Here is a 72,089-nt window from a genome sequence, read left to right as displayed (position 1 = left end):
AAATTCCGAGTGAGAACTTTCCGGGAAGAGTCTAGCAACATATCACTTCCTCCTAAATAGGTTTCGCAAAATGACCACAATGAGGAAATCAGAGAAATCTGAGCTTAGACGTTCTTCCCATTCGCCATTCAGGAATATTACCGGTAAGGGGGGGGGGGGGGGGCAAGGTAGTAATAGCTGAAGTACCCTCCGTCACACACCGTAGGGGGAGAGGCTTGCTGAGTTTTGATGTAGACGGTATTGTCTTTTCATAAGGTTAAAGGGCAATCTATTTCGTCTGCATTTGGTTTTCTCACCCTTGTGCTGCTGAGACAGTGGATGACTACAGAACTCCGCAGTTTAAAGCACATCGCTTACACGGAGTGGCTGGTCCATCAGAATACAGTGCTCTATGTAATCTGTCAAAAGACACTTAGATGTGTTGCCAGAGACGTAATACAAACACGAGAGAACACTTGAACCCTATTAGTATTTCTGTTCAGACTCAGTCAGAATATCACAATTCCAGTAAGAGCCAATAGTAATCACTTCTTATTTTACAGTAACCCCTCCTGACGCAGGAATGACAAAACTAGCCACTAAAACTCGTCCTACTTGCGAAAACTTAGATGGTGATCCTTATGTCGAGTGCAAAATGTGGCCAACTAACCAGTGCCTTTCTCTTCCGGAATGAGCGACATTTTTTGTACATATGAATATCTAGTCCAGACAGATGATTTACGTTGTTGTTATAGCTTCAGTTCGAGGACTGGTTTGATGCAGTTCTCCGCGGTGTTCATCTCTGTAAAACAACTGGAACCGACATGCATCTGAATCTGCTTAGTGTGTTCAATCCTTCAGCTCCTATAATACCCCCCCCCCCCCCCCCCCCGCTTCCATGTATCACCAGATTCTTTATATCTCGGGATGAATACTAATCAAACTATCCCTTCTTTTAATCACATTGTGGCGTAAAGCACTTTTTCCCTGATTCGGTGTAGTGCCTCTTAGTTACACTCCTGGAAATGGAAAAAAGAACACATTGACACCGGTGTGTCAGACCCACCATACTTGCTCCGGACACTGCGAGAGGGCTGTACAAGCAATGATCACACGCACGGCACAGCGGACACACCAGGAACCGCGGTGTTGGCCGTCGAATGGCGCTAGCTGCGCAGCATTTGTGCACCGCCGCCGTCAGTGTCAGCCAGTTTGCCGTGGCATACGGAGCTCCATCGCAGTCTTTAACACTGGTAGCATGCCGCGACAGCGTGGACGTGAACCGTATGTGCAGTTGACGGACTTTGAGCGAGGGCGTATAGTGGGCATGCGGGAGGCCGGGTGGACGTACCGCCGAATTGCTCAACACGTGGGGCGTGAGGTCTCCACAGTACATCGATGTTGTCGCCAGTGGTCGGCGGAAGGTGCACGTGCCCGTCGACCTGGGACCGGACCGCAGCGACGCACGGATGCACGCCAAGACCGTAGGATCCTACGCAGTGCCGTAGGGGACCGCACCGCCACTTCCTAGCAAATTAGGGACACTGTTGCTCCTGGGGTATCGGCGAGGACCATTCGCAACCGTCTCCATGAAGCTGGGCTACGGTCCCGCACACCGTTAGGCCGTCTTCCGCTCACGCCCCAACATTGTGCAGCCCGCCTCCAGTGGTGTCGCGACAGGCGTGAATGGAGGGACGAATGGAGACGTGTCGTCTTCAGCGATGAGAGTCGCTTCTGCCTTGGTGCCAATGATGGTCGTATGCGTGTTTGGCGCCGTGCAGGTGAGCGCCACAATCAGGACTGCATACGACCGAGGCACACAGGGCCAACACCCGGCATCATGGTGTGGGGAGCGATCTCCTACACTGGCCGTACACCACTGGTGATCGTCGAGGGGACACTGAATAGTGCACGGTACATCCAAACCGTCATCGAACCCATCGTTCTACCATTCCTAGACCGGCAAGGGAACTTGCTGTTCCAACAGGACAATGCACGTTCGCATGTATCCCGTGCCACCCAACGTGCTCTAGAAGGTGTAAGTCAACTACCCTGGCCAGCAAGATCTCCGGATCTGTCCCCCATTGAGCATGTTTGAAGCGTCGTCTCACGCGGTCTGCACGTCCAGCACGAACGCTGGTCCAACTGAGGCGCCAGGTGGAAATGGCATGGCAAGCCGTTCCACAGGACTACATCCAGCATCTCTACGATCGTCTCCATGGGAGAATAGCAGCCTGCATTGCTGCGAAAGGTGGATATACACTGTACTAGTGCCGACATTGTGCATGCTCTGTTGCCTGTGTCTATGTGCCTGTGGTTCTGTCAGTGTGATCATGTGATGTATCTGACCCCAGGAATGTGTCAATAAAGTTTCCCCTTCCTGGGACAATGAATTCACGGTGTTCTTATTTCAATTTCCAGGAGTGTATTTCGAAAAATGGTTCGTTGCTGTTCCGTAATGTCCTCTTTTCGCCCACACTAAAAAGATGCACCTACCTGCGAAGCCAGTTCCTCTCCGCAGGCATTTCGGCCTTGTCCTAGTTCTTCTCAGGGTGGAATGCTGCAAGTAAATGGAATCATACGTATCACAACTTCAACAGCGACACAAGATAGTAAGCCCAAAGAAGTGTCTTACGACCACCAATATTCATGTTTAGCACTAGTGGAAGATGGAAAATGAACTCCTGTAAAGACGCAGTACAGAAACTGACTAAAGTGAAGAACAATTCTGTCGGTGCTCCTGGTGCTGCCTACTTGCTGAAAGATCTTAAAACTTCCAGGTAGATCAAAACTGGGTGCAAGACCACGAATCAGACTCAGTAACTTTGCCTTTAGCGGGCAAGTGCTCTGATAACTGAGTTACGTCCTCAGAGCTGTCCTTCTGCCAGTACATCTCCTACTCCTACTTCCGCAAGTTTCATATCAGCGGACACTCCACTACAGAGTGAAAAAATTCATTGTGGGACCTTCTCGATTTGAGCATCGTGCTAGGCAAACATTGCACCACACCAGTACAGCACAGTTGAGCAAAATTCTTGGTCCCAGCTGAACTATGAGGTGCCACTTCAACTATTGTAGTCCTGTCGTCCTCATTGCTTATAATATTACGGCATGTCGATAATTTTTACTCTTGGACCGTCTAATTGGGACAGAAAGAAACACAATTTTCGTGCCAAAGGCGTTTCGCTTTTATTTTTTGCAAGGCGTCTTCTGTGGTCTGCAATAATGTACATATTTTTACTATTTAGTTTACATTTTGGGACAATGTGTGTGTAGGTTATAAACAGTTCTGGTGGTTGGCTTTTCTATAGTTTAGTAATGTATTTAATTCTACTTCCAAATTCCGTGGATGATGTTCTACATGTTGTGTTTTTGTTCCATTTTTGGCGCTGTTTTTCTTCCTGTAATTGCCATCTGAAGTTTTGTTTTCCAGACTTTACAGCACTACGAGCTGAATACTTATTTTGCTGCTGTGTTTTGGCTTGAGTTGTCGATTGTCGAATGCTATTGACGAAGATCGAATGTTATTGCCAACTTCTGAGTGTAATTTTATATGTATATATATATATATATATATATATATATATATATATATATATATGTCTGCTTGTGTCTGTATGTGTGGATGGATATGTGCGTGTGTGCGAGTGTATACCTGTCCTTTTTTCCCCCTAAGGTAAGTCATTCCGCTCCCGGGATTGGAATGACTCCTTACCCTCTCCCTTAAAACCCACTTCCTTTCGTCTTCCCCTCTCCTTCCCTCTCTCCTGATGAGGCAACAGTTTGTTGCGAAAGCTTGAATTTTATGTGTATGTTTGTGTTTGTTTGTGTGTCTATCGACCTGCCAGCGCTTTCGTTCGGTAAGTCACCTCATCTTTGTTTATATATATAATTTTTCCCGCGTGGAATGTTTCCTTCTATTTTATATATATATATATATATATATATATATATATATATATATATATATATATATATGTGTGTGTGTGTGTGTGTGTGTGTGTGTGTGTGCGCGTGAAAGAGAGGGAGAGAGATAGAGAGAGAGAAGATAAGTATTTGCTTATTTGCTTTAATGTGGCTGCACGTGCAGGTGTGATAATTTTCATCTTATCATTTCTTTTGTTAAGTGTAGTAGGGAGTCTGTATTGATGTGTGTTTGCGCATTTACAGGAGTTTGTTTTCAGCAATGGCTTTCTGGATGTGGAAGTTTAGTTGCATCTGTATAATGTATTTGTCATGGTTGTTTATTCTGATTATTTTCTTACCTTCTTCCATGTTTATAGCACTGTGGGTATGGTGTTTTAAGTGCTCTGCAAAGGTGAAATGGTTTTTTTCTTACTTCCAACACCTGCTGTGTTCTTTGTACCGCGTTTTGCTTGCCATGCCTATGTATATTGTATCACATCTTTGACATTCAAGTTTGTATGTTCCTGATCTCTGGAATTTATCCCTCTTGGTTGTTGGCTGGCTTAAGTTTGAGTGGAGAGTCTGGACAGTTTTATAGGGCCTTTGGAAGCCATGTTTCCTTAGTATGTTTGACACTCCGTGAGTTAATTTATGTGTGTAAGTCACAGTGTACCACCTGCTTCTTTTCTGTGCGATGTTGTCATTGTGTATGTGTGTTGAATGTGTCTGTGAGTTTGCAGCTTGTGAGTTATCTTGTGTTTTGGATAGGTTGTGTTTGTTTTGTATTTGTGTTTTTATTTCTTGATTGAGTCAGTGTACTACATGTGTGTCACACCCATTGTTCCTAGCTATTTGTATCATTGCACTCATTACATTTCCATAGTTTATCTTGTTGAGTGGGATCCTGTTTAATCTATATAACATACGTCTTGGTGCTAAAAGCTTCTGGGTTCGTTAGCCCTTGACAACTGGCTGTTGCTTCTGATGCAAAGCTCAACTTGCCCTTCATAAGGTGTCAGCTGTGCATCAGCTACATGACAGTGCTCCAGAGGATGTGCACATACCTCCCACACGGATATTTCGGAGCCTGAAGGTCTATTAAGTCCTAAATACACTGAAGCGCCAAAGAAACTGGTATAGGCACGCCTATTCAAAGACAGAAGTGCTTAACAGGCAGAATACGGCGCTGCGGTCGGACAGGACAAGTGCCTGCCGCAGTTGAAAGATCGGTTACTGCTGCTACAATGGCAGGTTGTCAAGATTTAGGTGAGTTTGAACGTGGTGTTATAGTCGGCGCGAGAGGGATGGGACACAGCATCTCCGAGGCAGCTATGAAGTGGGGCATGTTGAGCTATGCTTCAGAAGAAACAGTCAGTTGTCAAGTGCTAACAAACCCAGAAGCTTGTAGTACTAAGACATATGTTGTATAGATTAAACAGGATCCCACTCAACAAGATAAACTATGGAAAAGAAATGAGTACAGTCATACAAATCGCTAGGAACAATGGGTATGAAACATACCCGTACAACTATTTTCGAGTCTACCGTGAATGTCAGGAATCTGGTAAACATCAAATCTTCAACATCACTGGGACTGGGAAAAAATCCTACAAGAACAGGACCAACGACGACTGAAGATAATCGTCCAGAGTGACAGAAGTGCAGCGCTTCCGCAAGTTGCTGCAGATTTCAGTCCTGGGCCATCAATAAGTGCGTCGTGCGAACCATTCAACGAGACATCATCGATATGGGCTTCTGGAGCCGAAGGCCCACTCGTGTACCCTTGATGACTCTACGTCATAAAGCTAAGGCGTAACCTCGTCTGGTTCGAATCCTGCCTCGGGCATGGATGTGTGTGATGTCCTTAGGTTAGTTAGGTTTAAGTAGTTCTAAGTTCTAGGGGACTGATGACCTCAGGAGTCCCATAGCGCTCAGAGCCATTAGAAACATTTTTTTAACCTCGTCTGGGCCCGTCAACACCGCCGTTGGACTGTTGATGACTGGAAACATGTTGCATGGTAGGATGAATCTCGTTTCAAATTGTATCGAGCGGATGTACTGGTATGGAGACAACCTCATGAATCCATGGACCCTGCTTGTCAGCAGAGGACTGTTCAAGCTGGAGGAGGCTCTGTAATGATGTGGGGCGTGTGCAGATGGAGTGGTATTGGACCCCCTGATACGTCTAGATAAGCGTCTGACAGGTGACACGTACGTAAACATCCTGCCTGATCACCTGCATCCTTTCATGTCCATTGTGCATTCCTAAGGACTTGGGCGAGTCCAGCAGGGCAATGCGATACCTCACACCTCAAGAACTGCTACAGATTTGCTCGAGGAACATCTTCTGAGTTTAAACACTTCCGACATGAACATTATTGAGCATCCTTGGGATGCCTTGCAAAATGCTGTTCAGAAGGGATCCCCACCCACTCGCGCCTTACGGATTCATGGTGTCAATTCCCTCCAGCAGTACTTCAAACATTAGTGGAGCCCATACGACGTCGTGTTGCAGCACTTCTGCGTGCTCGCGGAGGCCCTACACGATCTCAGGCAGGTGTACCAGTTTCTTTGGCTCTTCATTGTGAATGCTGACTACTGATTGTGGTGTCACCGCCAGACACCACACTTGCTAGGTGGTAGCTTTAAATCGGCCGCGGTCCATTAGTACATGTCGGACCCTCGTGTCGCCACTTTCAGTGATAGCAGACCGAGCGCCACCACACGGCAGGTCTAGAGAGACGTACTAGCACTCGCCCCAGTTGTAAGGACGACGTAGCTAGCGATGCACACTGACGAAGGCTCGCTCATTTGCAGAGCAGATAGAATAGCCTTCAGCTAAGTCAATGGCTACGACCTAGCAAGGCGCCATTAGCCTTACATAGCTTGTATCTAAAGAGTCTCACTTGTCTCGTCAAGAGCAGATGTACCACAAGGATGGATTAAAGTTAAGTATTCCAGCAGCTACGTATCCTGTTTCAGACCTCACGCCATCCTGATTTAGCTTAGCGCGTGCCTTTTGGCTTCCTCTCATTGTGTCTAGGCTGTCTTGTCTAGACACAACACTGATCCTATAGAAGTTACGAGGTGCATTCAAGTTCTAAGGCCTCCGATTTTTTTTTCTCTGGACTGGAAAGAGATAGAAACATGCGCATTGTTTTAAAATGAGGCCGCATTCATCGTCAATACGCCCCAGAGTTGGCAGCACCGTACGGCAGATGGAATTTTACCGCCAGCGGCGAGAATGAGAACTGTTTTAAATACTTAAAATGGCGACGTTTTCCTTACTTGAACAGCGTGCAATCATTCGTTTTCTGAATTTGCGTGGTGTGAAACCAACTGAAATTCATCGACAGTTGAAGGAGACATGTGGTGATGGAGTTATGGATGTGTCGAAAGTGTGTTTGTGGGTGCGACAGTTTAATGAAGGCAGAACATCGTGTGACAATAAACCGAAACAACCTCGGGCTCGCACAAGCCGGTCTGACGACACGATCGAGAAAGTGGAGAGAATTGTTTTGGGGGATCGCCGAATGACTGTTGAACAGATCGCCTCCAGAGTTGGCATTTCTGTGGGTTCTGTGCACACAATCCTGCATGACGACCTGAAAATGCGAAAAGTGTCATCCAGGTGGGTGCTGACGGACGACCACATGGCTGCCCGTGTGGCATGTTGCCAAGCAATGTTGACATGCAACGACAGCATGAATGGGACTTTCTTTTCGTCGGTTGTGACAATGGATGAGACGTGGATGCCATTTTTCAATCCAGAAACAAAGCGCCAGTCAGCTCAATGGAAGCACACAGATTCACCGCCACCAAAAAAATTTCGGGTAACCGCCAGTGCTGAAAAAATGGTGGTGTCCATGATCTGGCACAGCGAGGGAGTAATCCTTACCCATTGCGTTTCAAAGGGCACTACGGTAACAGGTGCATCCTACGAAAATGTTTTGAAGAACAAATTCCTTCCTGCACTGCAACAAAAACGTCCGGGAAGGGCTGCGCGTGTGCTGTTTCACCAAGACAACGCACCCGCACATCGAGCCAACGTTACGCAACAGTTTCTTCGTGATAACAACTTTGAAGTGATTCCTCATGCTCCCTACTCACCTGACCTGGCTCCTAGTGACTTTTGGCGTTTTACAACAATTAAAACCACTCTCCGTGGCCGCACATTCACCAGCCGTGCTGCTATTGCCTCAGCGATTTTCCAGTGGTCAAAACAAAGAAGCCTTCGCCGCTGCCATGGAATCATGGCGTCAGCGTTGTGAAAAATGTGTACGTCTGCAGGGCGATTACGTCGAGAAGTAACGCCAGGTTCATAGATTTCAGGTGAGTAGTTAATTAGAAAAAAAATCGGAGGCCTTAGAACTTGAATGCACCTCGTAGAATACAGGGACTGTTCGTACAGAAGGATCTTGATTGTTTTTACCACTGGTAACATTTATTGACAGTCCAGCAGATGATGTAATAACATTAATTAACCAGGAAAGTACGAGAAGTTTTGTGACTGTAAATAGTGACCGCCTCAGATCCAGAGCTAATAGCAGACCGTGGCTTGCCCGTTCACAGGCTCCGACAGTAGTATTGCGAGTCCGTGAGAACTTCCCCGTGGAGGGCGTGCCCTCGCGTGTACTGAGGCAGCTAGCTGCCACACGCCACTGGGACACGCAAATGTAACGAGATCTGTAGTGGCACTGACAGTGGGGGTAGAGGGGCGCGGGAGTAGTGGAACAGCAACGGCTAACGCAGGCGCGTAACAGCACTTCCTTGCTGTCCGAGAACAGAAAATAATGATCTCTTCTTTTGAAAAGCCGCCAAGGAACAATATATACGAATAACTCAACAGCTTGTAGTTTTTATATTTAGATCTTTAACATCGAACCACCTCTTACAAGTTCTGAAAAAAGCAGAGTAAAAATAATAAGACCACTAACTTTACAAGGTGCGGCAACGTGACGTGATGGCATTTAAATTAAAGAAAGTAAAACAAAACAGCAACTGAAGTGGAATACGAGGGTTAGTCACAAAGTTTTAATTACTACCTCAAAAAATTAACTTACGTAATTAATTATTTTTCAAGAAGAATATAATAATTCCAATCCCAAAGAAAGCAGGTGTTGACAGATGTGAAAACTACCGAACTATCAGTTTAATAAGCCACGGCTGCAAAATACTAACACGAATTCCTTACACACGAATGGAAAAACTGGTAGAAACCGACCTCGGGGAAGATCAGTTTGGATTCCGTAGAAACACTGGAACACGTGAGGCAATACTGTCCCTACGACTTATCTTAGAAAATAGATTAAGGGAAGGCAAACCGACGTTTCTAGCATTTGTAGACTTAGAGAAAGCTTTTGACAATGTTGACTGGAATACTCTCGTTCAAATTCTGAAGGTGGCAGGGGTAAAATACAGGGAGCGAAAGGCTATTTACAATTTATACAGAAACCAGATGGAAGTTATAAGAGTCGAGGGGCATGAACAGGAAGCAGTGATTGGGAGGGGAGTGAGACACGGTTGTAGCCTATCGCCGATGTTATTCAATCTGTATATTGAGCAAGCAGTAAAGGAAAAAAAGAAAAATTCGGAGGAGGAATTACAATCTATGGAGAAGAAATAAAAACTTTGAGGTTCGCCGATGACATTGTAATTCTGTCAGACATCAAAGGACCTGGAAGAGCAGCTGAACGGAATAGACAGTGTCTTGAAAGGAGGATATAAGATGAACATCAACAAAAGCAAAACAAGGATAATGGAATGTAGTCTAATTAAGTCGGGTGATGCTGAGGGAATTAGATTAGGAAATGAGATACTTAAAGTAGTAAAGGAGTTTTGCTATTTGGGGAGCAAAATAACTGATGATGGTCGAAGTAGAGAGGTTATAAAATGTAGACTGGCAATAGCAAGGAAAGCGTTTCTGAAGAAGAGAAATTTGTTAACATCGAGTATAGATTTAAGTGTCAGGAAGTCATTTCTGAAAGTATTTGTGTGGAGTGTAGCCACGTATGGAAGTGAAACGTGGACGATAAATAGTTTAGACAAAAAGAGAATAGAAGTATAGGAAATGTGGTGCTACAGAAGAATGCTGACGATTAGATGGGTAGATCACACAACTAATGAGGAGGTAGTGAATAGAATTGGAGAGAAGAGAAATTTGTGGCACAGCTTGACAAGAAGAAGGGATCGGCTGGTAGGACATATTCTGAGGCATCAAGTGATCACCAATTTAGTATTGGAGAGCAGCGAGGAGGGTAAAAATTGTAGAGGGAGACCAAGAGATGAATACACTAAACTGGTTCTGAAGGATGTAGATTGCAGTAGGTACTGGGAGATGAAGAAGCTTACACAGGATAGAGTAGCATGGAGAGCTGCACAAACCAGTCTCTGGACTGAGGACCACAACAACAATTAATTATTTGTTTAACAAGTTTCTTGTGCTGACCATTTTCGCAGCAACTGTATCTAAATTACCGTAATTCAAAAGAAAAACGCCTTTTGCATGTTGCACGTTGAGTTTTTCTTTATTTATCTTGTGCACACAGACACGTTTCGCCTTAGTTAAAAAGGTATCTTCAGTGAGTGTCCTGAAATATTACACGGTTTTTTTTCGCTTGCACTTATAGGTGATCGTTTGCGCACGTAAGTTAGAGGTTTAAAACAGCTCGTTGAGGTTTTTGTAATAAAATGGAAAAGTACTTACAGATCAGCGTCTAATTCTCTCTCATTTGGCAAACTGGTTAAAAGTTTGCAGCTTTCCTTTTGGTCACTTTCAGTTGTTTTTTTGTTATTTCATGTGTGCTGACGTATGTTCCGTATGTAAGTGTGTGTGCGTGTGTGTGTGTGTGTGTGCGTGTGTGTGTGTAGTATGTTTGCGTAGGAGCGTACTTGGGAGAGCAATACGATTTGTGATCATCTATTATGATTACTGTCTATTATATGACCAATAAGTGTGAAAAGTGAGTACTTAGCCATATCTACTTGGTCATTTAGTAGTATCATAATTTCAACCTTTGTTTTGTATATGTGGTAATTTTCTTGTAAGGTTAGGAGGTGTCTTTCATTACTTATCCTAACTAGTTTCATGTCTTTCTCCCTTGTACTAGATTTGTTATTATTTTTTCTAAAATGCCACTCGCATTTGTGGCAAAACAATAAAAAATCTGTTACAGGAGAGAAAGACATAAAAACGGAATGATATGGAAAGACAACTTCTAACCTTACAAGAAAACTATTAAATATACAAAACAAAGGCTGAAAGGAAGGTGCAGTTAAACGACCAAGTGAATGAGACTATCTACTAACTCTTTAAACTGACTGATCATATAATATACAATAATCCCAATAGATGATCACAAATCCCATTTCTCTCCCAAGTACATAAATGTACGTAAAAATAAAAAAGTACACACACACAAATACACACACACACACACAGAACTTACATCAACACACATATTATCACAGAAAAAAAACAATTGAAAGCAAAACATGAGTAAGTAGGAAACACTTACGAATGACACTCTAGACACAGAAAGTGGCACTTAATGTGCAATATTCAAAAACAGTGACCAAAAAGAAAACAGCAAACTTTCAACCAATTTTCTACAGAAGAGAAAGCTGTTCGGCTTGCAAATAACGAATCAGACGCTGTTTCAGTTCGATACTCTTCGAGTATATGTGCTAACGATAAGCTACATGTCAAGCGAAAAAATCGTGTAGTATTTCAGGACACCCGTTGAAGACGCCTTTTTAACTAAGGCGTAACGCGTCTGGGTGCACAAGATAAATAAAAAAACTTAATGTTAGCGTGCAAAAGGCATTTTTCTTCAGAACTACGGCAATTTAATTTTTTATCTGCATGGAGGTACATGTCCGTAGTACCGCAGCACGCCACTCAACCCAAAATGGCACTGTTATCTCCTTTTTATCAGTGAGCTGCACGATTTTGTTTCGGCATATGTAGCACCTTGCTGTGGTGCTATAGCGTGCGGATCCATTGTGTACGAGGATTGCAGACATATATCTCAAAGCAAACATAAAATTAATTGCGTAACTTAATTGATTCGTTAATTTATTTTCAAGGTGATAGCTAAAACTTTATGGTTAATCCTCGTACAAGGGCTGCTCTGAGAATAGCGGACACTCACGGGCTTTAATTTCGACGTGGTGCTGGCGTCAGCCTAGGGTAAAATGTTGTTTTAACAATAACGGTATGGTAGTTCTAACCATTTCCGTCCTTCCCATTGATTTTTAGGGACAGTCATCTTGTACGACGGACAGGGAGAATGGACCACTGCAATGGTCACAGTTATTATCTACGACAACGCTGTATACAAATTATTCAGTTGTTTTGCTGTGGTCTTCAGTCCTGAGACTGGTTTGATGCAGCTCTCCATGCTACTCTATCCTGTGCAAGCTTTTTCATCTCCCAGTACCTACTGCAACCTACATCCTTCTTCATCTGCTTAGTGTATTCATCTCTTGGTCTCCCTCTACGATTTTTACCCACCACGCTGCCCTCCAATACTAAATTGGTGATCCCTTGATGCCTCAGAACATGTCCTACCAACCGATCCCTTCTTCTGGTCAAGTTGTGCCACAAACTTCTCTTCTCCCCAATCCTATTCAATACTTCCTCATTAGTTATGTGATCTACCCATCTAATCTTCAGCATTCTTCTGTAACACCACATTTCGAAAGCTTCTATTCTCTTCTTGTCCAAACTATTTATCGTCCATGTTTCACTTCCATAGATGGCTACACTCCATACAAATACTTTCAGAAATGACTTCCTGATACTTAAATCTATACTCGATGTTAACAAAATTCTCTTCTTCAGAAACGCTTTCCTTCCACTTGCCAGTCTACATTTTATATCCTCTCTACTTCGACCATCATCAGTTATTTTGCTCCCCAAATAGCAAAACTCCTTTACTACTTTAAGTGTCTCATTTCCTAATCTAATTCCCTCAGCATCACCCGACTTAATTAGACTACATTCCATTATCCTTGTTTTGCTTTTGTTGATGTTCATCTTAAATTCTCCTTTCAAGACACTGTCCATTCCATTCAACTGCTCTTCCAAGTCCTTTGCTGTCTCTGACAGAATTACAATGTCATCGGCGAACCTCAAAGTTTTTATTTCTTCTCCATGAATTTTAATACCTACTCCGAATTTTTCTTTTGTTTCCTTTACTGCTTGCTCAATATACAGATTGAACAACATCGGGGAGAGGCTACAACCCTGTCTTACTCCCTTCCCAACCACTGCTTCCCTTTCATGCCCCTCGACTCTTATAACAGCCATCTGGTTTCTGTACAAATTGTAAATAGCCTTTCGCTCCCTGTATTTTACCCCTGCCACCTTTAGAATTTGAAAGAGAGTATTCCAGTCAACATTGTCAAAAGCTTTCTCTAAGTCTACAAATGCTAGAAACGTAGGTTTGCCTTTCCTTAATCTTTCTTCTAAGATAAGTCGTAAGGTCAGTATTGCCTCACGTGTTCCAGTGTTTCTACGGAATCCAAACTGATCTTCCCCGAGGTTGGCTTCTACTAGTTTTTCCATTCGTCTGTAATGAATTCGTGTTAGTATTTTGCAGCTGTGACTTATTAAACTGATAGTTCGGTAATTTTCACATCTGTCAACACCTGCTTTCTTTGGGATTGGAATTATTATATTCTTCTTGAAGTCTGAGGGTATTTCGACCGTTTCATACATCTTGCTCAACAGATGGTAGAGTTTTGTCAGGACTGGCTCTCCCAAGGCCGTCAGTAGTTCCAATGGAATTTTGTCTACTCCGGGGGCCTTGTTTCGACTCAGGTTCTTCAGTGCTCTGTCAAACTCTTCACGCAGTATCATATCTCCCATTTCATCTTCATCTACATCCTCTTCCATTTCCATAATATTGTCCTCAAGTACATCGCCCTTGTATAGACCCTCTATATACTCCTTCCACCTTTCTGCTTTCCCTTCTTTGCTTAGAACTGGGTTTCCATCTGAGCTCTTGATATTCATACAAGTTGCTCTTATCTCCAAAGGTCTCTTTAATTTTTCTGTAGGCTGTATCTATCTTACCGCTAGTGAGATAGGCCTCTACATCCTTACATTTGTCCTCTAGCCATCCCTGCTTAGCCATTTTGCACTTCCTGTCGATCTCATTTTTGAGACGTTTGTATTCCTTTTTGCCTGCTTCATTTACTGCATTTTTATATTTTCTCCGTTCATCAATTAAATTAATTATTCAGTTAACAAGTAAAATAAAGGAAATAAAATATTTGAAATAAGGTAATACGAAATTTATTCGTGATAAATAAGTTAGCCTTGTAAAATAGCGGTACAAAGCTGGTTATCTATGAGGTCCTATTGCGCGTGATAGTTAAGTCAACTTCTATGTTAAAATATTCCACAAGTAGTTCATTTTAGCGCAAAATCGGTATGCAGTATCAGAATCCGGTCAAAAAACTTTTGCCGCGAGCGTCGGCCGCACGGTCAAAGGCGCCTTGCCACGGTTCGCGAGGATCCCCCCGTCGGAGGTTCAAACCCTCCCTCGGGAATGAGTGTGTGTGTTGTCCTTAGCGTAAGTTAGTTTAAGTTAGATTCAGTAGTGTGTAAGCCTAGGGACCGATGGCCTCAGCAGTTTCATCCCATAGGAACTTACCACAAATTTCCAAATGAAAAAACCTTTCTAATGGTATCTCATTCATCCCTGTACGATTAGTATGTGTTGAGACAAAGGGATGTTGACTTGAGAAATAATATGTACGATTATCGATTTCCGAACACTGTCTTATGTTCCCGAAAACATAAGAAAAATTTCATACAGTATCACGTCAATCGAAAGTAAGACATGTCTGCCCCGGGAACTCGTCTAAACTCCGTCCGAACAGGCCCTGGAAAGTCCAACGGTACACCCACCGTTGTCTGACTGCATTGAACTGCAACCCCTCTCCATTACAGCACCAAAAGCGCTTCTCGTTACATTATTTTTATGGCAAATGTTCCTTGTTTTGCTCGTATAGTCCTATTTCCTTTTAACTGCAAGGGTACCAGCTTCGTGTGTTTTAAAAGTAATAGTTTTGCACTCACAAAATCTGTCAGTTATACCTCTAACTGTTTTGGCGTTTGCCTTCATCTATCTTCCCTCTCAGGCTTTAGTTTTGCATACAGACGTAGTAATGCTAGTCACACTACAAGCTATCAGATTTTGTTTTACTTTGGCTATTTTTCCCCACCTGTAATGCACTAGGTATCTGGAACTATTTGTTTTATATCTTTTCATAATATAAAGAGCGTTAAAAATGAAACGAGCCGGAGGCATAATTACAGAATTATTGACCCTGGCTGTTGAGACACTTGTCCCACTGTGACACAAGGCGGTGAATGGCTGTCTTATAAAATTCCCGGGGCTGCGAAGTTAACCAGTTCTGCACGTACAGCTGGACATCGTCGTCCAAGGTGAATCGTTTGCCCATCCGAGCCTTTTTAAGGGGACCATAAATGGATAATCACAGAGAGAGAGGTCCGGACTGTACGGAGGGTGGCCGAGAACCTCCCATTTGAATGTCTGCAGGAGTGCCGCGACTGTGTTGGTCGTATGGGGCTTTGCATTGTCATGGAGCAGAATGACCTCACGGGTGAGATTGCCTGGTCGTTTTGATTTGATCGCTTGGCGAAGGGTGGTCAAGGTTTGCGAGTAACGCTGGGCATTCACTGTTGTCCCGTGCTGCAGGAAGTGAATCAGGAGGGGGCCATCTTGGCCAAAGAAGAACGTCAGCATAGGGGCAAACGTTTCATATCGGACGACGACGTCCAGCTGTACGTGCCGAACTGGTTAACACCGCAGCCCCGGCAGTTTTATGAGACAGCCATTCACCGCCATGTGCCACAGAGGGGCAAGTGTCTCAACAGCCAGGGTCAATACTTCTAACATACAGGTACTGGTTTCTGTAATTATGCCTCTGGCTCGTTTCTTTTTGAACGCCCTTATAATAGGGAACAATAAGACTGGAAGACCAAGATCGAAGTGCTCGTATCAAAAAGGGGTAAATCAGGGATGCAGCCTTACCGCTCTATTGTTGAATCTATACATCGGAGACACAATGACGGAAATAATAAAAAGTCTAAAGAGCGGTATTAAAATTCAAGATGAAAGGATACCACTGATAAGATTCGCTGCTGATATTGACATCCTCAGCGAAACTGACGAAGAACTGTAGGATGGATTGATTGAAGTGAAGAGTCTAATCAGTACAAAATAACGGATTGAGAGTAACCAGACTAAAGACGGAAATAATGAGAGCAGCAGAAATAAGATAAGCAACAAGCTTAACATCAAAATGGGTGACCACGAAGTAGACGAAGTAAAGGAATTGTGCTACCTAGGAAGCCGAATACACATGATGGATGAAGCAAAGATGATTTAAAAATCGGACTAGCACAGGCGAAGAGGGCATTCCTGGCCACGTGAAGTATACCACCATCGAACATCGACTTTAATCTGAAGAAGAAATTTCTGAGAATGTATTTTTTTAGCACAGCATTGAACGGTAGCGAAACGTGGACCGTGGAATAACGGAAACAGAAGAGAATCGAAGCATTTGAAGTGTGGTGCTGTGGAAGGACATTAAAAATTACGATACGATATTGCATAACGTTTGTTATTCTGATTACGATGCAAAGTTCCTTTCGACATTCATGCATGCATGTCCAAAGGAACTTTTCATCGTAATCCGAATAACAGAGGCACTGCAATATCGTCTTTATCTGCCGACACCGGGCAAGTGACTTTCACCTACAACGTCTGACCTGTAGGGGAATATACATAATGGATGTACGAGAACAGGTCGTAGATGCATGGTTGATGACATATGGAAGTTTGGGTCTAGCCGTGAGTCGGGCACGGATAGCCAAATGGCACGGCGACCGCTCGCGATAAACGGGAAATAAAGGTTCGGAGTCCCGGTCCGGTACAAATTTTCACTGTCGTCATCCCATTTTACAGCTGATGGTAGTCCTTATTCGCAATTGCAGTTAACGTATTGAAAAATTAGGTGGAGTGATAAGATAAGGAATGAGGACTTCTCCGCAGAATCGGCAAAGAGAGGAACGTATGTAGATGTAGATATGGAAAACATTGGTAAGAATAAGGGATAGGAATATAGGACATGTATACGTCATGAGGAAATAATTTTCATCGTACTAGAGGAAGCTGTAGAGGATAAAAACTGTAGGGGAAAACAGATGTTGGAATACATCCAATAAATAATGGTTGATGGCATTGACAGCGGCCTTAGACTGTTTGCCGATGATGCTGTAATCTACAGGAAAGTAGTATCACACGAAAATTGTGAACAAATCAGTGAGGATTTGCAGAAAATAAATGCGTGGTGTAATGACTGCCAGTCATCTCTCAATATTAGTTAGTGTAACCTACTGCGTATAACAAGCCGAAAATCCCCATTAATGTACGAGTACAAAATAAATGCCCAGTCTTTGGAAGCGGTAACGTCCGTCAAGTATCTGGGTGTGACTACTCAAAATGATCTCAAATGGAATGATCAGATTATTGCGGTTTATTGGTAGAATCCTGAAACGATGCAGTCCTTCAACAAAGGAAATAGCTTACAATACATTAGTTCGTCCAGTCTTGGAGCATTGTTCGTCTGTATGACACCATTACCAGTTGGGTCTGATTCAAGAGATTGAGAAGGTCCAAAGAAGAGCGGCAAGATTCGTGACTGATACATTTAGCCATCGCGAGAGCGTTACAAATCTCATCGAAAGTTTGAAGTGGAACAGACTTGCAGACAGACGACGCACTAAACGGATGGGGCTGCTCACTAAATTCCGAAATCCGATCTTCACCGAGGATGTAAAGCATATATTATTACCACCAACTTTCAAATCGCGCAATGATCACCATTTAAAGATAAGGGAAATAATAGCTCGTACTGTGGCGTTCAGACTGTCGTTTTTCCCTCGCGCGAACCGCGAGTGGAACAGAAGGGGGGAAATATGACTTTTGCGCGAATTGTGCCCTCCGCCACACACCGCTTGGTGGCTAGCGGAGTATATATGTAGATGTAGAATAACATCCAACAAATAACTGAGGACGTATGGTATGCAAATGCAACTCTGAGACGAGGAGGTTAGCGCAGGAGAGTAAATTGTGTCGGGCCGCATCAAACCAGTCTGAAGACATAAAGGAAGGTCAAATGTAATACAAAAATTTAAGCAAAAGTAGCTCTGAAGTATCTATGGCGAATAAACTCAATCCAACTAATGCCGCTGTTAGAATCAAAAAATTTCTAACGGAACACTAATAAGTCAACTAATAAAGGTATTCAGCGATTGAATAACATCATATCGACTTTGATAAGAAAATAGCGCCCTTCTTTAACTCAAATGGCACCATCGAGAGTAAAAAGAATCCTATAAAAGTTTCTGGAGTCAGCCATGTCATACAGACATTTAGAATTAACAATGAGTTAATCAGTTAGTGGTACCAGAAGAACCCTCCGTCAGACACCTCAGGTGGCTTGCGAAGTACTGAGGAAGGTGAGTAGAAGTTATGAAACAGGAAGATCATATAGGCCCAGTTGCAGGTGAATCGAATAGCAGTCTGCTATTCATGGGAAGGATACCGAAAAACATTAGTTTGTCTAGAAAAAGCTGGCTACAAGACTCTTGCACAGCCCGTGCGCTAATACTACTCAAATACATGGGCCCTTATCGGGTCCAACAGGATGTTCTGAACATATACGAACAATAAGGTTGATGTGAATGGCCACAGGGTTGGCTGACTGGCGAGAGAATCAAACGGAAATGCTGAAAAATGTTCACTGGTAGACATTTGGAGGAAGTTACCCCACATCTCAAGGCGAAAGCGAAGGAACGTGCGACATCGAACGAGTATTCTCTCTGATGTAAGTGGTAGGCGTACGAAAGGAAACGGCATTCTGCTTGCACTCGCTTGTATTCGCTCGTGTTGCGATGGTTGGCGGTCTTAAAACGAATCACCAAAGGAATTTCGCGTCCTCTGTGCTTCGCCGTTAGCGGTACAGGAAGCTGTCGTCTGCTATCTAACCTACTTTTGCTGTTGGTCACTTGAGTTACGTGAACGATGGTCCGAAGAGAATATAATGTTGCTGATTAATATATATATATATATATATATATATATATATATATATATATATATGTGTGTGTGTGTGTGTGTGTGTGTGTGTGTGTCTCAGATCTAAGAGATCCAAAGCACAAATGACGAACGAAGAGAAATAAAGTGGTAGAAAACTGCCGAAGCGCTCAGAGATCCTACTGGGGATGTAAGAAAGTCGATACATTCATTGGAGGCTTGCATCAGGCGCGAACTGAGTGAATAAGGACAAGCTTTGTAAATCTTTTTCTTGAAAAGGAAAATCGCAGTAAAATTCTTTGGAATAAAAAAGTGCGAAAAGATATCTATCACGCTCATAAAATTAAAAATAAACGAAAGACCGGATCATTGTTGTTGGCAGCTGCAATTACGTGGATGATGTTAGAGACTTCTGATGATAAATAAAAACAATTTACTTGGGATCACGCTGTCCCACCGTACAGAGTTTGTCAAGTAGGTGTTCAGTCCAGAGACTGGTTTGATGCAGCTCTCCATGCTACTCTATCCTGTGCAAGCTTCTTCATCTCCCAGTACCTACAGCAACCCACATCCTCTGAACCTGTTTAGTGTATTCATCTCTTGGTCTCCCTCTACGATTTTTACCCTCCACGCTGCCCTCCAACACTAAATTGGTGATCACTTGATGCCTCATAATATGCCATACAAACCGATCCATTCTTCTCGTCAAGTTGTGCCACAAATTTCTCTTCTCTCCAGTTCTATTCAATACCTCCTCATTAGTTATGTGATCTACCCATCTAATCTTCAGCATTCTTCTGTAGCACCACATTTCGAAAGCTTCTATTCTCTTCTTGTCTAAACTATTTATCGTCCACGTTTCACTTCCATACATGGCTACACTCCATACAAATACTTTCAGAAACGACTTCCTAAGACTTAAATGTATACTCGATGTTAGCAAATTTCTCTTCTTCAGAAACGCTTTCCTTGCCACTGCCAGTCTACATTTTATATCCTCTCTACTTCGGCCATCATCACTTACACTCCTGGAAATTGAAATAAGAACATCGTGAATTCATTGTCCCAGGAAGGGGAAACTTTATTGACACATTCCTGGGGTCAGATACATCACATGATCACACTGACAGAACCACAGGCACATAGACACAGGCAACAGAGCATGCACAATGTCGGCACTAGTACAGTGTATATCCACCTTTCGCAGCAATGCAGGCTGCTATTCTCCCATGGAGACGATCGTAGAGATGCTGGATGTAGTCCTGTGGAACGGCTTGCCATGCCATTTCCACCTGGCGCCTCAGTTGGACCAGCGTTCGTGCTGGACGTGCAGACCGCGTGAGACGACGCTTCATCCAGTCCCAAACATGCTCAATGGGGGACAGATCCGGAGATCTTGCTGGCCAGGGTAGTTGACTTACACGTTCTAGAGCACGTTGGGTGGCACGGGATACATGCGAACGTGCATTGTCCTGTTGGAACAGCAAGTTCCCTTGCCGGTCTAGGAATGGTAGAACGATGGGTTCGATGACGGTTTGGATGTACCGTGCACTATTCAGTGTCCCCTCGACGATCACCAGTGGTGTACGGCAAGTGTAGGAGATCGCTCCCCACACCATGATGCCGGGTGTTGGCCCTGTGTGCCTCGGTCGTATGCAGTCCTGATTGTGGCGCTCACCTGCACGGCGCCAAACACGCATAGGACCTTCATTGGCACCAAGGCAGAAGCGACTCTCATCGCTGAAGACGACACGTCTCCATTCGTCCCTCCATTCACGCCTGTCGCGACACCACTGGAGGCGGGCTGCACGATGTTGGGGCGTGAGCGGAAGACGGCCTAACGGTGTGCGGGACCGTAGCCCAGCTTCATGGAGACGGTTGCGAATGGTCCTCGCCGATACCCCAGGAGCAACAGTGTCCCTAATTTGCTGGGAAGTGGCGGTGCGGTCCCCTACGGCACTGCGTAGGATCCTACGGTCTTGGCGTGCATCCGTGCGTCGCTGCGGTCCGGTCCCAGGTCGACGGGCACGTGCACCTTCCGCCGACCACTGGCGACAACATCGATGTACTGTGGAGACCTCACGCCCCACGTGTTGAGCAATTCGGCGGTACGTCCACCCGGCCTCCCGCATGCCCACTATACGCCCTCGCTCAAAGTCCGTCAACTGCACATACGGTTCACGTCCACGCTGTCGCGGCGAGCTACCAGTGTTAAAGACTGCGATGGAGCTCCGTATGCCACGGCAAACTGGCTGACACTGACGGCGGCGGTGCACAAATGCTGCGCAGCTAGCGCCATTCGACGGCCAACACCGCGGTTCCTGGTGTGTCCACTGTGCCGTGCGTGTGATCATTGCTTGTACAGCCCTCTCGCAGTGTCCGGAGCAAGTATGGTGGGTCTGACACACCGGTGTCAATGTGTTCTTTTTTCCATTTCCAGGAGTGTATTTTGCTCCCCAAATAGCAAAACTACTTTAAGCGTCTCATTTCCTAATCTAATTCCCGCAGCATCATCGGATTTAATTCGACTGCATTCCATTATCTCGTTTTGATTTTGCTGATGTTCATCTCATATCCTCCTTTCAAGACACTGTCCATTCCGTTCAGCTGCTCTTCCAGGTCCTTTGCTGTCTCTGACAGAATTACAATGTCATCGGCGAACCTCAAAGCTTTTATTTCTTCTCCATGGATTTTAATTCGTACTCCGAATTTTTCTTTTGTTTCCTTTACTGCTTGTTCAATATACAGATTGAATAGCATCGGGGAGAGGCTACAACCCTGTCTCACTCCCTTCCCAACCACTGCTTCCCTTTCATACCCCTCGAATCTTATAACTGCAATCTGGTTTCTGTACAAATTGTAAATAGCCTTTCGCTCCCTGTATTTTACCACTGCCGCCTTCAGAACTTGAAAGAGAGTATTCCAGTCAACATTGTCAAAAGCTTTCTCTAAGTCTACAAATGAGTACGTTAGCCTTTCCTTAATCTATTTTCTGAGATGAGTCGTAGGGTCAGTCAATATTGCCTCACGTGTTCCAACATTTCTACGGAATCCAAATTGATCTTCCCCGAGGTCGGCTTCTACCAGTTTTTCCATTCGTCTGTAAAGAATTCGTGTTACTATTTTGCAGCCGTGGCTTATTAAATTGATAGTTTGGCAATTTTCACGTCTGGCAACACCTGCTTTCTTTGGGATTGGAGTTGTTCTTGAAGTCTGATGGTATTTCGCCTGTCTCATACATTTGTCCTCTAGCCATCCCTGCTTAGCCATTTTACACTTCCTGTCGATCTCATTTTTGAGACGTTTGTATTCCTTTCTGCCTGCTTCATTTACTACATGTTTGTATTTTTTCCTTTCATCAATTAAATTCTGTATCTCTTCTGTTATCCAAGGATTTCTATTAGCCCTCGTCTCTTTACCTTCTTGATTCTCTGCTACCGTCACTATTTCGTCTGTCAAAGCTACCCATTCTTCTTCTACTGTATTTCCTTCCCCCATTCTTGGCAATCGTTCCCTGATGCTCTCCCTGAAACTCTCTACAACCTCTGGTTCTTTCAATTTATCCAGGTCCCATCTCCTTAAATTCCCACCTTTTTGCAGTTTCTTCAGTTTTAATCTACAGTTCATAGCCAATAGATTGTGGTCAGAGTCCACATCTGCCCCTGAAAATGTCTTACAATTTAAAACCTGGTTCCTGAATCTCTGTCTTACCAATATATAATCTATCTGAGACCTTCCAGTATCTCCAGGCTTCTTCCATGCATACAACCTTCTTTTATGATTCTTGAACCAAGTGTTAGCTATGATTAAGTTATGCTCTGTGCAAAATTCTACCAGGCGGCTTCCTCTTTCATTCCTTACCCCATTCCATATTCACCTACTACGTTTCCTTCTCTTACTTTTCCTATTATCAAATTCCAGTCACCCGTGACAATTAAATTTTCGTCTTCCTTCACTATCTGAATAATTTCTTTTATCTGATCATACATTTCATCAATCTATTCGTCATCTGCGGAGCTAGTTGGCAAATAAACTTGTACTACTGTGTTAGGCGTGGGCTTCGTATCTATCTTGGCCACAATAATGCGTTCACTATGCTGTTTGTTGTAGCTTACCAACATTCCTATTTTCCTATTCATTATTAAACCTACTCTTGCATTACCCCTATTTGGTTTTGTATTTATAAACCTGTATTCACCTGAACAGAACTGTTCCTCGTGCCACCGAACTTCATTAATTCCCACTATATCTAACTTTAACCTATCCATTTCCCTTTTTAAATTTTCTAACCTACCTGCCCGATTAAGGGTTCTGACATTCCACGCTCCGATCAGTAGAACGCCAGTTTTCTTTCTCCTGACAACAACGTCCTCCTGAGTAGTCCGCGCCCGGAGATCCGAAGGGGGGACTATTTACCTCCGAAATATTTTAACCAATAGGACGCCATCGTCATTTAACCATACAGTGAAGCTGCATGCCCTCGGGAATAATTACGGCTGTAGTTTCCCCTTGTTTTCAGCCGTTCGCAGTACCAGCACAACAAGGCCGTCTTGGTTACTGTTACAAGGGCAGATAAGTCAATCATCCAGACTGTTGCCCCTGCAACTACTCAAAAAGGCTGCTGGCCCTCTTCAGGAACCACATGTTTGCCTGGCCTCTCAACAGATACCCCTCTGTTGTGGTTGCACCTACGGTACGGCCATCTATATCGCTGAGGTGCGCAAGCCTCCCCACCAACGGCAAGGTCCATGGTTCATGGGGGGACCAATGAGATTATGAGTCGTAAAAGGCTCCTGTTCAGGAAGATAAATATTTTATAATATGTACTTTATATAATAAGCATGATTAGTCATTCTGTTAGTGCATTTACTTACATTTTTGTCAGTAATTTTATTGCACTATCGTTTGTTTACAGGAAGGCGAGGTGTCTTAGAAGCTAACTATTTTCTGTTGCTGAAACGGTAATATACAGTGAAGCTGAAACATCTGACTGGATTTGTGTCCCGACAAATATTAGGTGAGTAATTGGTAGACATTTTTTTGCAATGAAATCAGCATTCTACATTGGAGAACTTTTTAAAGAAATTGATATTATTACTTTCAGGTTTATCATTTAGAAACATGTTCCCCTATACTGTGACATGAATGAATGTTTCCAGTTTTTCTTATAAAACCATAAGGCGCTCCTTGTCTGTTTTATGAAACAAAAAAAATGGTTCAAATGGGTCTGAGCACTATGGGACTTAACATCTATGGTCATCAGTCCCCTAGAACTCAGAACTACTTAAACCTAACTAACCTATGGACGTCACACAATACCCAGTCATCACGAGGCAGGGAAAATCCCTGACCCCGCCGGGAATCGAATTTATGTAACACATGAAGACCATGCGTAATATGATGGAACGGGTGACATGTGTATTTTTATGAGGGGTGGCTGTTATCGATTTATTATAGTTGTTAGTGCTGTAGGCATTTATATGTTCGTTGTATCGTTTTTGGAAGTGTCGCCCGCTTTGGACTACGTAAAGGGCTTTGCAGGTACTACATACTATTTTATGAGTACCTGACTGTGTTTATCTGCATGTGTGCGTGTGCAGTTTGTTATGCATTGTGAAGGCAGCGTTAATATTGAGTGGTCTGGTCTGAACATGTTTGCTATTTCGTAGGAGAGTTTGCTTGTGAAAGGAATGCAAGCAGTGACATCTTTTTCATTTTCTGTGTGGAAGTTCGTTTAATATAGTCTTTCCTTTTCTTTTTTATGTGAAGCTGTCAAATAGTGTGTAATCGTAGTCATTTGCTGTAGCTATTTGTTTGTTGTACTGAGCTCATCAAGCTTTGCCTATTTATCCATTGATATACTGCTGGCTTTGTTAAAGAGTGCTCTGTATGCAGCTTGCTTGTGTGTCATGGAGTGGCAAGAAGAGCTGTGTATGATGGTACCTACTGCTGTTGTCTTCCTGTAAACTTGGAAGGTGTGTGAATTATTTTCTTCACTGATGTTAAGGTCTAGGAAATTGATGCTGCCATTGTTTTCATATTCCACCGCGAAATTTATATTTCTGCCGCCGAAACGTGTCGTGCTAGTAAAATATTAGTAAAAAGTGAGTGGTGCAATATATATTATTTCATAAAAACTATCAGATATATACCAGCGAGTGAAACACGAAACTGTCACTTGTCTCTGGTGCTAACAACGGTAGTGTAAATGCTCGCCTGCCTTTCGGCTGTGTTGGTCATCGGTAATTAGTTCTCTGCATTTAAATTTCCTCCCAATATGCGATGACAAGTTAATGAAAAGCGTCAACCGACATAAATGCAAACTCTGGACTAATGCTAAGGGGAGCAGAAGCTGCTATTGACTGTTAAATTTGCTACTTCCATGCATTTGCGTACAAAGTGAGACATAAATCCTTCTTGCTTACTTCGTCAAAAACAGTGCGCTCTCCATGGAAAATAATCCTCTCTTAATATGAAAGATTCCCGTCGTGGCTCTCAACTATAAGAATATACTGTTGTATGCCCGCCCGGCTAGCCGCACGGTCTAACCCGCTGCTTTACGAGCGGGAAGGCGTGCCGGTCCCCAACACGAATCCGACCGGCGGATTCGTGTCGACGTCCGGTGTTCCGGCCAGCCTGTGGATGGTTTTTAAAGCGGTTTTCCATCTGCCTCGGCGAATGCAGGCTGGTTCCCTTTATTCCGCCTCAGTTACACTATGTCGGCGATTGCTCCGCAAACACTGTCTCCACGTATGCGTACACCATAATTACTCTACCATGCAACATTTGGGGTTACACTCGTCTAGTATGAGACGTTCCCGGGGGAGGGGGAGGGGGAATGTCCACAGGGGGCCGAACCGCACAATAACCCTGTGTTCGGTGGGGGGCGGCGGTGGGGCGGATGGACTGCTTTGGTCTGCTGTGGGGTTGTGGACCACTGAGGGCTATGGCGGACGACGCCTTCCCTTCGTTTCTAGGTCCCCGGTTCAGTAAACAATACAATACTGTCGTATCCCATGTGGCGGTTATTAGGGCCAAAAAACAATAACGCAGCGTTCATAGGCTTTGTTCAATGCATAGTGGCCTCTTCAGTTCCGACTAATTTAAACGCCTATTGACAGACGCAAGCGAATTTTTGTGAACACTGGGGAATTGCCCGCGAATTCAGTGTGAGCAGCTTGAGTCGTCTGACTACCATCAGGTTCACGAAAGTATTCACTGAATCATGTTAGGCGAAATATAAAATTATTATTGTTGTCATTGTTATCATATTGTTTCCAGTTTTAACACGAATGAGTACACTACTTGTCACAGTTCTTTACAGACTGAAAATTTAATTTATGTTATGATATAATAACAGTAAATAATTCATGATCTAACCACCTGACGCTAACGATTTCATATTTCGCCTAGCATGGTGCTGCGAATACTTTCGCCAACTAGATTATGCTAAGATGACTGAATATAATTGTGTAAATAAAGTACTTTACTAGCAGCTCAAGGCGGTAATACGACAGTTTTCAACTACGAATATTCTTCAGCTGTGTATGTACACTACTGGCCATTAAAAGTGCTGCACCAAGAAGAAATGCAGATGATAAACGGGTATTCATTGGACAAATATATTATACTAGAGCTGACATGTGATTACATTTTCACGCAATTTGGGTGCACAGATCCTGAGAAATCAGTACCCAGAACAACCACCTCTGGCCGTAATAACGGCCTTCATACTCCTGGGCATTGAGTCAAACAGAGCTTGGATGGCGTGTGCAGGTACAGCTGCCCATGCAGCTTCAACACGATACAACAGTTCACCAACAGTAGTGACTGGTGAATTGTGACGAGCCAGTTGCTCGGCCACCATTGACCAATTGGTGAGAGATCCGGAGAATGTGCTGGCCAGGGCAGCAGTAGAACATTTTCTGTATCCAGAAAGGCCGGTACAGGACCTGCATCATGCGGTAGTGTATTATCCTGCTGAAATGTACGGTCCCGCAGGGATCGAATGAAGGGTAGAGCCACGGGTCGTAACACATCTGAAATGTAACGACCACTGTTCAAAGGGCCGTCAATGCGAACAAGAGGTGACCGACAAGTGTAACGAATGGCACCCCATAGCATCACACCGGGTGATACGCCAGTATGGCGGTGACGAATACAGGCTTCCAATGCGTGCTCACCGCGATGTCGCCAAACACTGATGCGACCATCATGATGCTGTAAACAGAACCTGGATTCATCCGAAAAAATGACGTTTTGCCATTTGTGCACCCAGGTTCGTCGTTGAGTACACCATCGCAGGCGCTCCTGTCTGTGATGCTGCGTCAGGGGTAACCGTATCCATGGTCTCTGAGCTGATAGTCCATGCTGCTGCAAACGTCGTGGAACTGTTCGTGCAGATGGTTGTCGTCTTGCAAACGTCCCCATCTGTTGACTCAGGGATCGAGACGTGTCTGCACGATCCGTTACAGCCATGCGGATAAGATGCCTGTCATCTCGACTGCTAGTGATACGAGGCCGTTGGGATCCAGCACGGCGTTCCGTATTACCCTCCTGAACCCACCGATTCCATATTCTGCTAACAGTCATTGGATCTCGACGAATGCGAGCAGCAACGTCGCGATACGATAAACCGTAATCGCGATAGGCTACAATCCGACCTTTATCAAAGTCGGAAACGTGATGGTACGCATTTCTTCTTACACGAGGCATCACAACAACGTTTCACTAGCAACGCCGGTCAACTGCTGTTTGTGTATGAGAAATCGGTTGGAAACTTTCCTCATGTCAGCACGCTGTAGGTGTCGCCACCGGCGCCAACCTTGTGTGAATGCTCTGAAAAGCTAATAATTTGCATATCACAGCATCTTCTTCCTGTCGGCTAAATTTGGCGTCTGTGGAGCGTCATCTTCGTGGTGTGTCAATTTTAATGGCCAGTAGGGTATTTATTCCTTAGAGATCTTTCATGCAAAATTAGACTAGTAACAGCTCGTACGAAGGCGTACAAGAGAACATTCCTTCCACGCTCAATCCGTGAATGAAGCGGGAAGAGTACTTAATATAAACTGGCGGAAAAACATCGCGAGACCAAAAAATAATTAATGTAGAGTAATGAAATTTTGATAACACATTTAACTAGGTAAAGTATTTAAGTGTTTAACACTGCGAGATCCCAGGTTAATGTGAACGCGAGATAAGACACTACAAATATAAAATGCTGGTACATTAATAACCGCTGTAAAACGCCAGAATGTTGAATAGAAACATGCGAATATGCTTGCATTGTACACGTGCCGGATGTCAGTTTGTGGGATGGAATTCCATACCTGTTGCACTTAGTCGGTCAATATGGGGACGGTTAATGCTGTTTGTAGATGGCGCTGGAGATGTCTCCTGGTGATGTCCCCTATGTGCTCCACTGGAGACCGATCTGGTGATCGAACAGGCGAAGGTAACATGTCAACATTCTGTAGAGGATGTTGGGTTATAACAGAGATATGTGGGCGAACGTTATCCTGTTGGAAAACACCCCCTGGAATGCTGTTCATGAATGGCAGCACAACAGATCGAATCACGAGATTGACATATAAGTTCGAAATCTGGGTGTATGGAATAGCCACGAGAGCGCTCTTGCTATCGTACTAAATCGCCCCCCAGGCCGTAACTCCAGGTGTAGGTCTTGTGTGTCTAGCACGCAGACAGGTTGGGTGCAGGCCCTCAACTGGCCTCTCTCTAACTAACACACTGCTACCACTGGCACCGAGGTACGACAAGCTTTCGTCAGAAACCACGGCGGACCTCCACTCTGCCTCCCAATGAGCTGTCGCGAGACACCACTAACGTCGCAGGTAACGGTGGTTTGGGATCAGTGGAATGCACACTTAAGGACGTCTGGCTCAGATCTGTCCTTGAAGTAAAACTGTGGTGCCAACTGCTGCTCAAATTGCTGCTGCAGATGCAGTACGGTGCTACAGAGCCACAAGCCGAACACGACGGTTTTCCCTCTCGGTAGTGCCACAGGGGCGTCCGGAGCCCGATCTTCTAGCGACCGTAGACTCTCGTGACCACCGCTGCCAGCAATGATGTACAGTGGCTACATTCCTGCCAAGTCTTTCTGCAATATCGCAGAAGGAATAGCCAACTTCTCGCAGCCCTATCACACAACCTCGTTCAAACTGAGCGAGATGCCGACAATGACGTCTTTGTTGCTTTAAAGGCATCATTGACTTACATCAACTCACTTCGCCCAATCTCAAAGGTAACTCGTACTCACGACCATTACAGCGCGTAACATGAGTATGCAAAACAGGTCTCCTTTAAGCAGACCTGTTTTGCATACTCATAGTGGCGCTTCTAACATAACTCTTACGCGCCTGGCGCGAATTTATATATATATACATCATCTTTCTGCAGTAGAAATACATCTACCAGCTTTCGTTATGTCGCACAACTCCTTCACGGTGTTGCGTTTTTTTTTTTTTTTTTTTTTTTTTTTTTTTTTTTTTTTTTTTTTTTTTTTTTTATGTCACGTCCAGTTATCTTGGTTCCCAGATCTCCGCTGATGGCGACTGCAGCCATGAAATCCGGAGACGCCTGTTGCTCGGTAGACAGGCGATGTCAAACCTTGACAAGGTTATAAGGTCCAGAGATATAACACTAGCAACAAAGATCCGTATTGTGAGGGCTATGGTCTTTCCAGTTGTGATGTATGGATGTGAGACCTGGACCATTAGAAAGGCTGAACGGCGAAGAATTGACTCCTTCGAATTGTGGTGTTGGAGGAAACTTCTTAGAGTTCCATGGACTGCAAAGAGAACCAACAGAACAATATTGGAGCAAATAAAACTAGATTTCCCCCTGGAAGGACTAATGTTTAAACAAAAGCTGACCTACTTTGGACACACAATGCGAAGGCATGCCTCGCTGGAAAAAAACATTAATGCTGGGGAAGATTGAAGGAACTAGAAGAAGAGGACGTCAGAGGATGAGATGGATCGATGGCATCACAGAAGCAATGTGTTCCAACCTGGAAGGTCTACGGGAGAAAGTGCATGACAGGAAAAAGTGGCGTGATTTGGTTCATGGGGTCACGAAGAGTCGGAACCGACTAAACGAAAATAGAGAGAGAGAGAGAGAGAGAGAAAGAGAGAGTAAAAATCACTCTTTGCCATGCACTACACAGTAATTCGCAGAATAAAACGTAGCTGTTGACGTCGAATTAAAGCGAGGAGTCACGCTCCTTTTCTTATCAAGGAATTGATAACATCCTTCTGTTCTATCACCGCACTGTGTAACACAAGCACAAATAACATCGCTCTAAAACAGGCAATGTTTCGCTGTGTTTCTACGGCACCGAGATTATGGTGTATCGCGCACGTATATTCATTTTGTTTTGCAGCATTATTAGATAATAGGTGGCGGCGTTTGCGTGTCGGACAATAGAACTAGTTAAGAATGATAAGTTGTAACCGGTCACAATCGCCGTATCCGGCTGTGGTCCCCGGTTAGCAGCCAGCTCGAGCGAGCTCCGTGTCGATGCGCTCTGAGCAGCGAGTTCGCCTCGAGACGTAAGATGACAATCGATATTTACGCAGTATCGCTCACGGGAGTCTCAACACTGATGTTGCAGAATCGATACGTCCTTGCAACAGCACAACGTCGTTACTAAAAACAATATACCGAGCATCGATGATGGCAGTAAAGCTAGACTACTTATTACGATTGTCAACATTTGGTATTTGTCGTTGGGCCCATAGCATAGTACACTTCATAATACGACGTCTTGGAAAGAAAAGGTCTAGACTAGCTGCAATAAGTTTAATATTCTTTACGGCAGTTGTTTCGGCTTTACTGCCACTGTCAAGTAACCCGCGAATATGACATTGGTGAGGCTAGCTACATACGATCGTGGTTGTCCATGTGAATAATTATGCGTTTGAAATACACATTGGTACTTACGTCTAGTTTGCTTTGAAGTTCGTATTATATCTATAATAAACTATCGCTGCCTAATTGGTAGTAATTACATGATATGTAGTAATTATAATCGCGTGGAATACCTTTCGACACTCGTATGATAGTCCGTTTACTTTAAAGTACGTTTAGTATGATGCTATATGTTCACGAATTATAATTAGCTAAGCAACGATAACGTTATATTTCACTTATTGGATGTTGCTGTGAATTACGTTTCTGGTCTATGTTTAGTTATCCATATGTACTAGTCCTTTTCGTGTTCTAGTGTGTCAATAACCTTTTCCAGGTAATATTTGTGTCTAAAGTCATGCTTCCATTATCAATCACAACGCCAGAACTGCTTCTCCTTTCCGAAACCCAAATAATCGTCATCTGACAGAGTCTCAGTTTTCTTTCCCATTCTTCTGCATATTATTCTTGTCAGAAAACTGGGTGCTTGAACTGTTAAGCTGATTGTGCGATAGTTCTCGCACTTACCTGCATTTGCTGTCTTGGATTGTGTGCATGATGTTTTTTGAAAAATCTCATAAATCCTATACACCAACTTGAATAGTCGTTTCGGTCCCACTTCCCACAGTTATTTTAGAAATTCCCATAGAATGTTACCTATCCCTTCTGACCTATTTGATCTCAGGTCTTCCAAATCTCTCTTAAATTCTGACTAATACTGGATCCCCTATCTCTTCTGTATCGACTCTAATTTCTTCTTCTGTCGCTTACTCAGACACTTCTTCCTCCTCATACAGCCCTTCAGTGTATTCTTTCCTCCTAACCACTCACTCTTTTACTTTCAGCAGTGGAATTCCCATTGCACTCTTACTGTGTCCATCCTTGCTTTTAGTATTACCGAAGGTTATTTTGATTGTGCCACGTGCTGAGTCATTTCTTCTGACGATCATTCCTTTTATCATTTCTTCCCATTCTTTCTACTGTCATTTCGCCTTCACTACTTTGCACCTAAGTGATTTAGCCGGCAGGGGGGGCCGTGCTGCTCTAGGCGCTTCAGTCTGGAACCGCGTGACCGCTACGTTCGCAGGTTCGAATCCTGCCTCGGGCATGGACGTTTGTGACGTCCTTAGGTTACTTAGGTTTAAGTAGTTCTAAGTTCTAGGGGACTGATGACCATAGATGTTACGTCCCATAGTGCTCAGAGCCATTTGAACCTAAGTGGTTTATATTGCTGCATTCATGTCTTTCATTGAAAATTTTTTACTCCTCTCTTTCGCCGATTGACTTAAATATTTCTTGTGTTAACCTAGGTTTCTTCGCAGCTGCCTACCTTGTAGCTATGTTTATTCGTTTTTAGACATGTCCACTCGTGTGGTATTCCTTATCGCAGCATCTTTGGCAAACTTCAATTGGTCTCATCTTTCTTCAGCTCTTCAATAGCTCACTTCCTTGCGTACTGATCGTTCCGTACGTTTCTAGTCCACATTACTAAATCGTGATCTGAGTCTATGTCTTCTCTTGGGTACGTCTGACAATCTAGCATTTGACTTTGGACTCTCTTTCTGACCGAAATGTATCTTCTATCAACCTATCTCGCCATTCGCCAAGTTGTGACATTAATTTCTTTTCTCCACAGTTCGACTGAGTACCTGTTCATTAAGTAACTATAAACGATTGCATTTGACACGTAGTTGACCCTGTACTTCTTGCAAATATTTCACGAGCTCAAATACAGATCAGTTACAGAATACAATTACCCTAGGTTGAGAGAATGCAATTGCGTGTGTCGAAATGGCGCAACTGCTCTCTATTTTACACAGCTGACTAATTCCACGTCGCATCACTGTACTTCCTGGTACATTATAAGCGTCGACGGTGTCGCCGACCTATAATCAAGTGCTATGAATACTCTTCACTGAAAATGCAAAAAATTGAGATTAGCAGAAAGTACAGTTGAAATGCAGTTGCCGTAATGCGTGTCCCTCGCCTCCAGAATAATACGACTGTACTCATACCTTTGCGATTACAAAAGTCACAACGAGGAAACGAGAATGTAAAGCGCTTCGCGAAAGGAAAACAAGACGGAAACCAGTAGCCTTTTGCTGTGAGTTCTTTCTTAATATCCGCCTTTGACGCTGCCAGTGGTCAAGCGGAAACGGATGTGAAACTACCTGCTCCACTGCGGTTGACTTCCTTCCTCAGTTTCTGCGCCAAGGCTGCACGCAAGATACACAAAGCACTGTGTTTCCTCGCAGAACAATCGCTCTGCTCTTTACTGAAAACATTTCCGGGCGCCATTCTGTTGGATTAGTGAGATATTCCCTAAATATTGGCCACGTGACAAACTGAAAGAGGCATTTGAACACAGTTGAGCGCGGGATTAGATCTACTAATAGTTTTGTTGATGAAGCGTTGTCATCGAAATCCAATGTTCCCACAGTGGCGAATCATTTTTTTTCCGTGGTTGATGTCTCAACGCTCCTTTATCTTCACCTTCCAACGCTGAGGTCACATCTGTGACTGTCAGCACTCGTATTTAATCCACACCCCTCAGATGTCTGATTTATAAGGGGCAGTCAAACGGAAATATAGATGAAAAAAATTGGCCAGGTGCGATTATGCATGTAGATACTCCATCCACTCCGGGAATCTAGAATCTCGGCGATTTTTGCCTGTTATCAAAAATGGTTCAAATGGCTCTGAGCACTATGGGACTTAACATCTATGGTCATCAGTCCCCTAGAACTTAGAACTACTTAAACCTAACTAACCTAAGGACAGCACACAACACCCAGCCATCACGAGGCAGATAAAATCCCTGACCCCGCCGGGAATCGAACCCAGGAACCCGGGCGTGGGAAGCCAGTTATCGATATTGATACTGGTAAGATATCGGTCCCAGGGTTTGCAGGCCTTTCGAGAATGTTTTAATTTCAAGATTGAAGTCAGATAACAAATGATAAAAAATATTTTTTCGTGTGTTATAATTACAAATTGACTATTTTCTGATTTTGTTCCTTTATTTGCGCTATGAAACATTTCTTCTTGCCAAATTTCATGGGGAAGAACCCACGTGTTTTTAATGAGTGAGTTTGGGAGTATCAAAACACTTGGCATATGTTTTGATTGCACTGACTTAGAAGCTTCACCTTTTCACACCGCCAAGGGTCCGTAGACCTTAATATGTGACGTAAATTTCAACTTAATACGTTTACCCGTTCCTGAGAAAATGGGCTTAACAGATGGGCGGAGATCAGACAGTCTGATGACAAGACACAACTATTTTTCGCATGATATAATTACAAATTAACAATTTTCGGATTTTTTCCTTTGATTGTAGTCTGGAACCTTGCTTATTCTCAAATTTCATGATTCTAGACAAATGGGAAGTACACTATGTGATCAAAAGCATCCGGACACCCACAAAAACATACGTTTTCCATATTAGCTGCATTGTGCTGCCACCTACTGCCAGGTACTCCATATCAGCAAACTCAGTAGTCATTACACATCGTGAGAAAGCAGAATGGGGCGCTCCGCGGAACTCATGGACTTCGAAAGTGGTCACGTGATTGGGTGTCACTTATGTCGTACGTCTGTAGGCGAGATTTCTACACTCTTAAACATCCCTAGGTCCACTGTTTCCGATATGATAGTCAAGTGGAAACGTGAAGGGGCACGTACAGCACAAAAGCGTACAGGCCGACCTTGTCTGTTGACTGACAGAGACCGTCGACAGTTGAAGAGGGTCGTAATGTGTAATAGGCAGACATCTATCCACACCACCACACAGGAATTCCAAACTGCATCAGGATCCAGTGCAAGGTGGTTCAAATGGCTCTGAGCACTATGGGACTTAACATCTGTGGTCATCAGTCCCCTAGAACTAAGAACTACTTAAACCTAACTAACCTAAGGACATCACACACACCCATGCCCGAGGCAGGATTCGAACCTGCGACCGTAGCAGTCGCCCAGTGCAAGTACTATAACAGTTAGGCGGGAGGTGAGAAAACTTAGATTTCATGGTCGAACGGCTGCTCATAAGCGACACATGACGCCGGTAAATGCAACGACGCATCGCTTGGTATAAGGAGCGTAAACATTGGATGATTGAACAGTGGTGTGACGAATCACGGTACACAATGTGGCGATCCGATGGCAGGGTGCGGGTATGGCGACTGTCCGGTGAACATCATCTGCCAGCGTGTGCAGTGCCAACACTAAGATTCGGAGGAGGTGGTGTCATGCAGTGGTCGTGTTTTTTGTGGAGGGGGCTTGCACCCCTTGTTGCTTTGCGTGGCACTATCACAGCACAGGCCTACATTGATGTTTTAATCACCTTCTTGCTTCCCACTATTGAAAAGAAATTCTGGGATGACGATTGCATCTTTCAACATGATCGAGCATCTGTTCATAGTGCACGGCCTGTGGCGGAGTGGTTACACGAAAATAACATTCCTGTAATGGACTGACCTGCACAGAGTCCTGACCAGAATCCTATAGAACACGTTTGGGATGTCTTGGAACGCCAGCTACGTGCCAGGCCTCACCGACCGACATCGATACCTCTCCTCAGTGCAGAACTCAATGAAGAATGGGTTGCCATTCCCCAAGAAACCTTTCAGACCTGACTGAACGTATGTGTGCGAGGGTTGAAGCAGTCATCAAGTCTAAGGGTGGGCCAATTCCATATTGAATTCCAGCATTACCGATGTAGGGCGCCACGAACTTGTAAGTCATTTTCAGCCAGGTACCCGGATACTTTTGATCACATAGTGTAGGTTATAGGTTTTGATCACAGAGTGTGTGAGTATCGAAATACGTGAACATAACTGGTCGTACCTTTTGATTGAATTGACTTAGAAGCTAACGTTTGTTATACCACCGATGAACCATAGACATTAGCACGTGACATTTCATCATGATGCGTCTACCCGTTTCTGAGAAAAAACGATCTCAACAGACGGATGGTTCAAATGGCTGTGAGCACTATGGGTCTTAACATCTGTGGTCATCAGTCCCCGAGAACGTAAAACTACTTAAACCTAACTAACCGAAGGACATCACACACATCCATGCCCGAGGCAGGATTCGAACCTGCGACCGTAGCAGTCGCGCAGTTCCCGACTGAGCGCCTAGAACCGCTAGACCACCGCGGCCGGTACAGACGGATGGGCAGACAGTCTGTCTGCTAACAAATGCCAAAAAATTTTTCGTGTTATATAATTAAAATTAACAATTTCCGTTGGTTGTAGTTCAGAACACTGCTTCCTGACAAATTTCATGACTGTAGACTAACGGGAAGTACTCTACAGTTCTTGATGCGTGGGTTTGCGAGTATCAAACTATGTGACATAAATTGTCGTATCTTTCAACTGCACAGAGTTAGAAGCTTCACTTTTTTACATTACCAAGGGACCGACGACCTTGACAGGTGACATATATTTCGACTGCATACGTGTACCCGTTCGTGAGAAAAAAGGGTTTTGAATCATCGAACAGACAGATGGACGGACAACAAAGTCATCCTATAAGGGTTCCGTTTTTATCAGTTAAAGTACGGACCCCTAAAAAGTAAGTAAACTGTTTATTGTTTCATAAATAATAACAATAACTGTTAATACAGTAATCCGACTGAGATCAGATCGTCAGTGCCTTGATGGAAAAATATCTGCGGTTGCCTACGAAATCTTGGTTCTACCACAGTCTAACATAACAGTGGCGACACTCACTGTTGTAAAAGTTGTTACCGTTTGACAGATGGAGCGACAGTAGCGCTCCAAGCGGTGAGTAAGCTGAACATCAGACGCGTTGTAAGCATAATGTTTGTTTTGCATACATTTCCTACGTAATTTACGAAATATTTGAGCTATTTTCTTGCCTCCAAGGGTTTGTGTAGTATCAGAAGGCATATATGTTTCTAAAAATGATTCTAAAATAAGCGCAAGTATGGACAAAAACCATGAATCGAGTGGCAAGCTACAACACAGTCGTGAAGAAACACTTGTGACGTTGGATAGAATTGCATCTTACCTCGTTGATATCAAAATAATATAAACACACAGATTCACACATAAGAAGCACAAACATGTGCCTCTACATGCATGGTTTTTGTCCATACTTGCGCTTATTTTACAATCGTTTTTAGAAACATATATGCCTTCTGATACTAAACAAACCCTTGGAGGCAAGAAAATAGCTCAAATATTTCGTAAATTACGTAGGAAATGGATGCAAAACAAACATTATGCTTACAACGCGTCTGATGTTCAGCTTACTCACCGCTTGGAGCGCTAGTGTGGCTCCATCTGTCAAACGGTAACAACTTTTACAACAGTGTGTGTTCTGTAGGCCTACTGTGTTTCGTGTGGTCGCCTGTTGCCACAAGTACGACCTTCATCTTTATATTATTCTAAGTGGGACAAGCAACTGCCAAATAGTGGGTGAAATATGTTAAAACATTATAATGAGCTGATTGCATTACATTTCACGAAAAACCAAATATTTGAATAATTTTCAAACAATCTGTCAGTGAACAAGGTGCTAACAAAATGATGTCATCACACGAAGGAAGCAAGAAAAATTAAGTGACTAACAACAAAAGTGAATGAAATACATACCAAACATAACGCTTTTGTAGGACACGAATAACTGCACTTAATAACCAATTCATCGTCAAAGCAGGTCTGTGTTGACGATTCACACGAATCTGGCATTGATACATGGAGAGCTGAACTGGCTGCTTCTGTCATAGGACTGTTTTACAAAAAAAATGGCTCTGAGCACTATGGGACTTAACAGCTGAGGTCATCAGTCTCCTAGAACTTAGGACTACTTAACCCTACCTAGCCTAAGGACATCATGCACATCCATGCCCGATGCAGGGTTCGAAGATGCGACCATAGCGTTCGCGCGGTTCCGGACTGAAGCGCCTAGAACCGCTCGGCCACACCGGACTGTTTTACAGCTTTAGATGGATTGTCGAATCTTTGTGGCAGTTCCCTCTTCTTCGTAAATTGAGGTGGCTTATGTGGGATGTCAAACAGCGTGGGTACTGCCTTCCACACGAGTTTATTATTGTCTGCGTTCATGAACTGGTTTTGTTCGAAATGTAGCGAACAAAACCTAATATTATCATACAGTTAAACTGGGTAATTTTTCATAAAACGAAACATTAAGCATTAATACACATGTAGTTTGCAAGTGAATCCTGACGATACAGTTTAGTAACATGATGGTATATAACTCTCAGGATCCTTAGGAAACCTAAAAAAGACAGCTGTGGTGTCTTCTTTCTGTTGTTGCTGCAATTTATTGCACTACAAACGCTACCGCTTGGAAAAACCTTTGTAGAAATCAGAATAAACAACCACTATTCGCTTTCACGATCGCGCCGAACTCACTGTTTAAGGTACTGCCCGCTTGGGGCGCTGCTGGCGCGGTAGGCAACAAAATCGAGGCAAAGTGTCGCGACTGTTATGTTAGACTGGTTCTACTCAGGCGCGTATCCTCTTCGTCCAAAGTAGTTCAACAGGCACGAACGTCTTTCACCCGGGCTCCGAAGACATGGAAATCGCGAGGGAAGAGGTCAGGAATGTATGTAGGAAGTGTGGGTCCGCCCACGTGTTGCCACGACTATGCTGCAGAAGTTTCACTGGGAAGCCCTTACACATCCTCCACGCAGGCCCGATCTCTCCCTGCGACTCCCATATTTTTGGAGCACTTGTAACGTATACGCAACCAATATGTAGTGTATATATAACGTGTTGTTGTTGTTGTCTTCAGTCCTGAGACTGGTTTGATGCAGCTCTCCATGCTACTCTATCCTGTGCAAGCTTCTTCATCTCCCAGTGCCTACTGCAGCCTACATCCTTCTGAATCTGCTTGGTGTATTCATCTCTTGGTCTCCCTCTACGATTTTTACCCTCTACGCTGCCCTCCAATACTAAATTGATGCCTCAGAACATGTCCTACCAACCGATCCCTTCTTCTAGTCAAGTTGTGCCACAAACTTCCCTTCTCCCCAATCCTATTCAACACCTCCTCATTAGTTATGTGATCTACCCATCTAATCTTCAGCATTCTTCTGTAGCACCACATTTCCAATACTTCTATTCTCTTCTTGTCCAACCTATTTATCATCCATGTTTCACTTCCATACATGGCTACACTCCATACAAATACTTTCAGGAACGACTTCCTGACACTTAAATCTATGCTCGATGTTAACAAATTTCTCTTCTTCAGAGACGCTTTCCTTCCAATTGCCAGTCTACATTTTATATCCTCTCTACTTCGACCATCATCAGTTATTTTGCTCCCCAAATAGCAAAACTCCTTTACTACTTCAAGTGTCTCATTTCCTAATCTAATACCCTCAGCATCACCAGACTTAATTCGACTACATTCCATTATCCTCGTTTTGCTTTTGTTGATGTTCATCTTATATTCTCCTTTCAAGACACTATCCGTAGCTACAACAAATATGTAACGTAGCTACAACCAATATTGCCCATGTTCGTCTGTGAAAATGGACTCGATAAGTAACCTGAGCTACCAGTAAACGGAATCTGACCTGCATAACACTGTGCGTGTTGTATGAGTGTCAGTTACACTGTCCTTTAAGCCCTCAACAGACCGTATCATGAAAAATTTAAAACTAACATTTGGATAAGCTAGCTGACTGCGTTTTTGAACAAGAATTGACAAGTGATACAGAATCTGACTTGTGCAATGGAATTTACTGGATTTGAGTTCACAACATGTTGTGGTGCGTCAGAGCCTCTGTTTTCGCCATACGTTTTGCGCTCACCTCTTTAGATAACTGCCTTTTTCGATGTGGTTTACAGCAATTCGCAGCAGCATGCAGCAGCAGCAGCGGCTAAAGCTTGTTGTTAATAACAATGAATTTCATAAAAAAGGAGTTTGTTTGAGTTCTGTTAACTAATAAATAACTTGTGAGAAGGGATTTCATAAATTAAATCTATTTTAAAGCTTCAGAAATCGCCAATTACTATTATTAATAATGGCAAAATGCCTCACAATGACTGTAAAAGTATCAATAATGGGTGAATGTCACATTAACAAATTATTTCAGTTTCAAAGTTACGTTAACATTTAACATCCACAGCATTATTTGGAGGATAAGGAGGCATCTTTAACTGACAAGCAAAACATGGAATTGTTACAAACTCGGACTAACAATCACGAGCCTAGCCCTGCAATTGGTTTTGCGCTATGCTTGCGAAGTTTACTTTAAATTTCATCTTCAAGCGTAGCTAAGCCATCCAAATCTCTCCTGGCTATATAAATGAAACCAGGCCTTGAGTGTGGTAAGATCTGCCATCAACGACGTGAGGGCAGCGTGACACGTCTTCTGTCTTCGAGCTCTCGACCGACACTACCACTTAGACTTGGCCACTGTTTCTATGTTTCGATACAGTGTATCGATACGTGGAACTGTTTCAGTGTTTCGGAACGGCTGTGGTTCACTGTTTCGAAACAGTGGTGTTTCATTCCGCCCCTGTCTCGGATAACCGGACCAGATTAGATCTCGAGCCAGACACAGAAACTGTATCGTTGTTTCAAAATAAGGCTGTTTCAGTCCACCTGTGCTTGGAATGGACTAATTGTATCGAAACAGTGATGTTTCATTCCGCTCTGTGCCGGACGAGATTCGGGCTCGGCACAGGTACTGAAACACAACATACCACTTCATGGAACACTTTCAAGAGTGTCGAAATCTTTTTGACAAGCAATAGTATGAAGCTTAAGACATCCGAAAATAAAGCTTCGTTTCTAGCTAACTGCCCTATTCCGAAATGGCGTAACATCTGATTTATAAACACTAACCAAACAATAAAACAATGCATACTATTGACATTCGAAGTAATAAATATGTGAAAATCATTCAGTTAAATTACACTTTTTTGATAACATACACTTCTCTGTTCATGTACAGTAACCATATTAAGAAACGCAAGTAAGCCTACAATATTTTGAATAAAATAGGCGTAGAGTGGCAGTTATTAGACATATAAATAAATTTGATGTAGGTATAATTGCAAGCAATCTGTTTGTCATGTCACTGATAGTGTAATGGTGAACAGGAGGGGCTGGGAAGCATGGTGAATTTATAGTAACGGTTCGAAACACCTTGAAAGACAAAATTTTTTTCTGTTATATTTTGTTGTTTATTCGAATTATTTGGCGTTATTTGTGAGTCTATAGTCACTGTGCCTATTATCCACAATGATTCCCTTTGTGTGCATGGAAATTAGCAGGATGGGTATATTACCCATACTAACGAAATGTGGGAATTCCAGTAGCATATTCGTTGTTTCTGCAGTTTACTCCCACCTCCAGTTCCGTTCGTGGTGGTTCTTCTGTCTTCAGCTGTGGCTGTCCTCAGCCAATTGAAAAGTATGAAAGTCACACGACACGAAAGCAGAGCATTTGCTGCAGGAAATACGAAACTGCCAAGACACCTAAGTGATAGTTTCATACTTTCTGCGACATGATTAGCGCTCTCGCACCTCATTTGTGTTTATATGGACATACTTATACAGTAGACGTTCAAGATGATAAAATGTGTGGATTTATTGGATTACAAAACACAAACTGTTTCACTGTTTCGAAACAGCTTATCGAAACATTACATTGTACTGTTTCATTTGTTTCGAAACAGTTACGTGTTTCAGTTTGCCCATCTCTACTACCACTTCCACTCTCGCAAACCGTCCTCGTCTCACAACAACGCTCAGAATCGCGCTCGCATGTTTCGCCCTCATGTTGTTACTATCGATATCTGAGTGCTTACACAAAGCAAAGAATAGCGTTAGGTTGGCTATATTGTTTTACACAATCCAAAGAATAGCATTAAGTTGGCTATATTGTTTTCAATGGAGGGTTCCGACACACTCCTTACATCCTGAAGAAAGATGTTTGTAGCCATCGATTTCCTTCGGTACGATCATGGTTGCCCAGGCAGTCGCAAACGTTTTGCCATGAAGGCACTGACTGGCTTGTCTGAAGTGTGTTAGAATATTAACAGCTATGGCGACGCCTTTTGAAATACGTAATAAAGAGCTTACTTACTTTTCCCCATCTGTACTGTTTTCGTTTGACTGTCCATCATAGTAATTTATTCTGCCTTCACTGCTTATTTGATATAAAAGGTTAATTTTCCTTTTAATCACCCGTGCATCGCTGTAGTGTTCAAATTAGAAAGCAAACAGAGAGCTTAAATATTAACTTACGCAATGAAAAATACATTCACGTATGAGCATAGTGCTGGTCTTATTTGTCACCTCCCTATGGACCCGCGATTGCAGATACTGCTGCAAGCACCTACAGTACTGAAAAACAATTTAGACTTCTCAAAGTGAAGAAGGCACTAGGTCATGATGTAATTCCTATTCGATTTAATACTTAATACGCTGCTCCCCTTTCCTAGGTCATACTCATCGAGAATCTTCGGCACCGAAGCTATTTCCGAAAAGAGAGCGAGCAAATACTCCCGAAAACTGTTCAGGTCACTGCTGTTTCCAAAATGGATAAAAGGACGTATGCACAGAATTACAAACTAACATCTCCAACATCCGTTACTTGCACTATACTAGGACTTATAAGCTCAAAAACTATGGCATTTCTGTAAAAAAAGAATATTCTCTTAGAGAATAAGGACGCATTTTCATCGAAGTGAACACAAAAGCAAATCACTAATACCGCGACGAAGTGCTCTCCGCTAAAAAACAGTGTCTTCCAGTGTACATTATCTTTCAGAAGTACCCAGACAGTATTATGTAATACAGAACTGATCACTAGATGTTATTAGAGGCGCACCCGCAAGCGTACAAGGAGGCGGGGTGTTTTACGTTACCAGTAGAGAAGCTGTAGCAAAGCGTACAAGGAGGCGGGGCGTTTTGCGTTGACACTAGAGAAGCTGTAGCAAAGCGTACAAGGAGGCGGGGCGTATTGCGTTACCAGTAGAGAAGCCGTAGCAAAGCGTGCAAGGAGGTGGGGCGTATTGTGTTACCAGTAGAGAAGTTGTAGCAAAGCGTACAAGGAGGTGGGGCGTTTTGCGTTGCCAGTGGAGAAGCTGTAGCAAAGCGTACAAGGAGGTGGGGCGTATTGCGTTACCAGTAGAGAAGCTGTAGAAAAGCGTACAAGGAGGTGGGGCGTATTGTGTTGTCAGTAGAGAAGCTGTAGCAAAGTGTACAAGGAGGCGGGGCGTATTCCATTGCCAGTAGAGAAGCTGTAGCAAAACGTACAAAGAGGTGAGGCGTTTTGCGTTGCCAGTAGAGAAGCTCTAACAAAGCGTACAAGGTGGTGGGGCGTATTGCATTACCAGTAAAGAAGCTGTAGCAAAGTGTACAAGGAGGCGGGACGTTTTGCATTGCCAGTAGTGAAGCTGTAGCAAAGCGTACAAGGAGGCGGGGCGTATTGCGTTGCCAGTAGAGAAGCTGTAGCAGCACAATTGGATGGTCAGCAGAGCTCAGAGTCTTGACATGTGGACTACTCACTGGATGGCATCTGTATAACAGATCCATCAGGGACATTTCATTCATTCCAAAGCTGCCCAAAACGACCGTTGGTGATGCGACTGCGACGTGTAAATGGGAAGCAGCAACCATGGCTAAACCAAGAGCAGGCAGACGTCATGTACTGACAGGCAGGGACACTCGAGCATTGCGGAGGGTGGCTGTAGAAGAACCGTGTGAAATCAGCGGAAGAAATCACTCGTGAGTTCCTAAGTGCTGCCATCAGTTTGACTAACACAATGGCTGTTTTCAGGGAATTAGAAAGAAAGGGGTACAGTGATCGATCAGCTCCCCATAAGCTACAGTGATCGAGCAGCCCCTCATAAACCACATTTTGCCGTATTCACAGATAGGCTACGCTCGACCTGATGTGAAAAGTGGCGCCACTAAACTGTGGATAACTGGAAACAAGTCATTTGGAGGGACGAATCACGCTAAAACCTGTGACAATCCGAAGTAACGGTTTGGGTTTAGCAAATGTCTGGAAGACTTCACCTGTCGTCATGTGCAGTACCAACAATAAAGTACAGAGGAGGTGATATTACGTCATGGTGTTGTTTTTTGTGGTTGGAGTACGGGCCCCTTAGTGCGTTAGGAAAACGCTAAAAGCGGATGGTTATGAACATACTTTGTACAATACTGTGTACAATAGAGTAAGAGTTCGGAGATGATGCATGAGAATGCACCTTCTCATAAAGCAGCACCTGTGAGGCAATTGTTTCTGAACAGTAACTTTCCTGAAATGAACTGATCTGCCATGAGTCCCAACATGAAAGCTATGGAAGACCCTTGGGGTGGGTTAGAACGTCGACTTCGCTCCAGATATCAGCATCCAACTTCATTATCTCCTCTGGTTTCGGATCGTGACAAGACTGGACTGCGATTTCCCCACAGAAAGTCATCTCACGGAAGGAGTTCCCAGCAGAGTTCGAGACGTAATAAAGTCGAGGGATTAGACACACCCTTTTTTCAATTTCCACTAATAGGCGTCCAGCTGCTTTTGATCAGAAGTAGTACACTTATGCTCATAAATTAAGGTTAATTGCAGAATGTGGTGCCACACAGCGTGGCACTACACAAAACTGGCGCTAATAGCATAGGCACATAGGGAATACACACGACACAGATCTGTAAGTCTATGGTATTGGTGATAAGTTGAGAAAACCGTCCCGAAACATATGTGCTACAAAACGCCACTGTTTCCTGCGCATATACCCCGACATCAATATGGGATATGATCACCATGCACACGTTCACAGGCCGCACAACGGGTTGGCAGACTCTGGATCAGGTGGACGAGCAGCTGCTGGGGTACAGCCTCCCAATCTTGCACCAGTGCCTGTCGGAGCTCCTGAAGTGCCGTGGGGGTTTTAAGACGTGCAGCGATACGTCGACCGAGAGCATCCCACACGTTCTCGATGGAGTTTAGGTCTGGCGAACTGGCAGACCACTCCATTCGCCGGATATCTTCTGCTTCAAGGTACTCTTCTACGATGGCAGCTCGGTGGGGCCGTGCGTTATCATCCATCAGGAGGAAGGTGGGACCCACTGCACCCCAGAAAAGTCGGAAATACTGGTGCAAAATGACGTCCCGCTACACCTGACCTGTTCACTTCCTCTGTCAAAGACATGCAGGGGTGTACGAGCACCAATCATAATCCCACCCCACACCATCAAACCACGACCTCCATACAGGTCCCTTTCAAGAACATTAAGGAGTTGGTAGAAGGTTCTTGGTTCAGGCCAGATGAAAACCCGGCGAGAATCACTGTTCAGACTATACCTGACTCGTCCGTGAGTATAACCTGGGACCACTGTTCCTCATGTCCGCAGCTCGTGGTCGTGCGGTAGCGTTCTCGCTTCCCGCGCCCGGGTTCCCAGGTTCGATTCCCGGCGGGGTCAGGGATTTTCCCTGCCTCGTGATGACTGGGTGTTGTGTGTTGTCCTTAGGTAAGTTAGGTTTAAGTAGTTCTAAGTTCTAGGGGACTGATGACCTCAGAAGTTAAGTCCCATAGTGCTCAGAGCCATTTGAGCCATTTGAACCACTGTTCCAATGACCATGTACTTGATACCAGGCTTTACGGGCACTCCTGCGACCAGGGGTCAGTGGAATGCACCTTGCAGGTCTCCAAGCGAATAAACCATGTCTGTTCAGTCGTCTGTAGACTGTGAGTCTGGAGACAAGTGTTCCAGAGGCTGCGGTAAGGTCCCGAGCACGGCTACCAAAAAAATTGTTCAAATGGCTCTGAGCACTATGGGACTTAACATCTGAGGTCATCAGTCCCCTAGAACTCAGAAATACTTAAAGCTAACTAACCTAAGGACATCACACACATCCATGCCCGAGGCAGGATTCGAACCTGCGACCGTAGTAGTCGTGCGGCTCCGGACTGAAGTGCCTGGAACCGCTCAGCCACCGCGGCCGGCGCAAGACTACCTGCAGTACTCTGTGGCCGTCTGCGGGCACTGATGGTGAGATACCGGTCTTCTTGTGGTGTTGTACACTATAGACGTCCTGTACTTTAGCGCCTGGACACGTTTCCTGTCTGCTGGAATCGTTGCCATAATCCTGAGACCACACTTTGTGGCACACGGAGGGCCCGTGCTACGACCTGTTGTATTTGACCAGCCACCAGTCGCCCTAGTATTCTACCCCTCATAAAGTCACCAATATGTGTTCTTTGAGCCATTTTCAACACACAGTCACTATTAGCATCTCTGTAAACGTATGCACACTTACTCGCTGCACCGTACTCTGACATGCACCAACACACCTCTGTGTATGTGGACCGCTGTCAGCGTCACCGTGCGACGACCGCAGGTCAAATGCACCGCATGGTCATACCCCGAGGTGATTTCAACCCGCAAACAACCCACCACAGCGTTATTTCACCATGTATCAGCATTATTTTTAATTTATGAGCAAAAGTGTATATATGAAAATGTAGGTAAGCTAAACTAGGACCCCTTCTTAGTAGTATATGTGAAGATGTAGGTTGGGCGCTGATGACCACGCTGTTTAGCGCCCGTAAACCTCAAACACACACACACACACACACAAGACGTAGGTAGGCTAAATTAAGACCCCTTCGTAGTCGATTGGCTTTGACATTAGCAACAGAACCTCCTACGTTCTGCAAAATACTAGGCCCTCTCTGTACCTCGTTACTATTCTCATCTGAGCAGCGCTAGTACCTTTTAAGCCATTCTGGGCGTGTCGCCAATGGCGAAGCGTGCCCCGAAGGCTAAACAGGAAGACAGGGATAGATCTGTAATTGCAATCCGGGCACGCTCAAGGTCCAACGCCGTCATTGATTTCGTGAAGACGTGAACGACTTGTGACCAAACTCCCGCCGCGCGGGATTAGCCGAGCGGTCTTAAGGCGCTGCAGTCATGGACTGTGCGGCTGGTCCTGGCGGAGGTTCGAGTCCTCCCACGGGCATGGGTGTGTGTGTTTGTCCTTAGGATAATTTAGGTTAAGTAGTGTGTAAGCTTTGGGATTGATGACCTTAGCAGTTAAGTCCCATAAGATTTCACACACATCTGAACATTTTTTGAACCAAACCCCGTACACTTAGTTAAGCATCCAGTACTATCAGGCATAGTAAACACGAAATCGTTCTACCATTGGAAACGTCTGTGGTATGGTTCTCAGCGCATAACCTCTCGTGAATAACTGGATAAGGCGTAGTGTGTTTCTTGCGGCGCTAGAAACTTTGCGTCTAGAACTTGAATCACGAACAAAGGGGAAAACTCTCAAACAGTTTTGTCTCCTCCATTCCCGAATACTTGTTTATATTGTTGTCTAAAGGAAAAGCCTAAGAAGTTTCGGTACTACGTTAAGTCAGTGAGCAATCAAATCCATCCATCCAGTCGGTCATCACACTGGAACTGACGACCGAAATACTAAATTCGATTTTCCGAATTTGTTTCATCGAGGTACTGCATATCCTCCTTCGAGTAGTTGCACGACCACCAAAATGTCAGATGTGATAGGTGACTGCGAAAAAGAAAAATCTAATACAATTGTTTAGCAGGAAAAATGCGACTTACCTGATCCTACGTAGAGAATGCGGAAAAACTCGCTCCTCCTAGTATTGAGCGACGCTGGAGGTACGAAGTGTTCCCAGTAGTTGTAAACATGCACAAATCATTTCCGTTTTCATGCGCTGTTGAACAGATGCACAAAACTGGCACTGACGTCACTCTGTTGTTGAATTTGTCAACATTTTTTATGTTCGCTAATTATGATCTTTCTGGAGAGCGAAAATCTCCTCTGTAGGAATCAACATGGATTCCGTAGATAATAATCGTGTAAAACCAAGTTCGCTATGTTAGTCCACAAAACACAGAGGCAGTAGATACTGGCGCTGTGTTGCCCGACTTTCTCAAGGCCTAATAAACGAAATACGAACATACAGAGTATTACAGTAGATTCTTGATTAGACTCTAGAGATCGTAGCAAATTCTTAACGGAGAGAAATCTTCAGACGTAAATATAACTTCGGACGTATCCCAATGGAGAGTTTTAGAACCATCACTGTTAACAGCATATAGTGAAGCACCAAAGAAATTAATATGGGCACGCGCATTCATATACAGATACATGTAAACAGGCAGACAACGGCACTGCCGTCGGCAACGTCTTTGTAAGACAACAAGTGTCTGGCGCCGTTGTTAGATCCATTACTACTGCTACAATGGCAGGTTATCAAGATTTAAGTGAGTTTGAACGTGGTGTTACAATCGGTGCACGAGCGATGGGGCACAGCGTCTCCGAGGTACCGATGAAGTGGGCATTTCCCCGTATGATCATTTCACGAGTGTACCGTGAATATCAGGAATCCGGTAAAACATCAGATCTTCGACATCACTGCAGCCGGAAAAAGATACTGCAAAAACGTGACCAACGACTACTGAAGAGACTTGTTCAACGTAACAGAAGTGCAACCTTTCCGCAAATTGCTGCAGATTTCAATGCTGGGCCATCAACAGGTGCGACAAATTCAACGAAACATCATTGATATGGGCTTTCGGAGCCGAAGACTCACTCGTGTGCCCTTCATGACAACACGACGCAAAGCTTTACGCCTTGCCTGGGCCCGTCAACACCGACACTGGACTCCGAGGTACCGGTGAAGTGGGCATTTTCCTGTATGATCATTTCACGAGTGTACCGTGAATATCAGGAATCCGGTAAAACATCAGATCTTCGACATCACTGCAGCCGGAAAAAGATACTGCAAAAACGTGACCAACGACTACTGAAGAGACTTGTTCAACGTAACAGAAGTGTAACCTTTCCGCAAATTGCTGCAGATTTCAATGCTGGGCCATCAACAGGTGCGACAAATTCAACGAAACATCATTGATATGGGCTTTCGGAGCCGAAGACTCACTCGTGTGCCCTTCATGACAACACGACGCAAAGCTTTACGCCTTGCCTGGGCCCGTCAACACCGACACTGGACTGTTGACGAATAGAAACATGTTGCCTGGCCGGACGAGTCTCGTTTCAAATTGTATCGAGCGGATGGACGTGCACGGCTATGGAGACAACCTCATGAATCCATGGACCCTGCATGTCATCAGGGGACTGTTCAAGCTGATGGAGGCTCTGTAATGGTGAAGGACGTGTGCAATTGGAGTGGTATGGGACCCTTGATACGTCTACATACGGCTCTGACAGGTGACACGTACATAAGTATCCTGTTTGATCACCTGCATCCATTCGTGTCCATTGTGCATTCCGACGTACTTGGGCAATTCTAGCAGGACAATGCGACACCTGAAACGTCCAGAATTGCTACAGAGAGGCTCCAGGAACACTTTTCTGACAGGTGACTTTAACACTTCCGCTAGCCAGCAAACTCCCTAGACATGAACATTATTGAGCATATCTGAGATGCCTTGCAACGTGCTGTTCAGAAGAGCCTCTTGCTCATAAGGATTTACGGACAGCCCTGCAGGATTCATGGTTTCAATTCCCTCCAGCACTACTTCAGACATTAGTCGAGTCCATGTCACGTCGTGTTGCGTACTTCTACGTGGTCGCGGGGGTCCTCTAACATGTTAGGCAGGTGTACCAGTTTATATATACATACAATGAACCGAAAGGACCAAGTACTGAGTCCTATGGGACGTCTTTTGTTGTAGACAAGTAGATATTTATTGTTAGTAACTGTTCTCTGTTGCTTAGGTACGACTCAAAAACTGAAGAACGTTCTCTCCATCTCCGTAGTACTGGAGCTTCTTGATAAGTATTCTGTGGGAGATGGTATCAACAGAATTATATATTTGTGTGATAATGATCTCAGCTCCTTTGATGGTGGAAAGATACCTTAAACCGTGTTGTAAGGAACTGCGTAGGTTATTTCGTTTAAAATGCTGCTTCGTCTGTTTGTGCATACAATAGTCTATTTTGTTTTATATTGGTACAAATGAGATGAGTTTATTGGGAAATGTTTTACCACTTTCATTTTTGTTTTCGATATGTATTGAAAACGAAAATGAACTGTATTTTTAGTGAAGTATCGGAAAATTTTGATTTTCAGGTATTCGTGAAAACGCCTTTGAAACTATCAAACAGTCGTACAAAGAAATATCCGTGAGGTAGAAATGTGTAAGTACAGTATGCAAATTTGAAACATGATCGCGAAGAGTTTCTGCACGCTGGGTGCAGCAGCTTCGCGTGTCCACAACGCGATTTTCTAAACGTCTCTATGGCAACACCTCTTAATAGCTCTATAAACGGTCATTGTTTTCGGATACAACTGTTTGCGCTTCGCAGTTTAAAACTGTCAAAATCACTATCAGGTGTCAGAGATATCCTTCAGTCGCCTCAAGTTTAGGAGTGTCTTAGTAATAAAGAATAAATGTATTAAAACTTCATGCATGACGCGGCATTTTTTCATGTATCTCACTGTTTATAGTCATATCTCTTGAACATGTGTCATACAATACGTGTAGAGAAAGATTCAGTAGCATATGTGGATACTGCCAGTGAAATATATTGAGAAAAGTGTTAGTAGCAAAGAAGTAACAAATTTAAACGTCATGCATGCTGCGGCAGTTTTTTACGCATTTCGGTATTTGACGTTATATCTCTTGAGCCGTGATAGGTAGGTCCCCACAGCAATGGTCGCCTGACAGTAAGTGATATGTGTACCGAGAATGGAGGAGATGTGGAACATACATTCACACACACACACACACACACACACACACACACACACAGAGACACACACGCACACATACATACATACATACATGAATTTTTATAATAGGTGTGGATCACCTAGTGGATAATGCCAGTATCACTATGAGTCTATTTGCTTTTGAATAAGAAGCAGCTGTAACGCTGGAAAATCGTACCGAAAGGCAGAAAGGTGTGCAGAAGATCGACCCGTGTTCCTGGGATTGGCTGTTGATCCTTAATATAAAAAAATGTGAAACAGTGCACGTAACAGATGCGATAAGTCGTTGTCGTCGTATTAAACGATAGCGAACAATCACCGAAACAGTTGCACCCACTAAATAGACACGGTCGTTTCGGAGAGCTGTAGGTAACAGGCGATCATGTGATCTTCCGTCGCCGACGCCAAGTCACGGCGGTGAAGGGTTGTATACGTGCCGGTCGGTCGTATGGAATGACAATGGCAGAAAGGTGCTATCGTGTTGGGCGTCAGCAAAGACACACCGCGATTTGCTGGTGTGTCGTCGTGGACTGTCCTACGTGGCTGCAGGGACTGGTTTATCATTCACAGGCATGTGATGCGACGTAAGAATTGTGGCCCTAGAAGTATCCTAACTGATAGCGGAGACGTGAGTCACACCTCGTCAATGAATATGCGCTTCAAACACGACAAGAGTTGCTGCCGTCAGTGAATGCGGGATAATTTCAATTACGACTTCCCCTCCCCCTCCTAGATCCGAGCGGTCGCGAAATTAAAACCACCTCGAAAATCCGATGAACCGTTGCGCAGATGTTTTACGCAGTGTACGAGCGTCGACAGCGTCGCGGCGCACTCTTGCAATTATTGTTGATGTGGTCTTCAGTCAAGAGACTGGTTTGATGCAGCTCTCCATGCTACTCTATCCAGTGCAAGTTTCTTCTTCTCCCAGTACCTACTGCAGCCTACATCCTTCTGAATCTGTTTAGTGTATTCATCTCATGGTCTCTCTTTACGAGTTTTACCTTCCACGCTGCCCTCCAATACTAAATTGGTGATCCCTTGATGCCTCAGAATATGTCCTACAAACCGATCGCTTCTTCTAGTCAAGTTGTGCCACAAATTTCTCTTCCCCCCAATTCTATTCAATACCTCCTCATTAGTTATGTGATCTACCCATCTAATCTTCAGCAATCTTCTCTAGCACCACATTTCGAAAGCTTCTATTCTCTTCTTGTCTAAACTATTTATCGTCCATGTTTCACTTCTATACGTGGCCACACGCCACACAAATACCTCCAGAAACGTTTTTCTGACACTTAAATCTATACTCGATGTTAAGAAATTTCTCTTCTTCAGAAACGCTTTCCTTGCCATTGTCAGTCTACATTTTATATCCTCCCTACTTCGACCATCATGAGTTATTTTGTTCCCCAAATAGCAAAACTCCTTTACTACTTTAAGTGTCTCATTTCCTAATCTAATTCCCTCAGCATCGCCCGACTTAATTCGACTACATTCCATTATCCTCGTCTTGCTTTTGTTGATGTTCATCTTATATCGTCCGTTCGAGACACTGTCCATTCCGTTCAGCTGCTTGTCCAGATCCTTTGCTGTCTCTGACAGAATTACAATGTCATCGGCGAATTTGAAAGAGAGTATTCCAGTCAACATTGCCACAATCTTTCTCTTAGTCTACAAATACTAGAAACGTGTGTTTGCCTTTCCTTAATCTATTTTCTAAGATAAGTCGAAGGGTCAGTATTGCCTCACGTGTTCCAACATTTCTACGGAATCCAAACTGGTCTTCCCCGAGGTCGGCTTCTACCAGTTTTTCAATTCGTCTGTAAAGAATTCGTGTTAGTATTTTGCAGCGGTGGTTTATTAAACTGATAGTTCGGTAATTTTCACATCTGTCAACACCTGCTTTCTTTGGGATTGGAATTATTAAATTCTTCTTGAAGTCTGAGGGTATTTCCCCTGTCTCATACATCTTGCTCACCAGATGGTAGAGTTTTGTCAGGGCTGGCTCTCCTAAGTTCTAATGGAATGTTGTCTAATCCCGGGGCCTTGTTTCGACTTTGGTCTTTCAGTGGTCTGTCAGACTCTTCATGCTGTATCGTATCTCTCATTTCATCTTCATCTACATCCTCTTCCCTTTCCATAATACTGTCCTCAAGAACATCGCCCTTGTATAGACCCTCTGTATACTCCTTCCACCTTTCTGCTTTCCCTTCTTTGCTTAGAACTGGGTTTCCATCTGAGCTCTGGATATTCATGCAAGTGGTTCTCTTTTCTACAAAGATCTCTTTAATTTTCCTGTTGGCAGTATCTGCCTTACCCCTAGTGATTTACGCCTCTACATCCTTACATTTGTCCTCTAGCCATCCCTACTTAGCCATTTTGCACTTCCTGTCGATCTCATTTTTGAGATCTTTGTATTGCTTTATGCCTGCTTCATTTACTGCATTTTTATATTTCCTCCTTTCATCAATTAAATTCAATATTTCTTCTGTTACCCAAGGATTTCTACTAGCCCTCGTCTTTTTACCTACATGATCCTCTGCTGCCTTCACTATTTCATCTCTCAAAGCTAGCCATTCTTCTTCTACTGTATTTCCTTCCCCTGCTCTTGTCAATCGTTCCCTAATACTCTCCCTGAAGCTCTCTACAACCTCTGGTTCTTCCAGTTTATCCAGGTCCCATCTCCTAAAATTCCCACCTTTTTGCAGTTTCTCCAGTTTTAATCTACAGTTCATAACCAATAGATTGTGGTTAGAGTCCACATCTGCCCCTGGAAATGTCTTAAAATTTAAAAACTGGTTCCTGAATTTCTGTCTTACCATTACATAATCTATCTGAGACCTTCCAGTATCTCCAGGCTTCTTCCATGTATGCAACCTTCTTTTATGATTCTTGAACCAAGTGTTGGCTATGATTAAGTTATGCTCTGTGGAAAATTTTACCAGGCGGCTTCCTCTTTCATTGCTTACTCCCATTCCATATTCACCTACTACTTTTCATTCTGTTCCTTTTCCTACTGTCGAATTCCAGTCACCCATGACTATTAAATTTTCGTCTCCTTTCACTATCTGAATAATTTCTTTTATCTCATCATACATGTCATCAATCTCTTCGTCATCTCGTGATGACTGGGTGTCGTGTGATGTCCTTAGGTTAGTTACGTTTAAGTAGTTCTAAGTTCTAGGGGACTGATGACCATAGATGTTAAGTCCCATAGTGCTCAGAGCCATTTGAGCCTCTTCGTCATCTACGGATCTAGTTGGCATATAAACTTGTACTACTGTGGTAGGCGTGGGCTTCGTATCTATCTTGGCCACAATAATGCGTTCACTGTGCTGTTTGTAGTAGCTTACTAACATTCCTATTTTTTATTCATTATTAATCCTACTCCTGCATTACCCCTATTTGATTTTGTATTTATAACCCTGTATTCACCTGACCAGAAGTCTTGTTCCTCCTGCCACCGAACTTCACTGATTCCCACTATATCCAACTTTAACCTATCCATTTCCCTTTTTAAATTTTCTAACCTGCCTGCCCGATTAACGCTCCGATCCGTAGAACGCCAGTTTTCTTTCTCATGATAACGACGTCCTCTTGAGTAGTCCCCGCCCGGAGATCCGAATGGGGGACTATTTTACCTCCGGAATATTTTACCCAAGAGGACGCCATCATCATTTAATCATACAGTAAAGCTGCATGCCCTCGGTAAAAATTACGGCTGTAGTTTCCCCTTGCTTTCAGCCATTCGCAGTACCAGCACAGCAAGGCCGTTTTTGTTAGTGTTACAAAGCCAGATCAGTCAATCATCCAGACTGTTGCCCCTGCAACTACTGAAAAGGCTGCTGCCCCTCTTCAGGAACTACATGTTTGTCTGGCCTCTCCACAGATACCCCTCCGTTGTGGTTTCACCTACGGTACGGCTGTATGTAGGTTCGCTGAGGCGCGCAAGCCTACCCACCAACGGCAAGGTCCATGGTTCAGGGGGGGGGGGGGGCACTCGTACAGGTATCACAAGAAAGACAAACCGTGGCCCGAACGCCACAGCGTGTTTCACTGCAGGTCTTATGAATACCAGCAGCCGTCTCCGGCGGGCAGCGAGCAGCTATTTCCGTTGAGTTTAATAATTATTGACTGATTGTTTAAATGCGTGCAAGTTCTCGAAAACACACGAAAATTAAGACCTTCTCAATTAAATATTGATTTCCCGTGGGTCCTGCACGGAGCCGAGCGTTCGCGAAGTGTGACGGACAAGCGGAGTTAGTGTGACGTCACAAGTTCGTTGCAAGGCCCGTATATCTCGTTGGCCCAGGCTAGCGTGAGTTGTAACTGCGCAGTGAGCACGTAAAGATGCCTACAACAATGGGATCTCCCGCCAAGTGTGAAGTGCGTGCTGTCATTCGATTTCTTCATGCTGAGGGGTACAATGCAAGTCGAAGTTCATCGACGAACGAGCAGTGTGTACGGTGAAACTTCAGTGAATGACAGCAGGGTGTGGCAGTGGTGGACAAACTTTGGAGCAGGACGTCGAGACGTTGACGATGCAGGCGGCGAGGAAAGGAAGCGGGTTGCACAAGCAGCGACATGGTCGGGAATGGAACACTGACCCCAAAATGTAGAATAAATTTATTTTATAAAACAGATCTGAAGATGGTCACTGCTGACCGAAACCGTTAATATGTGGACCTACAAGTTTGTGACCATAGACGTGAAATAAAATAATGTTAAGAAAGCAGGTGTAAATCAATGATCTCTTTCAGCGAGTGGATCAGACGATCCGAGAAAACAGTTCGCAATTACTGTGTTGACTGATTCCTTTCCCGAAATTTCATGCTCATCTCTCCATACCATATGAGCAGGAGACGTCAGTACCGCAAACTCTGTGCGAGATGGGCTCGCAAGATGCTGTGCAACCATCACAAAACACAGCGAATGGGCGAAAGCTCGACGTTTCTCCAGCGCTACCATCATAAGGGAGAAGTATTTTTTAATAAAAAGTAAACTTGTGACAGAGGACGAGACATAGGTCAATTTCGAAACTGAAGAAACAAATGAGCAATCTAAACAGTGTTTGTATTCTGATTTCCCGAGTAGAGCAAAGAAGTGCAACCTAAGCTTCTCCATAGGGAAGTGTATGGCTACTGTGTTCTGGGATCGGAAAGGGGTTTTGTTGGCGGAATTCATGGAATGTGGCGTGACCATCACTGAGACTTCATGCAGCGTGCCTCGTAGACTCTGCGCAGGGCAATCCAGAACAAGCGAATGGAATTCCCGTCATCAAGCATTGTCATTCTTCATGAAAATACTCGACCGCACCTTGCAGCTGCAACGGCGACGCAGCCGCAGCGCTTTCGATGAGAGGTGCTCAATCATCTACGGCAAAGTCTGAACGTGACTCCCTTTGATTTTCATCTCCTTGCTCACGTGAACCGTTGGCTAGGAGGACGGCATTTCGGCAAAGACAACGAGCTGCAACCAGTGTAGAGAACTGGCTGAAAGAAACAGGCGGTTGTCTTCTATGACGAGCGTATTGGAAAGTTCGTAACACGCTACAAAAAATGGTGGAGCGGCGACACTGTAGAGAAGTAGCTGGAAGGTGTAGTTAAATATTGCAAATAAAAGATTTTTTATTTTTACTATGGATCTAATTTCGTAGCCTATCGGTTACTGAAAATAAAAAAAAATATAAAATAGGCCTCGTTGTTTCCGAGGAAACAATGTGAAGGGCGCTGTACGCTGTACTCCATGGGCACTTCGAATTGGGTACGAGAAAAAGGCGAAAGTAACGCGAAGTAGCAGAAGTGGAAATAGAGAGAAACTTAACGTAAAAATTGACTGTGGAAATATGGTTCAAATGGCTCTGAGCACTATGGCACTTAACATTTATGGTCATCAGTCCCCTAGAACTTAGAACTACTTAAACCTAACTAACCTAAGGACATCACACAACACCCAGCCATCACGAGGCAGAGAAAATCCCTGACCCCGCCGGGAATCGAACCCGGGAACCCGGGCGTGGGAAGCGAGAACGCTACTGCACGACCACGAGATGCGGGCACGGTGGAAATAGGCAAAGTTGACGAATTCTGCTATCTTAGAAGCAAAATAACTCGTGACGGACTGAGCAAGGAGGAAGTAAGAAACAGACTAGCACTGCAAAGAGGACATTCCTAGTCGAGAGATGTCTGTTAGTATCAAACATAGGCCTTAAACCGAGGAAGAAATTTCTGTGCGTGTACGGTAGCGAATTATGGACGGTGGGAAAAGCGGAACAGAAGAGAATCGATGCATTTGAGATGTGGTGCTACAAAAGATTATTGAAAATCATGTGAACTTATAACGTAATTAGGCGACTCAATGCAGAATCGGAGAAGAAAGGAACGTATGGAAAACACTAGCAAAGAAAAAAATGCAAGCTGGTTTTACATGTGCTAAGGAGGTCAGTGAATAACCTCGGTAGTGCGAGACGGAACTGTAGAGGGTAGAATTTGTAGAGGAGGTCGTAGATTGGAATACATCCAGCAAATAATTGAGAACGTAGGGTGCAAGTGCTATTCTGAAATGGGAAGGTTGGGGAAGGAGAGGAATTCGTATGGGCCACATCAAACCAGTCTGAAGACTGAGGATTAAAAAAAAAAAAAAAAAAAGCTACATTGTAGCACTTCTTTCTGTGTACGTTCCAAGTTTCATCGAGCTACACTGAAGCGCCAGGGAAACAGGTATAGGTTTTTTTTTTTATTTTTGGTGATCAGTCTACTGACTGGTTTGATGCGGCCCGCCACGAATTCCTTTCCTGTGCTAACCTCTTCATCTCAGAGTAGCACTTGCAACCTACTTCCTCAATTATTTGCTTGACGTATTCCAATCTCTGTCTTCTTCTACAGATTTTGCCCTCTACAGCTCCCTCTAGTACCATGGAAGTCATACCCTCATGTCTTAGCAGATGTCCTATCATCCTGTCCCTTCTCCTTATCAGTGTTTTCCACATATCCCTTTCCTCTCCGATTCTGCGCAGAACTTCCTCATTCCTTACCTTATCAAACACCTAATTTTCAACATTCGTCTATAGCACCACATCTCAAATGCTTCGATTCTCTTTTGTTCCGGTTTTCCCACAGTCCATGTTTCACTACCATACAATGCTGTACTCCAGACGTACATCCTCAGAAATTTCTTCCTCAAATTAAGGCCAGTATTTGATATTAGTAGACTTCTCTTGGCCAGAAATGCCTTTTTTGCCATAGCGAGTCTGCTTTTGATGTCCTCCTTGCTCCGTCCGTCATTGGTTATTTTACTGCCTAGGTAGCAGAATTCCTTAACTTCATTGACTTCGTGACCATCAATCCTGATGTTAAGTTTCTCGCTGTTCTCATGTCTACTACTTCTCATTACCTTCGTCTTTCTCCGATTTACTCTCAAACCACACTGTGTACTCATTAGACTGTTCATTCCGTTCAGCAGATCATTTAATGCTTCTTCACTTTCACTCAGGATAGCAATGTCATCAGCGAATCGTATCATTGATATCCTTTCACCTTGTATTTTAATTCCACTCCTGAACCTTTCTTTTATTTCCATCATTGCTTCCTCGATGTACAGATTGAAGAGTAGGGGCGAAAGGCTACAGCCTTGTCTTACACCCTTCTTAATACGAGCACTTCGTTGTTAATCGTCCACTCTTATTATTCCCTCTTGGTTGTTGTACATATTGTATATGACCCGTCTCTCCCTATAGCTTACCCCTACTTTTTTCAGAATCTCGAACAGCTTGCACCATTTTATATTGTCGAACGCTTTTTCCAGGTCGACAAATCCTATGAAAGTGTCTTGATTTTTCTTTAGCGTTGCTTCCATTATTAGCCGTAACGTCAGAATTACCTCTCTCGTCCCTTTACTTTTCCTAAAGCCAAACTGATCGTCACCTAGCGCATTCTGAATTTTCTTTTCCATTCTTCTGTATATTATTCTTGTAAGCAGCTTCGATGCATGAGCTGTTAAGCTGATTGTGCGATAATTCTCGCACTTGTCAGCTCTTGCCGTCTTCGGAATTGTGTGGATGATGCTTTTCCGAAAGTCAGATGGTATATCGCCAGACTCATATATTCTACACACCAACGTGAATAGTCGTTTTGTTGCCACTTCCCTCAATGATTTTAGAAATTCTGATGGAATGTTATCTATCCCTTCTGCCTTATTTGACCGTAAGTCTTCCAAAGCTCTTTTAAATTCCGATTCTAATTCTGGATCCCCCATCTCTTCTAAATCGACTCCTGTTTCTTCTTCTATCACATCAGAAAAATCTTCACCCTCATAGAGGCTTTCAATGTATTCTTTCTACCTGTCTGCTCTCTCCTCTGCATTTAACAGTGGAATTCCCGTTGCACTCTTAATGCTACCACCGTTGCTTTTAATGTCACCAAAGGTTGTTTTGACTTTCCTGTATGCTGAGTCTGTCCTTCCGACAATCATATCTTTTTCGATGTCTTCACATTTTCCTGCAGCCATTTCGTCTTAGCTTCCCTGCACTTCCTATTTATTTCATTCCTCAGCGACTTGTATTTCTGTATTCCTGATTTTCCCGGAACATGTTTGTACTTCCTCCTTTCATCAATCAACTGAAGTATTTCTTCTGTTACCCATGGTTTCTTCGCAGCTACCTTCTTTGTACCCATGTTTTCCTTCCCAACTTCTGTGATGGCCCTTTTTAGAGATGTCCGTTCCTCTTCAACTGTACTGCCTACTGCGCTATTCCTTATTGCTGTATCTATAGCGTTAGAGCACTTCAAACGTATCTCGTCATTCCTTAGTACTTCCGTATCCCACTTCTTTGCGTATTGATTCTTCCTGACTAATGTCTTGAACTTCAGCTACTCTTCATCACTACTATATTGTGATATGACTCTATATCTGCTCCTGGGTACGCCTTACAATCCAGTATCTGATTTCGGTATCTCTGTCTGACCATGATGTAATCTAATTGAAATCTTCCCGTATCTCCCGGCCTTTTCCAGGTATACCTCCTCCTCTTGTGGTTCTTGAACAGGGTAATCGCTATTACTAGTTGAAACTTGTTACAGAACTCAATTAGTCTTTCTCCTCTTTCATTCCTTGTCCCAAGCCCATATTCTCCTGTAACCTTTTCTTCTACTCCTTCCCCTACAACTGCATTCCAGTCGCCCATGACTATTAGATTTTCGTGCCCCTTTACATACTGCATTACCCTTTCAATATCCTCATTCACTTTCACTGTCTTCAGCTTGCGACGTCGGCATGTATACCTGTATTATCGTTGTCGGTGTTGGTCTGCTGTCGATTCTGATTAGAACAACCCGGTCACTGAACTGTTCACAGTAACACAGCCTCTGCCCTACTTTCCTATTCATAATGAATTCTACACCTGTTATACCATTTTCTGCTGTTGTTAATATTACCCGATACTCATCTGCCCAGAAATCCTTGTCTTCCTTCCACTTCACTTCACTGACCCCTACTATATCTACATTGAGCCTTTGCATTTCCCTTTTCAGATTTTCTAGTTTCCCTACCACGTTCAAGCTTCTGACATTCCACACCCCGACTCGTAGAACATTATCCTTTCGTTGATTATTCAATCTTTTTCTCGTGGTAACCTCCCCCTTGGCAGTCCCCTCCCAGAGATCCGAATGGGGCACTATTCCGGAATCTTTTGCCAATGGAGAGATCATCATGACACTTCTTCAATTACAGGCCACATGTCCTGTGGATACACATTATGTGTCTTTAATGCAGTGGTTTCCATTGCCTTCTGCATCCTCATGTCGTTGATCATTGCTGATTCTTCCGCCTTTAGGGGCAATTTCCCACCCCTAGGGCAAGAGAGTGCCCTGAACCTCTATCCGCTCCTCCGCCCTCTTTGACAAGGCCGTTGGCAGAATGAGGCTGACTCCTTATGCCGGAAGTCTTCGGCCGCCAATGCTGATTATTTACCAAAATTTAGGCAGTGGCGGGGATCGAACCCGAGACCGAAGACGTTATGATTATGAATCAAAGACGCTACCCCCTTTTTTTTTAATCTCAATTTGTTCTATATTGTTCGTTGAATTTGTTCATGGCGGACGTCCGATGACGCCTGTTCAGGTTGATCGTTGATTCGTTCACTCAGTTTTTTTGTTGCAGAGGGTAGCTAAACCCTCTGACCGAACACGCTGAGCTACCGTGCCGGCGTCCCTAGACCACATAGCCAACTATGTATGTGTATTCAAATACAGAGATATGTAAACAGGCAGAATAGGTGCTGCGGTAGGTAACGCCTATACAGGGTGTTACAAAAAGGTACGGCCAAACTTTCAGGAAACATTCCTCACACACAAAGAAAGAAAATATGTTATGTGGACATGTGTCCGGAAACGCTTACTTTCCATGTTAGAGCTCTTTTTAGTTTCGTCCACCTACGCTCAATGGAGCACGTTATCATGATTTCATACGGGATACTCTACCTGTGCTGTTAGAACATGTTCCTTTACAAGTACGACACAACATGTGGTTCATGCGCGATGGAGCTCCTGCACATTTCAGTCGAAGTGTTCGTACGCTTCTCAACAGCAGATTCGGTGACCGATGGATTGGTAGAGGCGGATCAATTCCGTGGCCTCCACGCTCTCCTGACCTCAACCCTCTTCACTTTCATTTATGGGGGCATTTGAAAGCTCTTATCTACGCAACCCCGGTACCAAATGTAGAGACTCTTCGTGCTCCTATTGTGGACGGCTGTGATACAATACGCCATTCTCCAGGGCTGCATCAGCGCATCAGGGATTCCATGCGACGGAGGGTGGATGCATGTATCCTCGCTAACGGAGGACGGTTTGAACATTTCGTGTAACAAAGTGTTTGAAGTCACGCTGGAAAGTTCTATTGCTGTGTGTTTCCATTCCATGATTAATGTGATTTGAAGAGAAGTAATAAAATGAGCTCTAACATGGAAAGTAAGTGTTTCCGGACACATGTCCACATAACATATTTTCTTTCTTTGTGTGTGAGGAATGTTTCCTGAAAGTTTGGCCGTACCTTTTTGTAACACCCTGTATAAGACAACGAGTGTCTGCCCAGTTGTTAGATCGGTTACTGCTGCTATAATGGCAGGTTATCAAGATTTAAATGAGTTTTAGCCGTGGTGTTATAGTCGGCGCACGAGCGATGGGACACGGCATCTCCGAGGTAGCGATGACGTGGAGATTTCCCGGACGAGCACTTCACGAGCGTATCACGAATATCAGGATTCCGGTACAACATTATGTGGTGTCACCGCCAGACACCACACTTGCTAGGTGGTAGTTTAAATCGGCCGCGGTCCATGTAGTACATGTCGGACCCGCGTGTCGCCACTGTGATCGCAGACCTAGCGCCACCACCAAGGCAGGTCTCGTGATAGGAGAGTGGACTCGACCCCAGTTGTACGAGAACCAAGCTACCGGCCAGTTGTACGCGAACCTAGCTATCGCCCAGTTGTATGAAGCCTATCTCTCTCATTAGCCGAGAGACAGAATAGCCATCAGAAGTTAAGGGCTACGAATTAGCAAGGAGCCATTTGTATCAGTGCCTATAGCTTACGAGTAATCAAGAGAGATGTATTCCAAGGAATTAGTAAAAGTTAAGTAAAAAGCCTCTACATACTTTTCTTCTTATTCATTCATAAGTTTTTATGTTCCAGACTTCACGCCCGTATGTTTATTGCTGTGCGTGCACTATCGGCCACAGCGTTAGTCACTAGCTTTCTTTTGCAGCAGTCAACTCCACAGTGTCGGTCCAGCTACCGATACTACAAATATGGCGACGAGGATGGGATGTCTTCCACGACGTCCTCCGCCACCATCCAAGCGTTGTCTGCTATCTTTTGCATTGAAGGTCTTCCGCAGACTATTGTTTCCGACAATGGCCCACAATTCATGTCCGCAGAATTTCAGTCATTCTGCCAGGCCAATGGTATTCAACATCTGACTTCCGCGCCGTTTTCGCCTCAGTCCAACGGTGCCGCTGAACGATTGGTCCGGACTTTCAAGTCACAGATGTTGAAATTGAAAGAGTCGCATTCTCGGGAGGACGCATTGTTGCTCTTTTTGTCTTCGTATCGCTCTCAGCCCCGAGATGGGCGCTCGCCGGCTGAGTTGCTCCACGGTCGTCCTCATCGCACCTTGATGTCTTTGCTGCATCCGCCGCATCAGGTTCCTTTGCAGCGGCAGATTCCTGCTTTTGCTCCAGGCGACGTTGTATTTTATCGCAACTATCGAGGTTCACGGCGTTGGCTCGCAGGGCGCATTCTTCGCTGCCTCGGCCGCGCGATGTATTTGGTTTTGGGGGCCTCTGGTGAGGTGCGTCGGCATCTCAATCAGCTGCGCCTCTGTCGTCGCTCGGGTTCTGCCGCTCCCCGTCTGCTTTCAGCGACGGTGCCGTCCGGTCAGCGCCCTGGGGACCCATCTACTGGCTCGCCTCATCCCCAGGTGTTACCGACGATGCCTTCCATTTGGCCCGATGGCGACGCGCCGCCGCCGCCGCCGCAGCAGCAGCCGCCGCCGCCGCCGCCGCTGCTTGTTCTCCCGCCGCCGGCGCCCGCGTTCGACGCTTCGCTGCAGCCGCCAAGCGCCTCCCAGGGTCACGCGCCGCCGATCGCTTCCCGTGACCCGCTGTCCTCCGCCATGGAACTCCCGACCGCTCCGGACCACATGACGTCATCGCGCGTCGGCTACCCCGACGCAATGGAGGTCGACAATTCGGCCCCTCATGTCTCTTTACGGGCGCATACACCGCATGTTGACGTGCACCCTGGACTAGTTTTGCAGGCGTTTCCTAGCTCCCCTCGGACCGGATGGCCGGGTGCGGGTGGCACAGCCTCGCCTGTTGTTAGGCTCCCCACCTCATCGCATACGTCAACATGTGGTCCTCCCCACGGCGGGCGGAAGCCTTATTACACGACCGTTCGCCGATTTGCGGGGGAGGAATGTGGTGTCACCGCCAGACACCACACTTGCTAGGTGGTAGTTTAAATCGGCCGCGGTCCATGTAGTACATGTCGGACCCGCGTGTCGCCACTGTGATCGCAGACCTAGCGCCACCACCAAGGCAGGTCTCGTGATAGGAGAGTGGACTCGACCCCAGTTGTACGAGAACCAAGCTACCGGCCAGTTGTACGCGAACCTAGCTATCGCCCAGTTGTATGAAGCCTATCTCTCTCATTAGCCGAGAGACAGAATAGCCATCAGAAGTTAAGGGCTACGAATTAGCAAGGAGCCATTTGTATCAGTGCCTATAGCTTACGAGTAATCAAGAGAGATGTATTCCAAGGAATTAGTAAAAGTTAAGTAAAAAGCCTCTACATACTTTTCTTCTTATTCATTCATAAGTTTTTATGTTCCAGACTTCACGCCCGTATGTTTATTGCTGTGCGTGCACTATCGGCCACAGCGTTAGTCACTAGCTTTCTTTTGCAGCAGTCAACTCCACAGTGTCGGTCCAGCTACCGATACTACAAATATGGCGACGAGGATGGGATGTCTTCCACGACGTCCTCCGCCACCATCCAAGCGTTGTCTGCTATCTTTTGCATTGAAGGTCTTCCGCAGACTATTGTTTCCGACAATGGCCCACAATTCATGTCCGCAGAATTTCAGTCATTCTGCCAGGCCAATGGTATTCAACATCTGACTTCCGCGCCGTTTTCGCCTCAGTCCAACGGTGCCGCTGAACGATTGGTCCGGACTTTCAAGTCACAGATGTTGAAATTGAAAGAGTCGCATTCTCGGGAGGACGCATTGTTGCTCTTTTTGTCTTCGTATCGCTCTCAGCCCCGAGATGGGCGCTCGCCGGCTGAGTTGCTCCACGGTCGTCCTCATCGCACCTTGATGTCTTTGCTGCATCCGCCGCATCAGGTTCCTTTGCAGCGGCAGATTCCTGCTTTTGCTCCAGGCGACGTTGTATTTTATCGCAACTATCGAGGTTCACGGCGTTGGCTCGCAGGGCGCATTCTTCGCTGCCTCGGCCGCGCGATGTATTTGGTTTTGGGGGCCTCTGGTGAGGTGCGTCGGCATCTCAATCAGCTGCGCCTCTGTCGTCGCTCGGGTTCTGCCGCTCCCCGTCTGCTTTCAGCGACGGTGCCGTCCGGTCAGCGCCCTGGGGACCCATCTACTGGCTCGCCTCATCCCCAGGTGTTACCGACGATGCCTTCCATTTGGCCCGATGGCGACGCGCCGCCGCCGCCGCCGCAGCAGCAGCCGCCGCCGCCGCCGCCGCCGCCGCTGCTTGTTCTCCCGCCGCCGGCGCCCGCGTTCGACGCTTCGCTGCAGCCGCCAAGCGCCTCCCAGGGTCACGCGCCGCCGATCGCTTCCCGTGACCCGCTGTCCTCCGCCATGGAACTCCCGACCGCTCCGGACCACATGACGTCATCGCGCGTCGGCTACCCCGACGCAATGGAGGTCGACAATTCGGCCCCTCATGTCTCTTTACGGGCGCATACACCGCATGTTGACGTGCACCCTGGACTAGTTTTGCAGGCGTTTCCTAGCTCCCCTCGGACCGGATGGCCGGGTGCGGGTGGCACAGCCTCGCCTGTTGTTAGGCTCCCCACCTCATCGCATACGTCAACATGTGGTCCTCCCCACGGCGGGCGGAAGCCTTATTACACGACCGTTCGCCGATTTGCGGGGGAGGAATGTGGTGTCACCGCCAGACACCACACTTGCTAGGTGGTAGTTTAAATCGGCCGCGGTCCATGTAGTACATGTCGGACCCGCGTGTCGCCACTGTGATCGCAGACCTAGCGCCACCACCAAGGCAGGTCTCGTGATAGGAGAGTGGACTCGACCCCAGTTGTACGAGAACCAAGCTACCGGCCAGTTGTACGCGAACCTAGCTATCGCCCAGTTGTATGAAGCCTATCTCTCTCATTAGCCGAGAGACAGAATAGCCATCAGAAGTTAAGGGCTACGAATTAGCAAGGAGCCATTTGTATCAGTGCCTATAGCTTACGAGTAATCAAGAGAGATGTATTCCAAGGAATTAGTAAAAGTTAAGTAAAAAGCCTCTACATACTTTTCTTCTTATTCATTCATAAGTTTTTATGTTCCAGACTTCACGCCCGTATGTTTATTGCTGTGCGTGCACTATCGGCCACAGCGTTAGTCACTAGCTTTCTTTTGCAGCAGTCAACTCCACAGTGTCGGTCCAGCTACCGATACTACACATTAAATCTCCGAAGTCGCCGTGGCAGGAAAAAGATCCCGCAAGAACGGGACCGACGGCGACTGAAGAGAATCATTCAACGTGACGGAAGTGCAAGTTAGCTTGGGTCAAATGGCTCGGAGCACTATGGGACTTAACTTCTGTAGTCATTAGTCCCCTAGAACTAGTTAAACCTAACTAACCTAAGGACATCACAAACATCCATGCCCGAGGCAGGATGCGAACCTGCGACCGTAGCGGTAGCGCGGCTCCAGGACGTAGCGCCTAGAACCGTTCGGCCAATCCGGCCAGCTGAAGTGCAAGCTTTCAGCAAATTGCTGCAGATTTCAATGCTGAGACATTAACAAGTCTCAGCGTACGAGCCATTCAACGAAACATCATCGATATGGGCTTTCGGAGCCGAAGGCCCACTCTATCCTTGATGACTGCACGAACACAAAGCTTTATGCCTCTGGGCTCGTGAACGCCGACATTGGACTGTTGATGACTGGAAACCTGTTGCGTGGTCGAACGAGTCTCGTTTCAAATTGTGTCGAGCGGATGGACGTGTATGGGTATGGAGACAACCTCATACAGCCATGGACCCTGCATGTCAGCAGAGGACTGTTCAATCTGGTGGAGGCTCTGTAATGGTGTGAGGCGTGTGCAGTTGGAGTGATATGGGACCCCTGATACGTCTAGATACGAAACTTCCGCTGGTCACCGGTTCCCCAGACAAGAACATTGTTGAGCTTATCTGGGATGCCTTGCAACGTGCTGTGTTCAGAAGAGATCCCCAGCCCCTCGTACTATTGCAAAATTTATGGTGACAGTTCCAATCAGCACTACTACAGACATTAGTCGAGTCGATGCCATGTCGTGTTGAGGCACTTCTGCTTGCTCGCGGGGGCTCTGCACGATATTAGGCAGGTGTAGCAATTTGTTTGGCCCTTCAGTGTATGTCACTTGGCAGTGAGATCTTGCGCGAAAGTTAACTAGCCCTCAACACTGGAATGCTAAAGGTGGAAGAAAAGTTAACACTGCTACTAAACCATCGTAAATTTTACTACTTCGTATTTTATTCAAAGGACGTCATAATTTATAATTTATGCGTTAGTTAATTACAGTTATAAGGACTCCGATGGGAGCTGTACGTCCCACACAAATTAAGTGCTAAATGTCGTGGTTTTATTGATTGACGACTCCATCGAGTGCTGTGTACACAACGACCAAATGATAAATAAAATTAGAAGGAAGGTCAGCATTGGCCGTACTTTTGATGATTTATTAACAGCAACATCGATTTTCGATCACATAATGATCATCTTCAGTGCTGGAAGTTAAATATTTGACACAGCGATCAGTGAATAAGAAACAAAAGACCACAAATACACCTGAGTATAAACCAACTGTTGGTAAGAACATATCTTTAGCGTACAAATTAAAGCTCGTAGGCACTGGCGTCTAGTTATTAGCAGTAACAGAAGCTATGAAACGATCACAATAACTGAAGCCGCTGTTTACATTCACCTATACAGCAGACCTCGGTGTGACAGGGGCTTGGTTCAAAAATGGCTCTAAGCACTATGGGACTCAACTTCTGAGGTAATTAGTCCCCTAGAACTTAGAACTAGTTAAACCTAACTAACCTAGGGACATCACACACATCCATGCCCGAGGCAGGATTCGAACCTGCGACCGTAGCGGTCGCGCGGTTCCAGACTGAAGTGCCTAGAACCGCTCGGCCACATCGGCCGGCGACAGGAACGCCCTCTATGTGACGTGTGTGTCGTGAAGACTTTACATTTTTTAGTAAGAGTTTACCACAAACTACCAAATGTGCACTTGTAAATCATTAATTGAATATTTAAAATTTAAAATTGTACATTAAAAATGCAAAGCAAAAAGGAAGGGGAAATGCACATCTTGCCAACATACACTGGCGCATTATTTCCAAAACAACTCAAAAAAGAAACATGCAAGAATAAAAATCAACAGGTAAATTATAAGGTGTCAGATTACAGGACTAGTAAAAAAGAAGAAAGTACAAATAAGATGACATCAAATATAACAGAATTTGTTATAAGACAGTAACCGCCATGTGGCGTGGTAGTCAGAGGTGCGAAGTTCTTAATTTACGTAAAATATTACGTTGAAGCCAAGAAGTCAAATACATAAACAGTGGTGATTGTACAATATATACCACGATTTAACACGTCAAAATGTCTTGAAACACAATAGTCTTTATAAAAAAATATTTTGGATGCAGACTAACAATTTTTTATCGTATTTAACGACATGATGATACACACAACTCATTCGTCCCGTTTGGACATGTTAACACATTATAACTGTTTCTGAAGCGTAATTACAAAAAATCATCATAATTATGAATATCAGAATGATATAAAAGCACATTGTGGATGCAGAGGTCGTTTAGCGCACGAATCAGTAAGAACTACTGTTACAAACTGCACAGGATTAGTTGGCTATAGACACAAGTGTACGAAATACGCTAGCCTAGTAGAAACTTCCACTAGCACACCTATTATTTATAGAAAAAATTTCCTCATATGATACAAACAGAACTTGGATATAAGGAAACAGTGTTCTCTTTAAAGCATAAAAGCTTTGTCCCAAAAAACACATCGCACTCTGGTTATACACTTTTGCACAAGCACTGGGTCAGAATCCATCATACATACATTTACAGTTGATACAAGAGAAATGAAACTGTCAAGCAAATGGTTTTGAATACTCATATGAAGAAGATAATTTTATTACATGTCTTATAGCAGCAGTGGGACCCCTAATAACATAAAAGCTGGTTTTGAAAATACCCATACATCCAAAGCAGTCCATAAAAATTAATCTAAAATGCAAGGTGTGGATAAGTAGTAATACGCATCGTACATCCAGAAAAAACGTCATAACTTAGGAAAGGTAACAAAAAAAATTATTCCTAAAATATACATCGCACAGTAGACAAATTAGAACCAGATTACACACATTTTCCGCAATTACTTACTAAAGCAATTAAAATGTAGTGGCAGACGAGCAACATCAAATAATCACATGAAAGTGATGAGGATTTAAATTTATTGTCTATTGGGAAAACATGTAAATTTTCATAACCAAACGCTTAATATGTAGTGTGCATGGATTTTCTTAAAGGCCTATTATGACTGTCAGTTATGTAACCTTACCACCAGTTGACAGATGGTATTACAAAACCGGTTCTAAAAGTACAAGCCAATAAACAATCTCTATAAAGAACCTCAAAAAATTGCTGTACATTAAAATATGTTGGCTAGTGAAAAGTGTGGATAATGCGGTTCAGCCACCTGATTGACACGCTGTTTTGACCCTACACTGACGATACCACATTGGTTGGAAGCGCGAACTGATAAGTACTGCAAGAGTAAATTTACTAATCTAGGGCTAAGTTTTGCACACCAGATTGCATACGGATTAAAAAGTCCGTACACCGCACTGTTGTGCGTCACTCGGCTTATTCATCCCGGAATTACTCACGCTACTACTACGTCCACCAGCTAAACAAGAAACACACGAAGTGTGAGAGATTCGAACCGACCTTCGCTCGATAGGTCATGCCGATAGCGTCAGCTGTTTCCTCCAAAAGATGGCGCCGGCCTTCTGCAGGTTAGGAGTTTTCCTCGTCGCTTCGTCGCTGTGGAAGGATCGCGAAGGACAGGCTCTTTTCCTATTAAAAATCCTTGTGCGCTGATTTCGCAATTAAAACCATGTTCCAGACGATCGGAAGCTTATCAACAGTCGTTAGCCAAGAGTTGAACTGAATTTATGTCCGATATAATTCCTTAGCTTTCTTTTCGAGACTGCTTTAAATTTACAATTGCCGCCTTCGTTTAGCCAGACTCAACATTCGTGTGGCCTTTTCAAAACGTTCAACTGTAATCGTTCTGGCTAGTCTCACGTTAACAGCGATGCACACCTGTAGCGCACTTGGCAGTGTTTTTCACAACATTGGCCGATTCCGGCTGCCTTATCTTTCAATTGTAGCACACATCTAACAAGATTTTGCGAAAACATAACAAAGATTGTATCATAGTGATCAAGTTTTCAAGAGCTTTCGAATGCCGGTAAAAGAAGTATATCGATTCATCAAATAAAACATTGTTGCTTTCAGTCTCGAGGATGTGAGAAGAGGTTAGAGGATACAACACTATTTCATAATGAATGTCCACGTTGCAGTGGTGAGTATGCTGATTTGGAACTTCCCTGCAGATCAGAACTGTGTGCCGTACTGTGACTCCAACCCTAGGCATTCGCCTGTGACCGAGCGAGGTGGCGCAGTGGTAGCACACTGGACTCGCATTCGGGAGGACGACGGTTCAATCCCGTCTCCAGCCATCCTGATTTAGGTTTTCCGTGATTTCCCTAAATCGTTTCAGGCAAATGCCGGGATGGTTCCTTTGAAAGGGCACGGCCGATTTCCTTCCCAATCCTTCCCTAACCCGAGCTTGCGCTCCGTCTCTAATGACCTCGTTGTCGACGGGACGTTAAACACTAACCTAACCTAACCATTCGCCTGTAGCGATCTTGTGCTCTACCACCTTTCTTTTAAAGAATTTCCTATAGTTTCTAAGAAAAAAATTACAAAATGAAGTGTCTCTCTTTAGCTGCGATGGCTGGCACAGTAAATTATCTGCTATGAGCAAAGAAGTAAAAATTAAATAAAGCAAAAATATAACGTTGAGAGACAATAAGGAAAAATACTGTACTGAGGACACCAAAGAAATGGTTCAAATGACTCTGAGCACTATGGGACTTAACTACTGTGGTCATCAGTCCCCTAGAACTTAGAACTACTTAAACCTAACTAACCTAAGGACATCACACACATCCATGCCCGAGGCAGGATTCGAACCTGCGACCGTAGCAGCCGCGCGGTTGAGGACACCAGAAAATAAAGAAATATATTATTAATCTACCATTCTGAACAATCATTCCAAACTCTAATATATATAAAGGCATTTCATATAAATAGACATTATTTTGAAAAGTCGCTAGAGATAACTGATTACATTAATAAATGAACTTCTAGTTTAACGCCGGCCGAAGTGGCCGCGCGGTTCTGGCGCTGCAGTCTGGAACCGCGAGACCGCGACGGTCGCAGGTTCGAATCCTGCCTCGGGCATGGATGTGTGTGATGTCCTTAGGTTAGTTAGGTTTAACTAGTTCTAAGTTCTAGGGGACTAATGACCTCAGCAGTTGAGTCCCATAGTGCTCAGAGCCATAGCCATTCTAGTTTAACTGAAATACTATGTCATCTACAGATCAGTCTCTTCAAACATAGGACACTAATTTTGGAAAAAAAGTCAACAATACCTGTCGCGCATTTCCTGGTATACAGTTATTATGCAGGACAGTCATCTCAGTCAATATAATTGATAACTATTTGTAGCAATGTGCGTTATATTAACAAATCCATGCAAATTTAAAAAAAGGATATACGAACAAATGTATGTCTGTATATATGCACACTACTGCTGACGACGTAGTTTTTACATCTTTGGTGACCTGAAGGAAGACAAGCGTGGACCTCGCTTTCAGTTTGATGAGGAGGTGCTAGACTGAGTGCGGTTGTGGACTCGTCAGCGACCGATCGCAATCTACGAAATGAGATTTGACTGTCTCGTCTCTCAGTGTGATAAGTGTCTTAGCGCGTGTGTTGATTACTTGTGTATGGTATTCTTCCATGGACGACTAGTGGCGAGTATTCGGTTCTCATTTGACTGCCCCCTCGTACAAGAAAAACGTCCTTGCAACTTCACAGTACTATAAATGAAATTCAACGGAAAGTACCACTGAAAGATGTTTGGTAAAAGCAATAATAAAAAAATTAAGTGGCAGAAGACGAGTAATAATTGTTCTTACCTACAAGATGAAAAGCACCCAAGTAGCAAATCAGGTAGAGCATAATCTGGAAGTAGGTTGTTCAATAATGAGATTATAGGAACTGTTTGGCGGCTATGCCTCCAAAAGATTGGAAATTTCTTGTGGTGAGTCCACACAGAAACGTGAAATGATGATGAATTTCAAAGCAGTCTTTCGGCATGTGTTTGACTCATTCATGTTCACACTATCATCTCGGTCAATTCAGTAGGTAATTCGTGACTAAGGAACCCATAGACTGACAGATGCCATCTCATTTTTGTGCAATA

The sequence above is a fragment of the Schistocerca piceifrons genome, chromosome 6 (assembly GCF_021461385.2).
Source record: "Schistocerca piceifrons isolate TAMUIC-IGC-003096 chromosome 6, iqSchPice1.1, whole genome shotgun sequence".
In the NCBI taxonomy this organism is placed as follows: domain Eukaryota; kingdom Metazoa; phylum Arthropoda; class Insecta; order Orthoptera; family Acrididae; genus Schistocerca; species Schistocerca piceifrons.
The sequence above is the reverse complement of the archived record's forward strand: the minus strand, read 5'-3'. Positions refer to the sequence as shown.